Here is a 72,089-nt window from a genome sequence, read left to right on the forward strand (position 1 = left end):
AAAAAAAAAGCACTTTCTCTCATTAAATATAGCCAGAATTTAGGACATCATTGATTGGTTTAAAATCTTGCAGATGAAAAGAAATGATTGAACAAACAAGCTGAACTAAGTTGTTATAAACACAACATTCAAATACCCCAAAAAATAGTTTCTCAAACCTAAATTACCTCTAATTCCTAAAGAAATTAAGTAATTCATTTCATCTTGTTTGGGTTATTTAATTATCTGATAGAAATAAAAAAGCAGGGAGCAAGACTGAATCAAAGAAAAGAAAGATTGGCTTTTTGTCTCACAGTGAGACACACAGCTTAGTTGTTAACAATAAAATGCTATAAGCCATATGTTTCTTGTGGTTTTCTTTTAAGCATGAAATTAGAATCTGCTAATTAGAGTGTGGGCCACATATAAAAATACAGCACTCCATTACAATTGTGCCTGTATGAGGACTACATTGTTGATGAGTAGAAGACTGGTACTATAATTATCTTACAATCCAAGAAGTAATTCACCTTAGTAATTTTTGAATATGTCAAGAGCCTGGTTCACAAATCACTTAATTACTTTTTATGCACGTTTTGTGCTGCAATTTACTGTATGAGAAAAGTGACTTGTGTACCAATATTATATTTGGCTCACATTCACCAACCTTCCAAATCATGGCATGCTAACTAACAACACTCAGTTCTAGCTTCATTTCCCAGGACTCTAAAGACCTAGGGAGATGTGAAGTTCACAGTGTTTCCAGCTGGGAGCAAATAGCATGTATTCAAAAAAGGAACCATGAAAACCTTCCCAGAAAACCAGTAGGTAAAATAATCTTGTCAGTTTGAAGATCATTCCCACAAACTGCATTTTACTTCATTCATTATCAGAGCATAACCCACGTTTACCCTTCAGGAAAAAAAAAAATGAAAAAAATAATCAGGGAAGCCAAGATGCAAATTGGACAAGGAAGAGAAAATTGAATAAAATACAAAACACTCTTCTGACATGTTTTTTTGCATGCTCCCTGAAACTACAAGATTATACTCATTACAGAATACATATCCAGCCCTTACTTCCAGTAAGACAGATGCCATTGTGTGAAACGTACCGGTCAACAGATCTGTCTGAGAACTTTGCACCAGAACATTGATGAAAAACTGAGGTTTCTGTAAAAGAGGAATTTTATTTATACTTTTTTTTTTTTTTTAGGAGAAAAAGACAGTTTTTAGCAATTGATATGGCTCCAAATTGAGTAGATCTCAGATTTTTTTTATGCCAATCCAGAGAGAAATGTTTCCTAGTTCTGTTTGACGTGTAAGCTACATGCTACCAAAGGTGCTGTGGTGCTTTGTGACCATTGATATAAAGAGTACAAAATGGTTAGCAAATACCACATTAGTGGCAGCAGTTTGCGTTCAATTTGGCTTGGTATCACTGCAATCTGAAGGTTAATGTAAAATCCAACCTTTGCCCCATGTCTTTTCTCCCTTCTGTTTCATTTCTTTTTTCATGGCATCAAACACAAGATCTTGTCTTCACTAACAAAGTTTACTTTGACCAGAACTTCCTCAAACATCATTTCTCATTCAGTATTAGACATTTTCCTCTAGACTACATTTGACTTCATATTCGTGTACTGGTCTCTTTCCCCGGCTGTTTCCCATACTGGAAAAAGTCTAAAAGCTATGTCTTTCTCTACCTTTAAATTCCTTATCTGCCTTGGTGCCTACAATTAGACCAAAAACCAAAAAATAAAACCAAAGTCTTGCCCAATGTCTATTTATTCACTAGTCTATATGGCTTTTCCATAGACTAACAGAACATATTTTGTAGCTGTCCTCTGTTAATACTTTACTAATTTATGACTGTTAATGATGGAGTGGTCTACCTAAAGGTAAATAGAGCATGAAACTATATTTGATCCAAAATCTGTTGAAAATCACAAATTTCCAATTACTTTGGTTTTTGCGAAAGCCATATTTTGCAAAAAACATTCCTTTTGCAGTCACTATCTGCCTTGTCTTAACCTGTAAGAGTACTATTTTCAAGATGATTTTCCAGTATTTTAGTCAAATATATTGACTGATGAAGGTGATCATAATAAATTCACATTTGGTTTAAACTGAGATTTGCAACAAATAAATGTAAAAGCTGCCTACGACAGTAAGTGCCCTGAACAACTAGAATAAGTTGTCATGTGAATACTAAAATGGAAGTGAAAAGATGAAAAGTGATTAATAGCTTTGCACTGAAACCTAAGGGAAATTCACATCTTTATATGTTTTATGCAAATTATATTTGCATTAGAAGCAACATAAGTAGAATGATACCTTTTTTTCCTAAGGGTCAACCATTTCTTATGGCCATAAGAAATTAAATTAGGAGATTAATTTACATCGTATTTGAGAAGAATCTACCTTATATTACTTGTGAGATAAACCACTTTGTTGGTTATAAACTGTATCATGACATTGTGTTTGTGAAAGGTAAAAGCTATGTCATATCGCCAACCTAGCAAATAAAGCAACACTAACAAATACACAAAGCTTCAACACAGGCAAACAGCCCTTGTCTGTATCCACGGGCCTTGGATGTCCTCTTGTTGCTAACCTTCAGTAAACCCCATTTTACTGTGCTTTCAACTATTATTTGCTATGTGTAACCTTCACTACGTGGGAACTTCATATATAGGAAGAGGCTTTTCACTCCCATTAAGCAGAGATTTTATATTGATACTTACACTGGCAGTTTGCTATTCAAACTGTCTGGTCAACAACAGCCTGCTGAGCAAGATTTCTGAGTCAGCTAGCAAGCATATTAATTTTACCTGTACATAGTGGAAAGTCTGTCATTTTAACAGATTCTGGTATATATTCTCATTTTTTCTGCTCATTTCTAACTATTACTTTTGCTGCTTAATGATACATAGACCTTCCAAATTAGAACAAACAATAGGCTTGGCCACACTTAAATGTTCTTGGGACTTTTGTAAGCTTTTAACTACTTTTTCTTTAATTCTCCTGCCTTGCAGGGAAGGATTTCATTTATATCTAGCCTTAAAGACTGAGTAGAGGTGAGGGGTTTTTTTGTGTGTTTCTTCACCTGATATAGTTGATTTCTGTTGCTAGAAGACTGACCAGGCTGCCTTAATTCTGTCCTTCCCTTCTGTTCAGCTTATACATCTTACATACATATTCGTAAAGAAAAACGTGAATATTGTTAACCACATAGATATGCTTTTAACATTGTTTGGGAACACCAACACAGGATTACAATGAGATACAATTATAGTAGTTAAGATTATATTGTAAACCAAAACTAAACTTGTATACAGTCCTATTTCTGGCTGTACATTTTTCCAACCCTGCTTTTATTCATCCCGTGTTAAATGACCTGTCATATACCTACACTTTGTTTTTATAGCCTTATTTTTCTTAGTGAGCATAATTTTATTCTTTCTAGCCCTTGTTTCCCTTCAGTGAGGCAGGATTTAAATATCTTTTGTCCATCTGTGGGTTTTAAATAAAATATTTATACATATTATAGTAACGGTGTACCTCTGCATCAAATAGCAATAGGCAAAACAGGGTACTAAGGGCTATCTAGGGAGAAGGAAACTCCTGTGAAAGAAAACAACTGAATATGTGGTCCCCTTTTGTTTGAAAAGGCAAGAGGACATCCGCTAGATAGGTGAGAAGAGAGCATGTCTAAAAGGAAGATAGTCCTTAGATCACCTAATGCTGCAGCAAATGCAGCGTTTTCTTTTGCAGAACACCACAAAGACAACTGTCTTTGACAGCTACATCAGGTATGATGGTCAATATTTGGCATGATTAACAACAATTATACTCTATATCTTTACTACAAGTCTATGAGGTCTCTTTGACAATACCTCTGAAAGATTTCCTTTTCTCACTATATCCTATATGCAGCACCCCTACACCAACATTACCTTCACATACACTTTTCATCCACACGGAAAAGTGATCTTTCATTCTTTATTAGGGTTATCTATAATTTGCTCGACACTTATGTAGAATAAACACATGTTTTGTACTTTGCTACTTCATAATATATATCAGTTATCATTACCCTTGAGTTGAACAGTCAAATAATAAAGCTTGTCTCCTCAGGAGGAAAAACAGCTGATGGAATTGGAAATTTCTTTAATGTAGTGTTGTTCATGTACAAAATATTTTATTTAAAAGCCTGATTCCATTAATGTATATGACTCAAATGCAATAAATGCTTTATCTGCTCACAGTTCTGAATGTCATCTTTTCACTCATTTTCTTAGGGATTATTTTCAGGACTGCACTCCTACGGTATACTTTGCTTTAGCTGTTGGTTTGGCTTAATCAAAAGTAGGAAAAAAAAAACAACATTTAGAAAGCACTCCCTCTCTTATGCACCCGCTCAGATGCTGCTCTCAATCAAATAAAATCCAACTCATGCACACTTTGCTGAAACACGATCCTATGAAACACATTGGGCTGTATTCCTCAGACAATACTTAGGCAGCCATGTCATCTCTTCGTGGAAGCTACTATAACTTAGCCTGAACAGATCAGTTGCCAGCTCTTTACATTTTCCTCACTCAGAATCAGAATGTGGACATTAAATGGAACAACTTCTGTGAGATGACACACTTGCAAAGCTCCCACTTCTTCTCTGACTAACATATTATGACTAACAGTTCCATGCCTCATCATTTTAGCACAGCATAGGAAGCAGGACAATGCACTATTAAGCAATGCTATGCAATATTATCACCATAAGTGGACCAAAACTATGTTATTTCAACAGAATTCTGTGGGTTGCAGTCTGAAGTGCTCACCTTTTGTATAGGTATCTTAATATTTTCATTCCTTGCCTGTGTTTTCATGAGAACTCAAAGAAAGGTGAATTTTGTCACTGTGTATTTACTATTATCTCTATTTTTGTTTCAACATAATTCCACTGTTTATTTGATGCTGGTTAGTACATAACCTTATTCTTTGAAATGCTAATTTTTAAGACAAAGTTTACTGAGGCTGCTGAATAATGAGGTATCATTATCTTCAGGTCTTTCCTTGAATGAGCCACAACTGCACAGACATTTACAAACATAATTTTGCAATAGAGTTCCTGACACTATCCTTGATGTGTATAAATGAATTAGATTAGTTTCTTTGCCTTTGTAGAATCCATCTTTTGCTCTCTCCAACTATGAGTTGCCTCACATAACCTTACAAAAGGGTCTGAGCAACAAATATCCCTTGACCCTGCTTTACAGCATTTGAAGTGCTAGAAGACACTACCTATTCTGTCTGTCCATCACAGAGTTGGTAGATCATGTTGGACACCTTATCTGAACATTCACATTTCCTCAGGAACTTCCAAGGACCACAAAGGCCAAGTATAACAAAGGATTTTGTCAGAATGATAAAGATTATGTAAGAATCTCTATTTTGCTTCCTAAATATTTTCTGCCATTCTCAAACAGTAAAGACCATGTCAATAGCTCTATGCCACAATGAAAATTCCACTGTGTTTCCAGGAAGGTGGTGCTATTAAGTTGTACATTAGACAACTGAGAAGAGCTTCTGTCAATATTTTGCAGAAAACTGTCATCTGAAGAAAATCTTTATAATGACATTTTTTTCAGGGGGAGGGAGGGATTAATACTTATAAAAGTGGAAAAATTGGTGTTCTGTAACTTCTATTTTGTAGACAGGCACTCCAAGGTGGTAAGGCCATATTGTCCCATCAATGTTTCATATCTCTCTGTGAAGGTATTTAATGTATTCTGCTGGAAGGGTACTATTCACTCCCTGTCTCCCCCTTCTCTTTTGCAAATAAAAGCTATAAAAAGGTTATTTCTAATTGGTTGCAATTCTCCAGGGGTCAGGACATTTTACATTGCAAGATTTATGAGTCAAGTCAGCTAATGCTCACACTACCAGTGATGGATACTTCTGTCCTAAGCAACTAATTTCCTTCTACTTATGTAACACTATCAGCCTTGTACAGAAGACAGTCTTGAATACTTTACAGAAAATTTGTATTTCAAGCCTAAATACAGTTTTAATTCAATAGCTCATGCCCAAAAGAATTATACATGAGTTCTAAGTGGGTTAGAAGTTGGTTTGGCAACATCTCCAAACAGAAAACCTGCTTCTGATCTAGAGATCGTGAGTCAGTCAATATTCTTTTTTAACTAACATTTTTAGTTGTGAAATTATTTAAATGAGCAACATGATGAAATCTGTAGAAATTCATGTAAACACCAAATTTGTATTTTTATGCTTTAACCCAATTATATGCCAGCAGTGCCTACTTTGGTCCAATGCACCCAAAATGTTATTGAACAACTCAGTCACAAATAGCTAGATCTTTCAACATGGGGCATATTTCACCCTGAACAAAGCAATAGAAGGGTTGAAGTTGGTTGTTGTAGCTGTCCCTTTCTGTATAAAGCTGTAACTTCTAAGAAACAGATAAGCTTTTTTCAGAAACTGCAGTAACATGGCAATTCTCAACACTGTTTTGAGCTATGCTAATAGAAAGATTCTTTGGTTGCATGTAGGAGAGCGGTGGGCATGAGACAATGATGCAGAATGCAACAATAATGAACATTTTTTAAAAAAAAAAACTTTCTTACTGGGACACATTGTACATAAATTCCCAAATTAATGTGAATTCTTATTTACAACTATCTGGTGTCGCTCTTTTTGAAGCCTAGGTATCACTACTTCATCCAAGGGTACACATAACCCATGACCTGGATCCAGGGATCTTAAGAAACTGTTTCCAGTCAGCTGAGTCACAGCCACTGCGCATACTGCCAGACCAATCCAATTGCAAAAGAAAAAGCACTTAGTTTTAGGAGGTTTCCCTTCACAATTGTTCCAGGTCGAGCAAAACACTTGGGTGTTTTGAATGAAAGTTGATTTTTTTTTTCCTGTTGTTATTTTGTTCAGCTAGAATATCTGTAAAGGGGTGAATGCTGTTTCAGTTTGGTAAGCACCAGTTCCCTTTCCCAAGCTTCCCTGTTAAGGAATTCTTTCCTTACCAAGCCCTATTCATAAGGCCTAACTCTTGGCCTATGCACAGTTAAATTCAGAAAGGAATTATCAATATTAATACCCCAGCATCTTGATGGTTGTCCAACAGTCCCATGAATTACCCAACACCTAAATTTCTTCCAGTAATGACACTAAAGCACTTACACATATGTTCCAAAGCTGCTTTAAAACTCAAGCAATGCTAAAGTCTTCAAAACTCCAGAGCTGTCCTGCTTGCAGGAGTTTTCTGACAGCCATCCTCAGGATAAACCCAGCTGATGCTGGGACTGCAGAGTGGGTGGGTAAACCAAACTGCCCAGTACCTGAGGCTCTCACTAGCACACGTGGCCTCCTGTATTCAAGTCCCTGCCACACCTGATCTGAACTTCAGTCTTCTCAGAAAAATGCTCTAATGATTAGCCTACTTTGTAATCTCACTTGTTAAAGCAGTGTCAATTTGCTTTAGTTTATTAACAGTGACATGTTACCTCATGTCTATCAGTACTATCAATTTTAAATAGATACTAGCCCCACTGCTCTCACACATTTCTCTACAAATGAGCCATATTTTTGTTTCCTGACATGCTTTTGTAACTTTGCTCATGTCTAGATCAACTACATTTAAACCATCTCCGATCAATATTTGTTCAATCATAAAAACCTCTAATAATGGAGATTTAAGTGCCTCCTGAAGTAACCTACGCAACACTCATCTTTCTTATGTTTAATCTAAAATTCCATTGCTGCCCATTATGTCTCCATATTCATTAGTAACAACAAGAACAGTTTATTCTCTTTTATTTTTGCAACCGTTTGCAAAGATTGCAAGCTGAGACTAGACACTGCTGTAATGTATCCCTCCATCTTTTCCAAATAACCCCAGTTCTTTCATTTTTTGATAATAGGTCATGTTTTCTAAATGCCTGATCACTTCTGTTGCTGATCAAGCACAGGAAAGAATAATTCGCACAGAAAACTCAAGTGTAGCCAAGATGTTATGAACAGAATGGCATTAATAGCAGGCATGCACTGAAAAGATACAAGTCAATTGTTAAGCTAATTAAAAGTAATGGTATAACAACACAGAAAAATGTGTACTGGCTCAATATTAATGGGTTCTGTTGAAGACATAATGGAAAACAAGTTTGAATTACTTTAAAAAGTCTATGTGTCAATGAAATTGTCTTTACATGCATACAAAGCAAAGTATGTTATAAAAATCATCTGTAGAGATATAATTTTCTCCTTGTGAATGTGTGGTTACCTATAAATAGCCTACAGAGAGGTCTGAAGCAAAGCAAAATTAACAGGGATCAACAAAGAACTCAGCTTTAGAGGAATACATATACACTGCAGTGTGAGAATAAGACTTTTCCAGTAATTATTTTCTTGATGCTCTTATGAAAAGGAAGACACATAAAAAGAAACCATGACAGCTTCTGTGAAAGTGGAACTAGTATCACAGAAAATAAGTCTAGGATTACCCTGTATCACTTCACCATGAACCAAATAACTTCTCAAAAAGAACTGTTAAATTTTTCTGTATATGCTAAAACACAATGGCTCTACATTTTCAGAATAAAAACCTAAACCAGAATTAAATATTGGGAGCCTATTTTTCAGATGCCTGCAAAAATACTAGTAAGCTATAGTTGTTGTATTGTATGATTACATCAAAACAGTAAAATCCTAAAATACAATAAAGAACCAGAATTTGCCGCATTAGCCAAGAAAAACACGTAACTCTAGTGGTGGCACAGGATAAAAGTTCACCGTGAAGACTATTTTACTTTATTTAAACTTTATTCTGGTACTTCAAAAAAGTTATAATTCTGCTATGCAGCCAGCATACCTAATATAAAGAGGTCAACAATGGACACTCTAAATCACAAAATGAACTAATTAAGCCTTAAAGTGTAATAAATCAAATAGCAGGGGACTATAAGAAAAAGATTAGCCTTCTGTACTATGACACATACAAACAATGAAGAGAATAGCCAATCAGTCCCTAAGTTAACTTACCATTTCGCATACATAATGGCTGCATAGGTACATTTATTTCTTTCATGACTCATTTCAAATGTATCTTACTATTCTGCCAGGAATTTACCATTTGAGTCTTTTTGAAATACCATGTGTTGACAATGATCCTAATTGGTTGCCATGAAATGCCATATTCCTTTTCAACAGAAAAAGTCTGAGCTATCCCTACTGCCAATCATCAGCATCCAAATTTTTGAGAAAAACACTACTACGATAGGAAGTAAAAATGAAAAGTATACAAGATAAGAAGAAAAGTAGCGGACAGGAATATACACAGAAGGTCAAACTACTGAATGCTTTGTGGCATGACACAAGTACTGAGTGACATTTTAACGTCTCTTTGAGCTAGAAAGAAAAAGGAAGCAAGTGGATTTTGTGATGTCCAAGGTGATCTTTAAGAAAACATGAAATAGTTAGATCTCATTATGAGTTAAAATAAGCTTATTTTCTTTGAGGGGAATGTGTAAACTTCTGTTTTAACACACCTACAGGCTAAGAATGATAATCCTGTTTCAGAGAGCAGGTAAGTATTACAAAATGCTAGTTAATTTTCATTTAAAAAAATAATTAATTTTACAGTTCCCTACAAAAACACGTCTTCTGAACTCCACTGTCACTAAGACAGCCCTAACTATGATTTTCTTGAGAGCTATGGACACTTTGATCCCAGGCAACTGAGGACAGCATGCCTGGAAGATGGGACTCCTGAGGCCTTCTGCTTCCTGTCAGCCCATCAGGATGCCAGCTGGCAGCAAAGCAGAGTGCTTTTTGCAAGATGCCCGACTTCCTTGTGGAAATTTACCCAAAGTAATGTGTTCCTGCAGAACCCGGGGGCTGATAATTCCTGACTATTTGAGCAGTGGGGTTTGGGGACTGCTTGTCAAATGTAGGAGAAATCCTAATAGCTTCTAAGACATGACTTGTCAGTTTATTTAAAAGGAGCCTATAATGTGCCTGCTTGTGATAGTAGAGGGTTAGCTCCTTCCAGGTATGTGTTCTGGCTCTACTGCGTAGGTTGGTCTTCGTACCGCACTCTTCTCAGTCATTGAAACTTACTTGAACCGGCACAGAACATGAAAAGTCACATATTAACGATACATTCAGAGACACTCAGCCTTAGAGGGGCATGTTAAGAATGGAAGTGAGCACACGAGAAACTTAAACTGCAATTTGTGAGAGACAGTTCAGAGCTGAAACACAAAGACGGCAACGCTCCGCTAGTCCAACAATTTCATCCTGACCAGGGGCAAAACGATTTATGAAATTTCTAGCTCCATTTCAGGCAGCTTTTCTATGGAGAATGAGCTTCACTCATACTTTGTGTAAGACACATTCCCTTGCATTTTACAGATCATGCCTCTTATGATTTAGTAATCTGAAATTAAGAAAGTAACCACATCTAAACCAGTCTCTTTATTACCCATGCCTACTGTTCAGGGTAGACAATAGGTCACTAACCAGAGAAATATCTGTACTTCTAGTCCTGGCAAAGGGCAGTATACCACAAAAACAGGTACTGTTGTGGTTGAAGTACTGGCTCCATTCTATCAGCTGCAGTTTTAACATCAGATTAAATAGAGCCAGAATTTTGCTTTACATTTACTGAACCATATTTCTTTCTGTACTGGTATACTTTGCAGAATTGCTGGTGTTACAGCAGATTTCCTAAAACAATCAAACAAATATAAACCCAGTAAATTTACCTGAGTGCTAAGTATTTGGATTATAATACAGCAAATTGTGTATGTCAGAGAATTCCATTAAATACAAAGTACTTATTCAAGTCCCACTTCACACAGGTAGATAGCTGAACCTAACTTATTTGCATATGCAGTGATACAGGCATGAAATAAATATACTTATGCATAAAATACATTTGAATCTCACACTGAATCTTAAGCATACATAAATTGAATATATAATTAATCATGGAGTATCAATTTATTTCTAGTTTTGCTGTCTCTACTTTGTAAATATCAATAGCAATTCAACCCAACTATAGTTTTTATACCCCAGATCATCAAATTTGAAGATATTTTCCACACTAACAATATTTCCATCATGTTATAACATGCAGAAGTATACAGAAGCACAAAACTAAATGGCACGTCTAATTCTGTAATAAAATAGTACATATGTGAAGGGGATTGATTTAGGTTCTACGTGGAACACTTCTCAACTTTAAAAATTCTTATACATATTAATGTAGATTTTTTTTCCCCTTTTTGCATTGAATTGTAAAGTAGTTTATAATGAGCAAATGACTCAGTTATCCCCATTTGTGCTACGTTGTCTGCTGTGGAATGAAGGAGTTCATAATGAATATATATATATTTTAAAAACGTGGAGGATTTATATAGAGCACAGGCCTAGCACTGATCACCTGCCTAAGGTTGAATTTCACCCATCGCACAGGTGGCAGTATTAAGAATTTGAAAGCAGCAATTCCTTTGAATAATTGATGGATTCTTTGAGTTTTTTTATTGAATCCAATTATTGGTGGGTAGGAAGATCCTTCCTTTTTTTCCCCTCCTCACTATAGATGACCTCAGACAGGCGCAGATAAAAACTATTAAGTTAGCCAGCTGAAATAGGCCAAGGTTTCCTCAGAAACTTTTTTTTTCCTCCACTCCCCACCACACACACAACCTCCAAGAAGAGCCATCAAAATCAAAGAAATTCACTAAAACAATTATTTTAGTCACACCAAGTTATTTGAAAGAAAAAGACAAAATGATAACATATTTAATGTGAATGTTTTAAAATACACTAAATCAAGTGTTTGCATATGACATTTTGTTTGAACTCTAAGAACATGATATTTAGGTATTAGCTAAAAGTTCCTGAAAATTTGTTTTTTCAGGAAAAAAAGCATTTTTGTCTTCCCAAAACATTTTGCCTTTCAAAGTAAATGGGAAGATAAAATTACATCCCGATTGATCCAAAGCAATTTTCCTGACTTTTTGTTGTTGTTCAACCATTACAGAAATAAGCACAAAAATCAGTTTTTCCTCACAGTTTCATTTCTTAATGCTTTTTTATTCCATTGTGATGATTAAAGTTTTTTTTGAACATTCTGTGGCATCATCTCTTCCATGATGTAGTGGTTTTATTTTCATGGTATAGAACTGTTTACAGATCTTATACAAGCATCTCTGCATAATTTCTATGTATGCTTTTCTCCAGGGTTTCTGTGCATTTGCAGTCAACCTAGTTTGCTTACAAGCTTTACCGATATCAATACTCAAAACTCACCAAGACATTAGGTACATATACAGAAGAAATGAACATTTATGCTTACTTGTTTGGAATGGGATATCTTTTTCTTTTCAAAGCTAACGCTTTCAGAAACAAAGAAAAAAAAGCTTCCTTCTGAACGTTTTATTTGCTTTTGCCACCCACCCAGCGACTCTTTCATCTCTTCCATGGAGAGATTCTTAGCAACTGCAGCAAACAGGAAATGCTGCCATTCTTTCATGTGAATGCCTCAGAGTAGATAGAAAAGATGAAGAAAGACTAGGAGTGATCTGTCACCCACATATTCTCAAAATCATAGAATCACAGAATTATTTGTGTTGGAAGGGACCTTTAAAGATCATCTAGTAGAATCCCCCTGATGGCGGGGAAGGAATTGTGGTTTCTTAAATGTTCCCATAAATAAAACAAATCAAACCATATACGTGGCAGAGATAACATGAAGTACAGGTAAAGACATCCAAATAGGACACTGCAGTTTTCTGAGCCAAGAGAGGATTAAAACAGCCTTTGGCTCAGAGGGATCAGAAAGGCCATTAGACAAAGCACGAGGAACAAAAAGTCAGTAACTTGCTCAGTCACCAACAGGTCACCAGAACTGACAGAGAAGATCAATTGGGTAAGGATTAGATACAAGTATTAAGGAACTAAGAAAACATCTCATGAAAAACACATGACCTGTAAAGGGACCCTACCTTAACTGCAGTGCACATAGACCCAAATTATTCATGCCAGATACTTTGTGCATAACATAAGTCAGAACTTTAAAAGGGAGAAGTGTTGTGCTCCAAGGATCAAGAGGAACAGCCAAGCCACGATGATCAATACCTTCTTTCTGGAGCTCCAACAGTGGTGAGGTTACCACATGAAAAACTGGTAACATTTCTGAGCCTTTGAACTGAGTCCATCAAACATTGGTATATTGAGATGCCTTGTGCAAACACAGGAAAACTCTGCAAGTTTTAGTGTTCCCTCATCAATGCATATAATTGCCCTATACTTTGTACTGTAGAGTGGGAATCATTTAAGAGCTCCGTTTTCTTTATTCTGGCATTAGTGTTCAAAATGGTCAGCAAGACATTCCCCTCACTTCAACAAAGCACCAACAAAGGTGCAAACATTGACAGAGGGTAAGTCATAGGCAATGAGGTCTAGCACTTCTGATTAAGGGTTAAGTCTTTGCAAAGTGAAATTATTCTGCCTTTCTGATAATGATCAGACCTTTTTATCACTGTTTTTGAGTGCATTGGAAAACGTTGCTGCACAGAAGAGTTTGAACAAGAACAGTGTGCAGACAAACCTTTGCACAGTGCTGAGCAAAATTCTCCTTCCAACCATGCTATCATGAATTAGAGTGATATTCACTAACTTCACTGGCCCGTCAAATTTGGCCAAAACATCCAGACTCCTCAGTAGCTGACGTTACCCAAGGCTCTGGTTATGTCTCTGTATCAGCTACTCTAGTCTTTTGAACAGGTGTTCATGGCAAAAAGAAGAATCTTGTATTTTAGTTTCCAATGTCTTCAAGTGGTAATTGAAAAGTTAGTTGAATTTTGCTAATATCTACAGCAGAGTTGGAGCAACTAAGCTGAAAAAAAGAGGAGCTCTGTACCTCCTACAGATCACATCAGTCTTTGGATGCATATTAAAACCTCTTGTATTCTTCATCCTTTGTACATGGTCAGCTGGCCATGGATGATTGACAGCAGACAATTTTGAAGAAAATTATTACATGTCTTCTCTGAGGTGTGAATAGTGGCTCCTTGTTGAAGCTACTCAGACACTAAGAAAGCTTAAATATCACTGCCTTATCAAACCAAGTGCAAATACCTTAGCTTCTCCACGTTGACATTAATGACTAAGAAGCTTCCATCAGCAACATCTCTGGTTTTGTCATGCTTCTTTCTGACCTCATGACAAGGAATAGTTAAAGACGAACAAAGAAAACACTAAATAAAAATCTGTATGAATAACTGATTATAATGTGAAGCATTTGTACTGTTGTTGTACTGTTCTAGCCCCAGTTCTTGAGGCAGCTCATGGATTTGATTCAGTGAGTGGCTTCTGACTCACTGGAATGAGTACAGTGAAGTCCCTCTGCCCAGACTTGGTAGTAATTCTTCAACACACTTGAATGTGCCCTTTAGCTCTCAGATTTTATTTATTTATTTTTAAAAAGCATCACTTAGAATAAGTGCTAAAACATATGGACTGCTGCTCATGAAATTACAAATAGGGTAGAGGCTATCAGAAAGCCATTGAACACATCAGTCCCAATGCAATGCTACTATTACATGGTACTCCGGTGTAATTGACCTTGAATTTCCTTTTAGAAATACAGATCTTCCACAGTGGCACAAGTGAACACTCCTGAATCAATAGGTTATAGGTTATATCTATCACTTTCTTTACTCTTCCTTCCCACACATTCTTAATAGTCTTTTTTTTTTTTTGCCTCCAAAGCAGAACAAAAAAATTTGAAAATTGGATATTTCCTAGCCAGTACTGCTGTCCATCTAATATCTCTTGCCCCTATATTGGTGAAGGATTGTCCTTATAATTTGTGCCTGTGGTAGTCTAAGCAAAGGGAATTGGAACTGGGACCAGTGCGTCCCTGTTTTTTCCAGCAAATGTAAAAGAAAACTTTCCTGACTCCACAGCGGTCAGAAAAAATAACCTGCTACGTAATTTTACTCTTGTCTTCCTTTGACTCTGGTAACAAAAACCTTCCCAGTTTTGTTACCTATTTCCTCTGATTAACATCTGAGACAGTTTACAACAATGTCTGTATCCAATTCAATGTCACCAAACATTTGATGATTTCTATGTTCTTGAGAGCTAATGTTCATAAAGATACCTCATGTGACAGTTTTGAGCAAAGCTGATTTACAGTCATTACCAGAAAATCCTTAAACTGGTATAAACCAGCATTATCACCAAATATTTAGGCCAGACCAAACTAACACCACAAAAACAACAGCAAAAACCAAGACCAAAAGTGAACATAATTTTGTAGGTTTTAATATCTTTGGAGTGGGACTAAGCATCACACTCGCAACTGATCCAACTGTCTATCATTCACCATACAGCATCAGCTGCATGGAAAACAAAGTTTCCAAAGGAGCTATAATAAGATAGAATAGGTAATGTTTTCAGACATGGAGATCCCATAAGCATGTCCAGCTTAACGACAAAACTATAAAGCCAGGACATCTCTACATTTAGCTCTTCAAAACTCCAGCATCTAATGCCTAAATTCATATAATATTAATTGTTAAATCATTAAACAATAACACATGCTACTTTCAATACTAGAAATAATACAGGAGCCTACAGGTTTTCTTCTTGATGTGCTCAGAAGCACTTACCACTTGACAAATCTGAGATTTCTCACATTCACGCCCCCTGACACGCATTAATGAGGCACACCTTTAATCCTTTTTCCTGTATGCTACATAGCCTGGATACAGCCTGTGCTCCAATCCTAGTGCTTCTAAGTATTTTACCCAGTAGTTTCTTAACACAGAACAAAAAAAAACGCTCCAAGCACAGTTGAAACACAGGATTTCCCTCTTCAAGTTGGATGACCCACACACTTCCCTACAGACCTCATCTTCAGTTTCTTATGTTTCTCTTGCTCACTGAATGTCATGCAAAATAAACAACTTCCAACATACCTGCAGATTACTGCAGCTGAAAAGCTGTCCATTGCCTGAGACGCAGAGCATCATCCCTCTGGGTCAAAGAAATTGGACATTTGGAGCTCATGGGGGTGAGGGAACTGAATTCAGACCTTTGATGACTCTTCCACCACTGCTGCTCATGCAGGGGAGGAGGGGGAGGAGGAGGAGGAGGAGGAGGAGGAGGAGGAGGAGGAGGGGGGGGGGGGGGAAGGGGAGGGGGGGAAGGGGAGGGGGGAAGGGGGGGAAGAGGGGGAAGGGTGGGGGGGGACCACATCTTCTGCAAGCCCCTCCTCCTGAAGTGAGATTTAATTAAGTAATTAATTAGTTAATGACCAGCTGTTTCCTTTTGGATGGGCCTGCTTGCAAGAGAGAATTCAGGGCAGAGAATTCCCCAAATAGGGGGAGCTGTTCCCTAGGAAGTGGCAAAGTGGTACTAAAGTCCCTGAGAGAGCAAGCTGTGATTTAAATCCAACTGTGTCCTCAGTGAATTATTATTTTGGTTTTCTCAGGAAACTCTCCATTCTGAGATGCCTAACATCTCTTGAATATCGCCACAATATCACACAACTCTCAGATTCATCTTGGATGCCAATGCTATTTTGGTTTCAAAACCCAATTTTGTAGGTTCAGACTAAAGCCTAAATTACTTCAAAATACAAATTATCATAGAATCATAGAATTGCTGAGGTTGGAAGGGACCTTTAGGATCATCAAGTCCAACCTTTAACCTACCCTGACAAAAGCCACTTCTAAACCACGTCCCTCAGTGCCCCATCCACCCTTTTTTTAAACACCTCCAGGGATGGTGAATCCACCACCTCCCTGGGCAGCCTGTTCCAATGTTTAATAACCCTTTCAGTGAAAAAATGTTTCCTAATATCCAATCTAAACCTCCCCTGACATAACTTGAACCCGTTTCCTCTCATCCTATCACTTGTCACCAGGGAGAAGAGGTCACGGAATCACGGAATCATGGAATCTTCAGAGTTGGAAGGGACCTCTAGAGATCATCTAGTCCAACTCCCCTGCTAGAGCAGGATTGCCTAAACCACATCCCTCAGGGCTGCATCCAGGTGGGTCTTGAAAATCTCCAGAGAAGGGGACTCCACAACCTCCCTGGGCAGCCTGTTCCAGTGCTCTGTCACCCTCACTGTAAAGAAGTTTTTCCGTGTATTTGAACGGAATTTCCTATGTTCTAGCTTGTGCCCATTGCCCCTTGTCCTGTCGCTGGGAACCATTGAAAAGAGCCTGGCTCCGTCCTCCTTAAACCCACCCTTTAGATACTTGTAAACATTAATCAGGTCCCCCCTCAACCTTCTCTTCTCCAGGCTAAAGAGTCCCAGCTCTTTCAACCTTTCCTCATCAGGGAGGTGCTCCAGTCCCATAATCATCTTGGTTGCCCTTCACTGGACTCGCTCCAGTAGTTCCCTGTCCCTCTTGAACTGGGGAGCCCAAAACTGGACACAGTACTCCAGTTGTGGCCTTACCAGTGCAGAGTAGAGGGGGAGGATGACCTCCCTCGACCTACTGGCCACAGTCTTCCCTATGCAGCCCAGGATGCCATTGGCCTTCTTGGCGACAAGGGCACACTGCTGGCTCATGGATAATTTGCTGTCTACTAGGACCCCCAGGTCCTTCTCCTCAGAGCTGCTTCCCAGCATGTCCGCCCCTAACCTATACTGGTGCTTGGCATTCTTCCTTCCCAGGTGCAGGACCCTACACTTGTTTTTGTTGAACCTCATTAGGTTCTTCTCTGCCCAGCTCTCCAGCCTGTCCAGGTCACACTGGATGGCAGCACGGCCCTCTGGAGTGTCGGCCACCCCTCCCAGCTTGGTATCATCAGCAAACTTGCTGAGGATACACTCTGTCCCTTCATCTAGGTCATTAATGAATATATTGAACAAAATTGGACCAAGTATTGACCCCTGAGGGACACCACTCGTTACAGGCCTCCAACTGGACTCTGTGCCACTGATCACAACCCTCTGAGTTCTGTCACTCAGCCAGCTCTCGATCCACCTCACTGTCACCTCATCTAGTCCATACTTCCTCAGCTTCCTAATGAGGATGTTATGGGAGACAGTGTCAAAAGCCTTGCTAAGGTCGAGGTAGATGACATCTACGGCTCTCCCCTCATCCAGCCAACCCGTTATAACATCATAGAAAGCTATCAGATTGGTCAGGCATGATTTGCCCTTGGTAAATCCATGCTGACCACTTCCAATAACTTCCTGTTCCTCTACGTGTTTGGAGACAACATCCAGAATGAGTCGCTCCATTACCTTCCCAGGGACAGAAGTGAGGTCAGCCCTCATCTCTCTACAACCTCCTTTCAGGTAGTTGTAGAGGGTGATAAGGTCTCCCCTCAGCCTCCTCTTCTCCAGGCTAAAGAACCCCAACTCCCTCAGTCGTTCTTTATAAGGTTTGTCCTCCAGACCCCTCACCAGCTTTGTAGCCCTTCTCTGGACACGCTCCAACACCTCAATGTCCCTCTTGTAGCGAGGGGCCCAAAACTGAACGCAGTACTCGAGGTGGGGCCTCACCAGTGCCGAGTACAGGGGGATGATCACTTCCCTAGTCCGGCTCACCACACTATTCCTGATACAGGCTAGGATGCTGTTGGCCTTCTTGGCCACCTGGGCACACTGCTGGCTCATATTCAGCCAGCTGTCCACCAACACCCCCAGGTCCTTTTCTGCCGGGCTGCTTTCGAGCCACCCTGCCCCAATCCTGTAGCGCTGCATGGGGTTGTTGTGACCCAAGTGCAGGACCCGGCACTTGGCCATGTTGAACCTCATACCATTGGTCTCAGCCCATCGGTCCAGCCTGTCCAGTTCCCTCTGCAGAGCCAACCTACCCTCAAGCAGATCAACATGCCCGCCCAGTTTAGTGTCATCTGCGAACTTACTGAGGGTGCATTTGATCCCTTCATCCAGATCATTGATAAAGATATTAAAGAGAACCGGGCCCTGGGGGACACCACTTGTGACCGGACACTAACTGGATTTAACTCCATTTACCACCACTCTCTGGGCATGGCCATCCAGCCAGTTTTTTACCCAGCGAAGAGTACACCTGTCCAGGCCATGAGCAGCCAGTTTCTCCAGGAGAATGCTGTGGGAAACAGTGTCAAAAGCTTTGCAAAAATCCAAGTAGATAACATCCACAGCCTTTCCCTCATCCACTAAGTGGGTCACCTTATCATAGAAGGATATTGATAGGCATGACCTGCCCTTCACAAACCCATGCTGACTGGGCCTGATCACCCTGTTCTCCTGCATGTGCCATGTAATGGCACTGAGGAGGATCTGTTCCATGACCTTCCCAGGCACCGAGGTCAGACTGACTGGCCTGTAGTTCCCCGGATTCTCCTTCCGGCCCTTCTTGTGGATGGGTGTCACATTTGCTAAGCTCCAGTCAGCTGGGACCTCCCCGGTTGTCCAGGACTGCTCATAAATGATGCAAAGTGGCCTGGCGAGCACTTCCACCAGCTCTTTCAATACCCTTGGGTGGATCCCATCCGGCCCCATAGATTTGTGCACCTCCAGGTGCTGAAGCAGGTCCCTCACTGTTTCCCTTTGGATTACAGGGGCTTCATTCTGCTCCCCATCCCTGTCTTCTAGCTCAGGGGTCTGGGTACTCAGGGAACAACTGGTCCTACTGCTGAAGACTGAGGCAAAGACTGCATTAAGTACCCCAGCCTTCTCCTCATCCTTGGTAACTATGTTGCCGGCCCCATCTACTAGACGACAGAGATAATCCTTAGTCCTCTTCTTATTGCTAAATTGATTCTAATGCAGATGGAGCTCCTAAATTAAAGAAGCAAAACAGCCACAAAAGATATATAGAAACTTCTCTCATATCCCAGATTGCCAACACAGACCAGAGACATTTAAAATTCCATTCCTAATTCAGAGGTCTTAATAGGTGATATATGTCTCAGAAGTACTGACTGCCAGTCACTTAATACAATAAAGCTTTCCTCCTTAGATGGATCAATTTAGAAATCTTTTTAAAGGGAAACTTGACCCTTATGCAAGTATTTCCATGAATGCACAGAAACATGTTTTCCATTCACAGATTTTATGTAAATTCTGGATGGGATTAGGATCCAAAAAAACAATTTATTGTGAAGCAGAGACAGAAAGTGGCTAATAATAGCTCAAATGAGAGGTACTTTCTTGTGGAAAATATGGAATACCCATTCTTACAAACACAAACAAATTACATGAGTGTTTGAAAAGTTATGGAAAATAGATTCAGTAGTGATGATTATTTTCATGTAATACAAACACTTTTTAAAAAAAATCCTGTTGCTGCTTTTTTAAAATTATATATTTTTAAGTGTTTGTGGTATATTTTCCTCTTTCTTTGAAGTCACTCAGTTGTATTATCTGCTTTGTATCAAAGGAATTTATCTAAATCAAATACAGAAGTCAGCATTTAGCTTGACAAGTGTCAATTTCATTATCTTTCATCCTAGTTTCAATGCATCTTTAAACATACAAGCAAATCCTTTATTCTTCGCACACAATAGTTTGAATTTCTATTACTGCTCTGTATTACCACCAACATTCTTCCTAATTACCTTCCTTGGAATGGTATTTTTTAAAAATCCATTTTAGTAAGGGTTTAATGGATAATACATATATATTTTGAAATTCACATTACATAATTAAACATATTCAATTTGATAATTCTTCAAAATAGCTACTTTCCCTTCCCATTAAACGTATTTACACTAAATAAAACCTACTCACACTATATTGTTTACACTACGCTATACACATATTGGTTACACACGATACACACTATGAAGTACATTGGTTGCACTATACTATACTCTTATTTAGAATAATAAAACGTATTTACTCTAAATTCAACCATATGCAATAAATCTGAAAAAAAATAGGTATTTTTATGAAGAGATCTGTAACAGCGTATACCAAATCTGAATACATACGGGGCTGCTTCCAAAGCAAATTATTGAGAATTGTCATTGGAGTGGCAGATACCTCCTAAACCTAAACTCTGTACTTTTGCCCAAGTTGCTGCTTGGAACTGAAATCAATAGAGGTTTGGGCTGAGAAATGGCTGCAGGATTGTTACATTTAGCCTGCTGATAGACGTTTTACTTTGTGGTTAAGACTATCATAACATTAAAGAAAGGAATAACAGATATATCACAGTCTACCCTTGAGGTTTGTTCCAATTTTTCTCCCTTATTTGAATGAGCATGTCCTATCTGTCCACCTGTGTGTTCCACAGAAAGATTTCACTGCTATTTAAGAAAAATGTAAGTAAATTTATTGGGAAGGTTTTCTTGGGGTGGGGCAGAAGAATGAGTGAAATCACTGCTTGTGATTTTACCCTGGAGGCAGTAGAGTTTCTTGTTACAGTCATAATAACAATGTGGATTTATTTTCTAGTTCTTGATTTTTAAAGGTGTATTTTGGTCTGGGAAGTACTATTTACTAGAATGTGATTTTGTCAGCTTCTCATTTTCTTGTTTCTTTTCACATGAATGATTAGTTTAAAGACACACTATAAATTTGGTCTTCTGCTTGATGAGGACTTCTTAAGTCCTTATTGTGAGGCCATAGATCATACGATATATGGTCATGCCATATACATGGTTATTTTGAACACTATTTTGTCCAAAAATCAACTACCACCGACACATTTTGTTTTGGTTTCATATTTCAAAATAAAATAGGTTAGCTTTTCTAGGTAAAGTGATCTGTCCGTATGAAGCTTTCCCTTGCATTAAATTGTTTAGTTCAGGGAAAGGGAAAAGAGATTTTCTATGGGGTTATTTTTGCCCCTGCCTCTCTTCCAAAAACAAGTCTTAAATGAAAAACAAAGCCAATACTGGATTAGTTTGATGTTTGCTTAAGCAGAACCTGGAGCGCTGTAAAAAAGCTGAGTAAGTTGGGGATGCAAATCCCATAACCTTTCAATGGGATTTAAGCTTCTAGGTGAGGAGGATGCTTTGGAGATTGTTATGACCTGCAGAGAAAAAATGATGCGATAGTTTTCAAAATGAGCAAATAATTGGCAGATTATTCCTGGTTTTATGAAAGATCGTTCCTTGGGCAGAAGCTTAATGACTTTACCTCTTCCTTTATCTTTCTGCTACCAAAGGGAGCAGGTTTCTCTCCTTCCTGAGAGCATACATTTCTGTTCTGGGGGTGGATCACTGAATGAAAGGTCTATTATCTAACCACACCAGCTTGCAGAGTGGGACCAACATAGCAAAGGAAGACAAGTACTTTCCACAAAAGGGGCTGTCTGTGGGCATAACCTGTGGATATGCCTCTCAGTATAGTGTCTTCCACTGCTAGGACTGAGACAATGGTGATCTGCATCTCCTCTCATAGCTGGCTATGGTAAAATGAAGTAACAGAACACATAATAAATCAATAGGGGCGTTTGGTGCCTTTTTTTTTTTCTTTGCCAAGCAAAGTGAAATTAAAGTGAAATAATTTTGCCTTTAGATATATAAGGACACAGGGAACGGCATGAAATCTAGATAGCAGAATGCCCAAGCACACTTGCTGATTTCTTCTCATCTGGATACAAAACCCCTCATAAAAATCCCTTATCAGTGTTAGGCTGTGAAGTTAGAAACAGAAGTAATTGTCTCAATGCTGACAAGTTGCCTTTCTCGTTTACCTTTCCTGTGCTTTCAGGGGGAAAGGGTGATAGCAGATTCTATCTTGTTCTTTTCAGACTACCCCAGAAAGAGGCTGGGATTAAGACCCTTGGAGAGAAAATCTATTAGAAATTCAGTGTACAGTCTACTTTAGATAATGCAGGAGTTTGGACTGTTCCTCCTATTTCTTCCTGGATCTTTCATAACCTGGAGATAACATAATACCAACTCAATCAAAAGTTTAAAAATACACATTGTAATGAAAAGTGTGAAACTTGGCATTAGAGCTCATCAGAAATATTTATTTATTTCAGATTCCAATTTGTTTCAGAGATTCAAAACTGAAATGATCTTTATGAGAAATCGAGAACTATTTTCCTCTATGTTTAAGCAGATTAATTTTTGGGGAAGAAAGGTATGGTAATAATGCTTCCTCTTCAAACTTTAATTTGGATTTATTATCTGCTTGGAGACAGAATATGCTCAGAGAATAAGGTATTATTTAGGATTGGCCTAGCTGGCAAATTTTGACTTATGTAAAAGGTTTTTCACAGTCATTTCCATGCTAGCAATTGCAACTGCACGTCACAGTATTCTTTCAAGCTAGGTGTGGCTATCAGCCAACATAATCTCATTATCACCCAAACGTCCCTGTGACCCTGCAGTGGTTGGCTATTCTTGTGTCTAGTCTCAATCAGCAGCCAATAATGATCTACAGTCATTAATCCCAGTTATGGCATTATGTTAACTAATGTTCTTAATTGAAAGCTGATCTAAAATTCTAAGTTTGCCGTGTGAAAATACTCCAATTTATAAATTTTTCTTCCCAAGTTGGGGGGAAACTGTTTCACTTCTTACCTCTGCTCATCTGATAAAGTTTGGCTAAAAATTTCTTTTTACCACCTAGAGGCCACGGCATATGATCTGCCAAAAATATTTTCATCCTCTGAGAGCTGAAGGGAAGTGGAACCATCTTTTTAGGACATGACTCTGTACTGAAGTCCCAGGACATCCTGTAAATAAATTGATTATGAAACTAAGATCATTTAGAGGACACTTTCTAGCATGACCTGAGCTGTAAGGTGTGTAAGTGGACTTAGTCTCTGACTGTATGGAAGAGGTAAGTATGTCTGCAAGGTACGTTGAGGCAGTGAGGACAGACCTTCTGGAGCTGAAGATGCTTTCTTTTAATTCTTAAATTTTGCAGCTGTTACTCATTAAATAGCTGTTGCCTCACACTGGCTTGAATTGAGGTTGATTTCAGGACAGCTGAGTCACATCTATACATTCCACATTATTAATTTTTTTGAAGTACACAGGGGTCCGGGCTGTTTCTGAAGGAATGAGCATACTAGCACAACCCGTCAGTGTTCCCAAGGGTGAAAAGTGCTGTTGAAGCCCAGGGCCCTCCCAGGAGTTTCCTGGCTGCACAGCAGACCAGCATGAAGATAAATTGTGTGAGGGCAACCAGCCCCTTTGGCTTCTTGTTGTGCATGACTCTCCCACAAGTGGCACAACACCCACAGGACTTTTACCCCAGTCCCCATCTGCTGACATTCCCTCCACTGGCTCTTGGGGAGCCCCAGGGCATGTGGGCACAGCCAGAGTGGCTTTGGGCAACGAGGCCACTTTCGTTAGCAGGTCAGGGCAGGGTGCTTGCAGCATGCTGGTTCCCTGTGCACCTGAGCCTGGCCGGACTCAGCTGCAGACCCAGCTTGGGGGTGAAAGGCAGCTGTGGGGCCATTGCCAGGAGAGCCACGCTTCAAGAACCACAGCAAATAACACTTCTTCCTATCACTGCCACTGTGGATCCCTCTTGCCCCTGTCACCCTGTTTGAGGAGAAATATGTTTCCTATGTTCCGGGCTGGTTTTGGCTTTCCCCTCTCTCCTTTCCCTCCCATCTGGCACTAACAAGCACTGATGGGTACAGTCTGTCCTCCCCCACCCAAACACAAGCTGTGCTCCACAGCACGCTTCCCAGGCAGAAGCCCCAATGTCTCATTAGTCACAGCCGGGGCTCACAGTGTGGAGGTATGAGCTGAAACAGGAGTGCCCCTCAGCAGTGCCAGCCCTGACCTCCAGGGGATTTGCCTCTGACTCTTGTCAGGTGGTACACGATCACCAGCTTCCTGGAGGTAGACAACTAACAATGATGGTCCTGACACTGAGAGGCCACCCCTCAGGGCTAGGTGGCTCAGGTCCTCCAGGAAAAGCTGTGAGAAGCTATGGAGACTGTGCGCAGCCGATAGAGGTGGTGGGGGTCACCTGTCACTGGAGGTGGCATGTTGAGTTTCAGTCTCAGGGAGGGCTGATCACACAGCAGAGTGGAAAACAATCTCAGATGCTAATGATTCAGCCAGAAATCAGAAGTTTGACTGCTTTCTTTCATGTATCTGTTGTACAGCCTACATACAAATTCCTATTCAAATATCATTAAAGATCAAATATTGAATTATTCAGTGTAAGCAGCTTTGTGAAACAGAAACTTCATAGCTGATTACATATTGCCTACCTTTGACTCATGGAAAGAGTTTAACTCTGTGATTTCATGAACCCATCCACTCATGAAACCAAGTTTCATATGAGACATCATAAAAACAGTCTTAAAATGTTTTTCCTCCACTTTCCACACACAATGAAGTGAGAAAAGAAATGAAATTTTAGTACTATATAACAACGTTTTAAATAATATTGGGAAGAAAAAAATTTAGAAGCAGTTTTAAGGCAGCACTGAAAATCATGTAGAGACTATCTGTTGGGCAAAAACAACCAAGGAATATAAATGGTGCCTTTAGGGAGGGAAAATGTGTTCTTACAAGGAAAAGCACTCAAGTTATCTGAATTTCCAAACAATAGTCATGTACATAGACGGAAGAAAGTACTTCCCTTATAAAAATCTATGATACAGTGTAAGAAAAAAATATGAACACCCATTTCTCAAAGCTCCTGCAGAAACGTATGTTTAAAAATATTCAAATTAAATCAACTATAGTGACTCTTATATTAATACGGTATGCAAAACTAAAGGCTTGCATACTTGAGCATGCTATCACTGTGTCTTTAACTTGATTAAAGGTGATTAAATATTTATGTGGGGCAGCCAAGCTTTGTTTTATTTCTTTTACGTTGACTTCAGAGAATACCTACGTGAACCAGAACTTAGTGGATTTACAGAGTTGTAAATCAAAGATAAGCATCCACAACACCCTTCATCTCGATTATGTAGACAGTCTTCTATGAACCAACATAACAACAGCAAATCTTCATTTTATTCTACTTGGTTTTCTATTGCCACCCAAAAATTGTGAGGCAGTGTCTGTTAGATCACAGATACTATAACTGAAAGCAGGAAATACTCCATTTTATTATGCACTGCTATCCTAGAGTTACTTTTTATTTCTACAGCTGTTTCCTATTAAGTTGAAATACTACAGGTGTAATTCATTCTTGAAGCAGTACCAGTATAATTAAAGTATTTCCTGCCAGATAGATTCAACGTTATTGAACCATACCTCCTCTCAGAGCATATTCAAATGCAGGACCTAAATTTCTTAATTTATAGAGTAGATCTCCTTTCTCGTAACTGATAATAAAATATGCATACATGTTTTATCATAATATACACTAGTTCATTGTATTAGAATATGCATCTAGTGATGAACAGTTAGCAAGCAGTATCCTGTTTCATACAGACATGTATTTTCTTCAAATGGATATTTAATATCCTATTTAGTCAGTGCTGCTTGTAAGTGGTGTTCTAATTAGATATTATTTTATTGGGAAATAACTTGCCCGCTGAGAAAGAGAAAGAATTGTCAGTATTCACTGTCCTGCAGTTAAGAAGTGTTAACACTGACAACATCCGTTTTTCTTTTGTGCTCTAACTGGAAACAATGAAAACGACACAAGAAGAAAATAACGTGATATGTGACTCATACCAAAACTTTGAAATGATGCAAACACTAAAAAGGTGCAGTTCAATACAAAGAAGTTGGAGTGCTTTTAAGTGCCCCTTCCACATGTCACATGACACTCAAAAGATCAGTCTCAGAGCTTCACATCAAAACCTATAGGCTACCCAAAAAAGCTGAGCCCCCTCTTTTAGGCATAGTCCATGCAGCATCAGCTAGGTCAGTTCACAAGACAGTTTCTATCATGGAGTATTAAAAAGCACAATCCAGCAGACATGTCTTGGCCAGCAATACCTACAGAATAAACAGGACTCTATGCCAAACAAAGAGCAGACAAGCACAGCTTTGTCAACTTAGTTTATATCATTCAGAGAAATGGGATACCAGCCTTTTTGATAAAGACTGTCATTGACCCATGCTTGTATTTGCCCATGAGGAACCTTAGTGAACAATTCAAGTTTTATCTTGAAAATCTCCCAGTCATATACTGTGCAAGGCACGACTTGCTTAATCTTTGGATCAATCTGTGATGGAGTAAAGCTATACGCTTAATTCCTTCTAGCTATAGTTGTATATATCATTGTATACAAATTTATTCATTCTCATTGATTAATATTCTCTCTTATCAGAGTGTTAAAACCAAATTATCCTACAGTAATATGATTGCTGGTCTAATGAAAGGAAAGTGGCTATGGCCAGAGTATGAGTGGCTTGTGAATCCACGGGTAAGATCAGAAGGACCAAAGGTACCTCAAATGGTAAGAGCTTATAGCTGTAATAAAGTAAGCACGCCATTGATCTGCACCTCAGCTTTCCCATTCTGGTCCTATTATAGAACATCTCATTCAAGTCACAATGTAGGTTTAGCTTTGGTTTACCTATATGCAAAATAAGCACCTCTCTATATAAATAAAAGTAAGCACCTCTATACATAAGTACTTACCTCTTGAGCATTTTATCTTGCCTTGGAGCATCACCTTTTCACTTTTTAGTTTACAGACTCTGTGGATACATATTAAAAAGAGCGACCCTGAGGAAAACAGATAAAATGTGACAGAGACTGGAATAATACATTACTTCTGCTACTTTTTTTTTTTTTTTTTAACCTTGTGGAATTCCTCATTCTCTATTTGTACAAAGCATTTCCATGGAAGGAATGACAGTGTTGACTTAATCATGAATGGGATCAGTCCTGAGACATCTAGAACCTTCATGAATGTTACTTCATGAAGTAACATTCATGAACTTCATGAACTTACTACTGTTATTCAAAAACTCAATAACTTCCTGAGCCCAGGGAGAATTACATTAAAGTCAACAGCCAACTTTAAAGTGAGAAAAATGAAACAGCAATATATAAATTAAAGATACATGTTGATGCATTCCAGTAAAATTTGAAAGGTGTTAGAATGAGTTTACAATATTCTGAGAAATAACTTATTGTTGTGGTTTTGGCTGGGCCAGCCACTAAAACGAATGACAGATGTTCTCCCCAAGCTCTCCCTTCAGGGAGAGAAGGATGAGAGAGAGAGACTTATGAGTTGAAAAGAAACTGAACTACTTTAATGAAATATTAATAATAAAAAGAAAATATAATAATATAATAATAATATAATATAATAATAATAATATTAAAAAAGAAAGTAACGAAGTATATACAATATATACAAAACCATATCAAGCTCTCAGGATGACTTGTTGGAACAACTCCAGAGGAGGGCCAGAAAGATGATGAGAGGGCTGGAGCACCTTTCCTATGAAGGCTGAGAGAATTGGGGTTGTTCAGCCCAGAGAAGAGAAGGCTCTGGGAAGACCTAATAGCAGCCTTCCAGTACCTAAAGTGGGCCTACAGGAAAGAAGGGGAGGGACTCTGTATCAGGCAGCGTAGCGATAGGACAGGCGGTAACAGTTTCAAACTGAAATAGTGTAGATTTAGATTGGATATCAGGAAGAAATTCATTACTGTGAGGATGGTGAGACACTGGCAGAGGTTGCCCAGAGAACTTGTGGATGCCCCATCGCTGGAGATGTTGAAGGCCAGGTTGGATGGGGCTTTGAGCAACCTGGTCTAGCGGAAGGTGACCCTGCCAACAACAGAAGGGTTGAAACTAGATGATCTTCAAGGTCCCTTCCAACTCTAACCATCCTATGATTCTGTGACAAACACATCACCAGCAAGCACTGGGAAAATCCCAGGCTGGACTCAGTGATCGATGGGGTCTGAACTCAGGAACTGGAGTCAGGAACACACAGATTGGGATCAAAGGCAGACAAACAGATGGAGGCCTCCTCATATGTTGACCATTGAAGAAAGAGGGCTGACCCTTTGATCCCTCAGCTTTTGTACTGAGCATGAGGCAAATGGGATGGAATACACTGTTGGTCAGTTTTGGGTCACCTGTCCTGTGTGCTCCTCCCCACAGGTCCTGCCCCTCTATGCTTTTCTGCTTCCGACCCTCCAACAGGCATATAACAGAGTTAGCTGCCCTTGGTTGTTATAGCAGTAATTATAAGCAGGAGCCACTCTGCATACCCTTCCTTGACATTAACTATATATATCAGGTCTTATCTCTGCTAGAAGCTGACACTGTCTGAAAAATATGCCATTAATTTCAGAGAGTGCAGTCAGTTAGGAGAAACTTAGCTGAAAAGTAAAACTACTGAAAACAAAATTGATTCTGTTTTACCTCAAACCACAGCATTTATTTACAGGGAAGAAATATCATTAGAACACTTTGTTAAGAATTAACAAGGAGAGTGGCAGATACGCCTGCTTTCTTTACCAAAGTTTTATCTTTCCAGCATCCTAAGTGCTGAGGGGTGACACAGATTGTAGTTTCCTATGCTATATAAAGACATAGAACTATTCTTAGGACGAAAAACTTACAGAAATATGGAAGTGAGAGAGTAAGTAATATAACCTTTGAAAAAAAAAAAAGTATCAATTTAACTCAATCAAATTGTGGCAATTTTGGTCTACAGTGAAGCAAAGGGAAGCTTTGCAATTGATTATAATGGAACAATAGTTTTTTTACCTGTTTTCTACAGTAGCTATAACTTAATAGCAAATTCTTTTTCCAAAGTTCTCTAGTTGTGCAAGACATAGTGCTTGCTGCTAACTGGACTTCAGAAAAGCAACCAAAAGGTTTCCAAGAGATATTTCAGACATTTAAATACTGTTCTTTTACGTGGATGATCTCTCTTTTTGATGTGTGACTTTTTCAAGGTAAGAGGGGATGACTCTTCACTTAGGTGAATATGGAAATTAATATGTGCTACTGCGGAGACTTTTCATATATGTTGATCTGTGCATTTTATAATCACTGTTTATTTTCCGGGTTACTGTTTTGAAGTAATACAGAAGGCTAAATATAGTACCACTGGTGGAGCTTGAGAAAGTTACATGTTCTCAAGAACATGTTCAGAAGCCTGAAAAAGGCTAAGTAGTTTAAAGTCAGTAAGGATAAAGAATTTTTACTATTATACTGGACTTATTCAGCAGCTGTTTGCTGAGAGAATTAAGCTCTTGCAATGCCTTTGGCCGTTCAGAGGATATTATATATATATATTATTTTGATTGGGCTTTTATTGACTCTTTCTCTGTGTAGCTGGCTGATATAAGAAGTTGTTACCAAGATAGAGTACCATTGTAAGAAGTTCAACAAAGTGTATTGACAGGACTGCTAAGTGGCTCTAGAATAGCTGATGTGTATGTAACACCCAGGGGTTTTGATCTAGGTGCTAGGTGTGATACAGTGAAATGAAATCGACTGTAAACATTGACTGATATGCCCAATTATCCAATAGGTCAGTGTATGCAATTTCTAGTATGTAAAGTCATCCTCTGAGTTAAAAAGAAATTATGGTGCTACATCAGTAATGCAAAACCACAGTCAGGAATGAAGAAATTTCTACGTACAAAATTTTTCATGTCAACTTTTTCTGTTTGGATATTGTACATGTTTATAGAGTACTTTCTATATGCCTTATTAAAGGCTTCAAAACCTGAAGTTCAAATTTCAAAGTCTTTCCTCATGCCAATAGCCTTTCCATGGGCTACTTATGCAAATAAGAAATGTGGAGTCAGGCCCTGAGTACAAAATACACAGAACTCCTTTTAGTCCCCGTATAAGCGCAGGTGCACTTACAGTGAACTACATGGTGGTACTTAAGGGGTGAAGTACAACAGATGTTTAATCTTACAGAACTCCTTTATGGTTTCTCACTTATGTAAGGACTTGATCAGAGTTTGCTCATGGTAGCAGGCTTTCATTCCATCCATTTGCTTTATAATGAACTAACCAGCTATGGATACATGCTTGCCGTTGCTTTAAATAAAAGTAACCCACCCTCTATTTAATTAGGAGAAAAGAAGAAAGCTAAGAAACAAAGGGGATCATATTTTAAAACAAGCTGTTGAGCCAGCCTATTTGTCTGCCATGTCTGAAGGTAGTATATATTCATTTGAAATGTTAAAACAAGGGGAAACATAAAATTAAGGGAAGTGGGTAGAAAGGGAATATAAGGAGGCTACAATGGGGTACAGAAAATGACAACCAGATGCAAAATGGTTGCTTTAATGAGGGAAGCAAAGTTTTCATATGTGTTTCTGCCTGTTCATTTCATCAACACTTCATCTGGGAAGAAAGAAAAGGGTTGAGAATATAAAAGCAAAATAAGCCTATTTCCCATATATCTAGTTAGAAACATGCATGAGTCTCCACACTGAGAGAAATCTAAAGCATTCTGAAGCTCATCTTCTCTATTAGAAATTACAAATTATCAAAGAGAAGCTTAATTTAAAATCATCTTTAAATAAGTTCCTCCTAATTGAAAAATTCAAGTAAACCCATCCTAATTATGAGAAAATATAGAAGCTATCCTCAAAACCCTCTAGGTTCTATACCATAGAAAAAGCTTTGTTTCAGAGCCAATAAATTTATAATGTCAAATTATACATGCACTGGTAACTTTGAGTTTGAATAGCTTGGATTTTCACCTGTAATTTTTCATTTGAATAGCAGAAGGATAATGAATAAAATAACTTAGAAATTATGAAAAATATCCCTGGCAAATTTGGGGCTTTCCACATTTTTTCTGATGAATTTTAAGCAATATGCTCTTGTCAATCCAGGATATTTAACTGAATATGAAGACTCAATTATCTCATCAAAATATGTTGCCATTTAGACTTTAGGAGAACTATTTAGTAGCAAGCATATTTAAGCAACCAGGTTGTAGATTATTAATTCAGTAGGAGGGTCAATTATCTTAGTAAGGACTGGAGGTGACATAGCATTTTGTGATTTTAATCTGCAATAGGTTATTGTGAAATTGCCTGTGGGTGAACATAATCAATTTGGAGCTTCTAAGCAACATTTACTCTGTACTAAAACTGACAAACAACCTCAGGAAATTCACCAGTGCAGTCAAACAGAACAGTAACACACAGAACAATAAAGGTATTATTCTTCAGAGGTGGGTGAAATCATGACACTTGGTATAAGATATCTACAGAAGTTTTTGTGTGTGTTATCATATACTATCCTATGCTGCATTCAGTTCCATGAAGAGAAGAAATTGAATTTACCCCCATCTAACCCACAAATAAGTGCCCCAAGTTTTATGGAAAGAAGGAAAAATAATACTTCCCAAATTTAGAACTCAATATAAAACATCACCCTGTGCATTCAGAGCAGATATGGCAATGTACCATAACAGTATTCAGACATATTATTTATTAAACCCCTATGCTTAGTGTCTGCAAGTCCTTATTCTTACAGATAAATTATGTATTACTCAGCGCTACTTAAAGAAGCCGCTGAGAGGTCACTTTTCTGAATTTCTTATGTCTGACAGGAAGATATTCACATCATTAAAATGCAAGAAAGTATGCACAGCACAAAGCTGCCTCTTTGCTCATTTGGTGTAGAAGGATAATTGACAAAAGTATCTTGTTTGTATTTGAATGCTCCAACTTTTCAAACAGAGAGGAAAATATATTTTAATATATTGGGCCTACCTAGAAAGAATTAATATTGTAACTTGACCTTTATGTCTACATTGTTCAAATATATTCTAAATTGTTCTGAATATTGACTTACAGAAACCTAAGATCTCAGACTGTGTAATTAGCTTGGCTTATAGCCATCAAACCATACTGGATTTTCTTGTCATTAAAGGTGCCAGTAAAGAAAGGCATTACATAGATTAGTAAGAGGAAAAAAAAACAAAAAAGGTTTTTTCCATGCTGTTCTTTGATTTTTATCGTGAAAAACAGATAGATTGGCTTTTTTTCTGCTGTCAGCACAGAAACAATAAATTGAGCAAAGTTGTGAACATTGGCAGAATTAATAATATCAATGTATCTCCTGTGGTGACCCAAGCCAGCCTCATTCCCAAAAATGCATCTCTGTGCTTATTTTATAGCTTTTAGTACAGCATGTCTCTAATAAGAAATATTTCATAAACTGACTATGTTCACAGAGAGATGGCACATTGTTTATCACAATAATAAAACAATTAGAACAATTAGTAGGTTTAAGAAGGATATGCTCTAAATATCTTCCAAATCTATCATTCTCTGTTGGATTCCTGCAGACTTTCCAACCTGCAGCAAAGAATGACAAAAATATTTTTATTTGGTTTATCTTATCTTCTCTAAATTCAGATGTTTACTTACTTGATCTTGGATGTAATCCCACTGTATAGCATTCTTGAACAGTGAAACAAAAGGTGGGGAGAGGACTATCATGTCATCCTGTCTATCAACCAGCTGGAGAAAAGTGAAAAAATGGGTTCTAGGATTTAAAGAAGTCTATTTCTATAATGAATGGAAACTAATTTTAAGAAAAATTTACTTTTATCCTGACCCATATTCACCCATGCATTCAAGCCAGGAGAACACCAGCATAAATGAAAGACCAGTCAGGTGGGATTGATGAGATGGGAATCTTCAGTGAAAAAAAAACAACTAAAATATCATTTCCATTGAAATAAATAAATTTTCTAGGTTGAAATATTTAAGCAATAAATTTAATCCTTGAATGATTACACAGATTTGTACAACACTATGAATACAATGAAGACCAGCTTGGGAATGACAGTGGTAGCAGTGTTGCTAGGATGACATGAAGATGTATCTACAGACTGCATTCAACCCTAAGCACTTCAAGCGTAAATGCAAGCATTCAACAACAAACCTGTATCCACATTAATACATCCTAGTGGAGTCTAGAACTCTTGCCTGTCCATCGAAGGAGGACACAAACACCCCCATAGCACTTGTGCTGAAAAGGGTTTTAGAAAACTTGTCTGCAAATTCAATGCCTTTCAAAGAATTCTTTTAACTCCTTTCCTTCCTCTTTCCTTCCATGTTTGTACAAGCAAACATAGAATCAAAACGAAGGAAAAAAAATACAGAAAAATGTTGTGTGTGCAAGCTACCTAGGGATGTCAAAAATCATATATTGATTTTTGATACATGATGATAACATACAGACTTAAATTACAACGTAGACATTCCTTGAGAAGGTCTGTAAGAACAAATCATTAGAGGATAAATCAGTAGATAAATAGCATAGAGCACTAAGGAGAAACAGAAATTAAGGAAAACAGTACCCGAAAAATCTAAGTGAGAAAAAAAACTTTATGGCTAGGATGCCAAGATGTAGAATAAATGTGAATCAACATGTGAATGACCAATACATGAGAACAGTAGCTATAATCTGAGAACAAGTAAACAGAAAGACTGCATTATGCAAAGCATTCTATAAGGATTTTGAGGCCAATAAAGACTAAGAGCCAAACCGAGCAAACTTCTCAAAAATCATCCCAACAGTGTAAAAACAGATGTGAATTTGGGGTGCGTCTGAAAAACTTGAAACATAAACCTTAAACAGATCTTGTAGGATCTGTAGAGTCTAAAATCTGATCTCTCAGATGTACCACAACAGATAAAGCAGATAAAGAAATCAATGGGAATGTGTCAAGGTAGTCAAAATTAGCAGTCACAGTTATTGAGCTTTAGACTCAAAAGAAGAGAAGAAAATGAAGGTCCTATTCTGATATACAGTGAAGAAAAAATCAAGAACTACTTTTGTAAAGCAAGAACTGAGAATAAACCTGCAAGTCAGACTTTATTGAATGTCAGAATGCAATTGGGTAGAGGATTTTCAGATTCCTTTTCTTTGTTTTAAGTATGGTCAATTTATCTTTTGCTTTGTGACCTTTCACTATTTCCTTCCCCTTTTATTTCTGAATGGCTTTCCAGATGATCTCCCATCCAAGAAATTTCTTCATTACTCAAAATAGACAGGATGCTACTTTTACGAAAATACAGTGCACTAGGTTCTTATGTTTTATGCAATTGTAGCTAAGCTAAACACCACATCACACATATTTAAGCTGTTTATATTCATGTCATCCAATTGTTCTTAAACAACACAATGAAAACACCCTAATAACAAACCACCTCAGTATGGAAAACATTCCAGGACTAAACAGAATTAGTCAACTTAGCGAATTCACCTTGATGCTTTAAAATTCGAAGCTAATTGTGTAATTTTCATTGGGTTAAAATTCACATAATATTGAAGAAAGGCTGCCAATTAAAATAATTTCTGCCTGAAAACAGTTTACCTACAATTGCTGCAAGGAACAACTGAAACTACACTACTTTTGTAAGAGATTAAACAATAATTCTTTTCTTTTTTTTTTTTCTATTTGTTTGACACTTTTCCACTTGGCATTACACTGTGTATTGACAAAGTAACTGTTTCCGATATACACTCAGTTTGTTAGTCAATTCATGTGTTGCTGGCATAGATCTTCCACACAGCAGCAGAGAAGCACAATTTGAAAACGCTCAGAAACATGTGACTGCAAGCCTATAAAAATTGGCAGAATTATGAAGCAGGCCTAGTATATGAAATAACTTTTATTTTATAGGCAAATAGATTCCAGTTTTGGCTTGTGGGGTTTTTTTTCAGCTTTGCTTTTCCTTGGAAGATACTTTTAGAAGATTTCCACCCAGAGCTTTAAATAACATTAAATAGAAACCTGTCTGGCTATTTTCCAAGTAAAAGCAGATTTTCACTGAAAAATGTGAAATTATGAAAATTATGAAAACAGGCTCAAACTTGTTATAAAAGTCAAGCAAGCAATGGTTCCAGCAGCCCACTCTTCATGCCAGATCAGTGCAGAATGGAGGGCTCAGGCAATTATGTGGCTCTAAGAACTCCTGAGCTTCTGTTTCTGGACCAACTCTATCCCAGAGACTGATATTTCAGTTTTTCCCTGAGCAGTATCCCAAGACCAGTCCCCTTCTGTGGACTGTCCTAGGACTAGGGAATTTAAGGTTTCTTGTCACAAGGCCTGAAAACCTGGAGCTGAAAATCCATGGGAGTACAGCTGCAGTAGGGGCTCTCAAGGGTAGTTATGGTAACAACTTTCAGGCTTCTGCACTTCCCAAGGAAAAACTGCCTCCCGTGCTTCAGAGATTCTGGAAAACTCTTGGATTCCTCTAAGGTTTTTCCTTCTCAGCTCCCTAGTGGCTAGAAAAGTAACAGGAAACTGAAACAGAGAAATTCTGAGAAACCCCAAAGCTCTTCAAATTTAATTTATAATTTTTCAAAATATAGTATTCTATGGTTGAGAATGTATTTGTTTACATTTTTCTTCTGCTGGATATTACTTTTATCTAAAAATGCAGCTTTAAAAAGCCAAAGGAATTTTCGAAGGAATAGATAATCTGACCTTTTGCCATACCCAGTAAGAAACATTTACCTCTTCATACTATAAAATACATGTTGAGCAGCTGTGCTAGAGAACAGATGGTAAACAACCCATAAAGCAGAAAACAGTGCTACAAAAACATATACTTTTCCATCTTTTTGATTGTTGCAGACTGCAGATGTAAATATTCTGACCATGGAGAGTCTTTCACAGGAGGTTAGCATTTCTGAGTTGTCCCATTGACAGCTGTGAAACTACTCATGACATATACACAGCTATGGGGATAGAATCATGGAATAGTAAGTCTATAAAGTAACTCAAGAAGTCTAGTCTGGCACCTTGCCTCAGACAAGGTCAATTTTATCTTTTTCATCCATGGCTGATGTTTATCAAACCTATTAATAAAGGTGTCCCATGATGGCAGCTACAGTTTTCCCCAGCAACACATTCTGTTGCTTTCAATATCTTTAACATCAAAATGTTCTTCATAATATCTAATGCAAGTTCTTTTGTGCTGGAATCTAATCTAGTTAACTTATTATTTTATTCATCATGGACACGGCGAGTAAGTTATTCTCTTCATTTTTGCAAAAGCTTTTTCCATACCAGAAGATTTGCAAATACATGTTAAAGAATGAGGACAAAGTTTCTTCAATTTATTTAGCAGTAATCAGCTGGAGTAGATAAAAACCTAGGTTTGGACAAAAAAAAGAAATTACAATTTAGCAAAATAGTAGGTATAAGAAAACTATATGAAACAAAGTTAACATATGCCAAAAGCTGATCAAGCAAGAGTTTAGTGTTTCTTCAGGCTATAGGTGGAAAAGGTGGTTTGGTTTGTTTTTTTAAAAGCTAATCTTTTGATTGAAAGACAGCAAAACAGCAATCTTGGGCCCCAGAACATTTAGTAAAAACTAGTTTTCTGTCAGAGATTACTTTCAACAGAACATTTTTGACCAGCCATATCACAAATATTTGTAAGAGCATGTCCCTGTCCACCTTCATCAGCATCTGAATTTTTTTTTACATCTTGCTCCAGCAACATAATAATAAACTTTAATTTTAGATTAGAACTTCACCATGTATTTTAAGTACGTGCATGAAACACTTACAAAAACTTTAGTGATTAGAGCTATTTTTGAAATAGTCTTGGAAATTTCAGTTTGTGCCTCTCTTTACAGCTGTCTACTTAGCTAGTTTTTCATGAAGGCAGCCAATGGAACATCTGTTATATGGTCTGCAGTGATTTATGTTTAATTCAGGGACACACTGAAAGCACATGTGTTTGAGCAGAGAAAATCTTAACTTACTTCAGAAAATCCAACCCAGAAATGTAGGTAGGAAGTCATATAAAATAAAATGATTGGGCAGGAGGGAGGGGAACTAGCTGAAAACCAAGGAAGAAAACTCTCAGGTAAACATTTTGTCCTTGCCTCCATATGTACAGCTCCTTTTTTTGGCTTTCTAAATTTGATCACTTAGAAACAACTATCATAAATCTCAAAAAAAAAAAAAAAAAAACCCAAAAAAACCCAAAAAACAACCAAACCACCAAAGTATCATAAATCTCCAAATTTATAACAATAGAAGACATAACTTAGTTTTGCTAAATTCTATACATAGAGCTTTTCCTAAGCATATTCTTGGTTTTAAAATACAAATGAAGTTAAAATATGAAATTTGTGTCCATTGTAAAATAAAATTTAAGGCACCTTAACAACCACGTGTATTTTAGGCACTTGTCTTATATACCTAAACAAAGTGTCAGACTGTCTCGACTCCAATGCCAGCAAAATTTCAGCCAGAGAGCATTCGCAACATCTAAGTTAGTATGGCATGAATATGGCACTCTGTAGCCTTCATTTTCCCTGCTGTGATGAGCTAGTGAAGCTCTTGCTGAGCTCTGGACATTCTTAGTAACTTCTGAAGACATTATCACAATGCACACAGAAAATGTGCACAACATCAGTGTGTAAAAGAGCTTCCTTACGCCTTATTTACAATGTTTTCGTACTTTAAACAGTATGAATCTCAAACTAGTGAAACCCAATGACTGCTTTATTGCAAATTAACTTTCACGAGCTATAAAGGCCTGAAAACACTAACAGAACTCTTACCAGACACTGTCCTTTTTGTTACAGAAAGAAACAGAGGAGCCGGCTTGACTTTACCTCACTAAAACCCCCAGCAAACCAAAATCCTCACGGTCTAACACTAGCATAATCGAGTTAAACGTCTTAGGGACACTTTAAACAGAGGGTATGTCACAAGTAACTTCACTGGCCAAAGGGATTTGGAGAATGAATGACAGCAGAAACTGAGGCAGCCATTAGTTTTATTGTTAGTATTAACCTTTCAACATTTTAAGCCACAAATGTTCTCCTGAATCATCATATGTAAGATATGTATTTTTAATGACTTCCACTATTGACAGGTCAGTCTTATAAGCACTGAACAAGCCTCTTTTACAAATCCATGTTCTTCTAACCGCTCTTTACAGACATTATAGAAAAGTTCTAAATGTCATATTTAATTTTTGTTTTATTTGAAATGGAAATAAGCAGCCCACACAGGTTTAATAATTTATTTAGTTTTTGGTTTGAAACATTAGGGCACACTTCTTAGATGTCAAAATACCATCTGTGGAACTGAACTGTTTCAGAAGTCTTAGATGCAGCCATTCCAATAGTCATTCTAAGACAAATTGTTTTTTCTCCTAGACTTTGCTTGCTATGGGACAATTCCAAATTTGGTCTTGTGGCTGGACTCTCTTGATTATTTTTGGTGCAGTCTTGACACAAATCTAAAATAAAGAATTTGAAAAAGTGACTTTTCCCTTCCAGCCACTGCACTATTTTGTAATGAAAGTTTGCAGTATTCTTTTAGTGCTGAGTATTGCTTTAAACAGTAAGACAAATGCACCAGGTCTCCAACTTACCTTCTCAAAGCAGACTTACTGTTTGCTGGATAGATAACCACAGCTGAATTTGGTCCCAATCAGATTCCACTGTCAAACTGCAGAACCTGTAGAAAGAAATAGAATTACTCTAATTGCACCGAGCAATTAGAAAAGAACACAAGTAGCTGGGAGAAAATTGCTAGGGAGGGAAACAACTTAAAATAGATAAAAAAGTGTGTTAGAAAGCAGGCTCAAAAAAGAGCAAAACCGAAAGAGCACGAAAGCAACGGGGCGTGCTGTCTTCCCAGACGCTGCAGTCAGAAGGTTGAGTCGGGGGGCACTTATCCCACGTGAGAGCATGATGGAAGCTTTCCAGATAGCGCAAAGGTGACTTTGTTGTCTGTGGGAGATATATCACAGCATACTTGGTTGTAGCATTTGCAGCAGAACCTGCTGTAAGCTTCGATATAGTTCAGCAGAAGGGTCGGTCTGAAGGAGCCTTTTGCCCTGCTATTCTGTCCTGAGAACAAGGGTTTAGTGCTAAACACTACAAGCAGCAGAAACAGATCCCGATGCCAGGGGAATTCAAATGATCCTGGGTAAAGCAGCAAACAGTACTCTATAAATCACAGGCAAGAGTTATAAAAAATATTTCAGATCATTCTTTCCCCAATCCCAAACCCAGGCATCTAGTAATAAAATACAGCAGCTATTTCCTAAAAACAGATTTTGCCATTTGGGTTTTTTGGGCTTGGTTTGTTGGTTGGGTTTTTTTGACACAATCACCTACTTGGTGGATAAAGGGAATGCAATATATATATCTGGAGTCTAGTAAAGTGCTTGATATGATACCTTGCAGAAATGTACTGAAAATTGTTTCCCAATGACTATCAGAAGAGCATTGTCACATGGATTGAGAGCTGACTGTAAAATAAAGGCTCAAAGTATTAAATTTGGAGTGTAAGGGGGAATATTTAATAGCATTCTGTAGAGGTTCCTTCAGTTTAACGTCTTTATTAATAATGTGGATGTGGGAGTAAAAATACGTTAATGAAATATGCAGGTGAGAATAAATTAGAACTTGAGGTGAACACCAGAGAGCACAAAGGCATAATACAAATGGGACCGAGTGAGATTAAGGAATCAGGCAGAAAATTACAAAATGAGATTCAAATAGGAAAAATACAAACTAATGTGTATGAGGAAAATAATGTAAAATACAGATATTCAAATAGTCTGGAAAGCCGGGATGAAATGTAATGCTGAAAGAAGACCTCAGAGTAGTAGTTTATTGAAAACTGAGTAAAAGCTTACAATCTAGCATGGGTCAGATCATTTAAGTTCCAATCAAGGCTTCCTTCTTCAGATGAAGAAATTGTAGCAGCTCTGAGTTTGGTACTGCAGCCAACAGACTCACTGGAGTCAGGAACGCTGGACCTCTTTAAAAGTAAAAGAAAAAAAAAAAAGAAAAAAGATTATCAGTGCTCGATTCTTTTAACTGAAAAGATAGTGACAAATGAGTGTATGATTTCATTCTGTCTTGGCAGTGGCATAACTCTAACCATTGCTGCCACCGCCACCACCAAAGTACCACACATCAGGATGACTCAAACCTGAGAAATGGAAGGCAGAAGAGCCACCACAAGTAAACCATGGTTTGATTCATTAGTGTAGCCAGGCTGCTTTGCTTCCCTGTTCCTTTGGATGAAGAAGTGATCATACGATTTTAGATTAGACACTGATTATATCACAGAGTTTACATCACTGTGACTATATCATGTGATTTCAGATTATACTGAATACTGTAGCGTATATTTTATTCAGATCTCATCTGAGCCTGTTCCTTGACATGCCAGTGATCTGGGGTTCTATACATATGTTTTTCAAGACCAGAAAGAAAAATTGCTTTTGGGAACTTATCGGAAGCTGTCAGAATGTGTCAGTAAACCAACTGTGTTGGTATCCTCCTGTCAATAAACTAGAACGATAGAAGAGCCACCTTTCTTCATTGACAAATACACAGAAAACACAGTATCTCATGTCTTAAAGAACTAGCAAACATGGGGGCCTGTAAGTTATTTTAAGAATAGTTGCTCTATTTAGCAAGTTGACTTTTTTTTTTTTACCTGCATTAAATTGGTGTCAATTCTTATCCTCCCTCCTGCACCTAAATTAATAATTCTGAATCAGAACCAGATATTTTCTCAGGTATAATCATTAGCACTTGTTAAAAGCCTAGAGATGCTCTAGGCTCTGTCTCATTGAGATTATTAAATGAATCTTTCACTTACTCGCCTTCTGGTTATTTTTCAATTTGTTTGAAGATGGCTGCAATTAAATCTCTTTCATAAAAGACGAATTCCCCTAACAAGGAGCAGTTTGCAGCTCGGAGCTCCAAGTATGCTCTCCATGATCCCGAAGCAGCTTGTGTCACACAAGCTGTAGAGAGGAAAAGAGGAAAGAGTTTCTATTCTACTTTTTTCACAGTGTTCACCAGCCTTCAATACTTCTGCCTCCATGAACTCTTCTGCTTGATTTGAAATTCCTACAGATCTTTCTGATGCTGTCAGACAGTTGTTCACATCTAAACATGGGTTTTTTTGGTTGCTCACTGTAAACAAGACTATGAGACAAGGGGGACAAGAGTCATTTATGTATGGTCTGTTGTCCTGATTTTGGCTGGGATAGAGTTAATTCTCTTCCCAGTAGCTGGTATAGTGCTGTGTTTTGAATTTAGTATGAGAATAATGTTGACAATACACTGATTTTTCAGTTGTTGCTAAGTAGTGTTTATACTAAGTCAAGGACTTTTCAGCTTCCCATGCTCTGCCAGCAAGGAGGTACACAAGAAGCTGGGAGGGAGCACAGCCAGGACAGCTGGCCCAAACGCCAAAGGGGTAGTACATACCATATGATGTCATACACAGTATATAAACAGGGAGGAGCTGGGCAGGGGAGGGTGATGGCTGCTTGGGGATGAGCTGGTCATTGGTCAGCGGTTGGTGAGCAATTGCACTGTGCATCACTTGTTTTTTATATTCTATTATTATTATTATTATTATTATTATATTATTAATATTATTATTATTTTGTCTTCCTTTGCTATCCTATTAAACTGTCTTTATCTCAACGTGAGAGATTTACCTTTTTGTCTCATTCTTCTCCCCATCCCACTGAGGGAGAGAAGAGGAGTGACCAAGCATCTTCGTGGTACTTAGTTGCCAGTTGAGGTTAAACCACAACATCTATTCCTTCTTTTGTCCTCTGCACTCAAAGGGCACCGTGAAAACTACTTGGAAGCCAACTAGTTCAGACTTAGGCAGGCATACTGTTCAGCAAGTTAACAGCCATAATTGTGGCATGCTGGTTGAGAAAATATTAAACTGATGGGGATGCAAAATAGAACAGTGACAAGGAAAACCAGCCTAGATAAGAAAATTAGTGCATGGGTTTGGAGGTTGGTCTGGGGTTTTTTTTGAAGGGGAGGGAGGTGCTGGTGTTTTGTTGTTTGTTTTTATGCTTACAAGTGTATTACTTTATCTCTCTTACCAGGTTTTCTTGTTTGAAATAAATAATTTTTTAATCATAAAAGAAAAAATATATTGTATTTTGGGGTAACAGAAAATTTTGACATGTCTTGAGATAATGGGGTTTTGAGAAGCAAATTTCCATGGTTTTTGACTTTCAGTGCGTAACATGAAGGAGTTTAGATGCAGGTGATATACTTGGTCTCTTTGGAAGCTTGAAAACAGATTGTTACTTTGCATAATCAAGTTATTGATATCCAGTAATGAGTAACTCTATGTGAATTGCAGACAAACATTTCTAAAATAAAACTCTAAACATGCTGAAATGTTATTGCACGGTTTATTGGCACAAATTACTTTGGGTTCCTCTTAAACATTATTTCTTCATCTCCCGAGTGTGACAAATAAATCATTTAATCAGTAATGTGGTAGTCCCAGGCAGATGTCTTGATACCACCTCAGTAAGGTAGGCTGGTAGTCAAGGCTGTAAGTAGAGACCTACCATAGACTAGTTCTGTGGCTATTAGTAAGGTGATTTGGAACTGTAAAGCACTATTTAAGTGCTAAATGCTTATTCTGTCTTGAGCTATCTAAGACGCATACTACTTTTTCTAGTGCACTACTAGTGTTTGTCTTGTTGCTCAGATATTTGCTGTCTTTATTAATAAAATTCTGAGAGAGTACACACGCTGTAGGTGGTATTTAAAATTTGCATAGATCCATCCATTCTGGTAATAGCATTGGACTTTTTCCATTACCTTTCCTAAGATTATTAGCTCTTATTACCATAGTTAATATTTTGTGTGTTCCAAAGTAACTGTATGCTACCATATATTTTCCAAAAAAGAAAACTGAAAAGAACCCTCAAGAATGAGGTACCAATATTCACAAAGAATAAAAACATCAACCTTCCACCCCACCCCACTGTGAGAGACTGGAATGTCAAAATAACTGTCTCAAAGCTCGCTTGTGTCTATTTAGGACTTCCTGCAAACCGACAGAAAGCTTGTGCAAACTTTCTACAGCAGCAGGCCATTCTTTTGCTTACCAGACACCACCCAATGCTGCTGCCTACTTGGTGTACATGACAACGAAGAGTCTATGTCTTTGGTTATCAGAGCAACCCCTGTTTACCCCAAACTTGCTGTGGCACGATGACTGTGCTAAACCAAGCACCGCCCAAGCAACAAGGGCAGGAAGAGCTCATATAGCGACCATGTCAAATGATGATTGGCCAAGCCAAAATGGCCTGCATGCTAATTGCTCAAACTACGAGTCAACAGCGGCTATAAAACAGCACTGTGCCACACCGCAAGGGGGACCCTCACCACCACCATGACTTGAGAATCACGGATCGATCAATGGGACGCCACTGACTCCAGATGACTCGGGATGCCACGGGCTTGTGGTGGTGACTATACTCTTGCTGTGCTGCGCAATACTGCTTCTCCTTTCTGCCTTTTCTGTACTTACACTTTTACTCTATCGCTCGTCTCAGTGACTATTGCTGGGGAATAACAATAAAGCCATAGTAAACGGCATTTGACCTCGTTTGTGTCTTAATCTCATGCTTGGAAATATTGCAAACCTCCCAGACCAACAATCGGACCGGGATGTAACACTCCCCATACTCTGCCTTAAACTTCCAAGAGCAAAAATACAACTAAGTTCTCTGTATCACATACATGAGACACAATTGACGGGTGTAGGGGAACAAACAAATCTTTCATCCAGATTGCAAGTTTCATCACTGTTTATGGGAGTCTTTAAATGTATGCTTATCCAGTCTTTAAATATATGCTTAGACCCTCGAGTCATGTGATATTAAGAGTGTAACGCTCTTTTGGGGAGGGATTAAAATATTGAAATGATTGAATTAATTTATATTAATCTATTATCTTTTTTATCTTTTATTACTGGTGTGTTTATTATTATGTCATACCTTTTCTACTTCTCACCTGCACTGTTCCAATTATATTAAAACTGTCTTTTCTCCCAAATACACCTTGAACAGTTTTCATAAACTGGTCTCAGAAGCTATTTGGGGAAGATTGTGCTAATTTTTGGTACTGTTGCTAGATTATCTAAATCTCTCTCAAATAACAATAATAATATTTTTACTCACAAAATTAAAGTTGTCTCAGATAAAGTTGAGTCAAACACAAATGCCTCCTCCTTTCCTTAGATACCTATACATTTTTGGCACTCCAATCAAAACTAGCCATTCCTTATTGATTGGTGTAATACACTACTATTTTTATGGAACCAAAACTATTATTTTCCAATTAGTATTTTAGAAACTGATGCTTATCCAGTGTCATCACTGTGGTAACATATTTCAGATTCTTCAATTCACAAGTAATAGATATTGTTTAAAACACTCATTGATTGATCAAAATTCCCCAAATGCTTCTCCAGCTGCTTTCCATTTTTGTTCTTTTGAAAAAAACTTATCAGTGTTTTTTAGATAGGCCTTACTACTCCCATTTTGTAGTTTTATGAAGTGACCTGACACCTAGACATTTGAGTTTCTTATGTTGTTAACTTCTTTTGAGATTGGCACTGGTACCATACAACTTAATGATGATGAGACAGTCTAAGGGTAAAACATGTTTGGAAGGCACTTGGCATATATTATTAAAGGAATGGGAAATGATCAGTTGAAGCAGCAGATGATTAGGAAGGCAGGCATATTTTACTTGCAAATAGGGCACAAGTTGCCAAGTAAACTTGATCAGGTTTTAGTACTATTGAAATGTTATGTTAGTATTTCATGAACATTTGCAGGATGAGTCCATGCACTGAAACACTCCAGCTATAAGGAGTGCTGAGAGATTATTTCTGTAAGAAAGAAATAGAAGCACTGCTCTAACAAAGGAGAAAATATCAACTTGTCAGATATATTGTTAAATTAGTGGACATGTGCTTTCTAGTTGCTGCGTATCTTGTGGTAAATAAATTTAAATTTATTTAAATATCAGAGTAATGTGTAATGGATATTCATATTAAAATCAAAGTTCAGGCTCCTTTGTTAAATATTTGATTGTGTATGCCCCACATTCTCAGCTTTTATTTTTAAAGCAATAAAGTATCCATTGAAGTATACAGTAATCTTCTTTTCCCCTCATTTTGTTGTTTCTGACCACTTTTCAAATAATTTAAAAAGATTAAATCCTCAATTTTGAAACCTGAAGAAAATTAAGTGTTTATGGGTTTGTCCCCTGAAGCAAAATACCTCTGTGTCTGAGGACATGAAGGCAACCTGGAGTCAGGGAAAGAATCTGACAAGGCTAATGCTGTTGCAGTTCTACCCCTGTAAGACATGGAAGCAACTTCAGGTTTTAGAAGTGAGAAGAAATGGATTTGAGATAGGGTAGCAGCAAGAATCCCAGATTGTTACTGATTCTCCTTGGTGTGTCCCCTCAAGTGAAAAAACAAGACTTGGGGAAAAGGACAATATAAGGCAAAGATAAAGAATAATGAGAAAGGGTAAAAAGAGGGATCTAAGAAATACACTCAAACATCAGAGATCCTTGCTATAAACAAGGAAGTAAATAGAAATCCATGCTATATATTGTCTGTTGACTTAAAATCAATGCAGTAAAGATAAGAAAAAGTATAGTAGCAATAAAGGAAAACTAACACTTTTAATAGTCCACGCCACATAGATTACAGCAGGGTTTTTTTAAGTCATCAGATACGTTCTGCATTGATTGAGGTTGTAAAAAAACCAATTATTATAATTCTAATTATTAAAGATTTTGTTTATAGTGTTTGGGATTACAAAGGAAAAAAAATTAAATCTAAAAGACGTGCTTAAACTGTTGTGGTCCAGTAAATCAGGCTGTGAATTCCCCCATTACTCTAATGAGATTATAGACCCAAATTTGAAGATAACAGTAAGCTTTTGTGCTTCTCTCACGTTCCCAAAATTACAGGAGAATTTGACGGAATGACAAGAGGAATAAATGTAAGATTGACATTCCCTCCTGCAAAGCACAGTACCAAATTATAAGAATTATGTTATTATTATTCATGAACACAAAAGGATTTTCTTTCCCTCATCCCTGCGTTAGCACATCTAGCACACACCCTGTTAGTGATCTAACATTTTGCCATCTAAAGTTTTGATGATACAACTTATTTCAGTCAGGTATAGAGTATACCAAAATCTAAAATACAAGCTACCTTTGACTACACTAAGGAGAACAATTTCTCATTTTTGAACACTGTTAGTCATAACACTTTTCATTTATGTTGTGATATTTTTCATGGTATCTTTTCATCAAATTAATCTGTCATAACATTTATTCTGTGATGAGTATCAAGGCACATAATGGGTGGTGCAACATATTTTTTAGAGGATAAGTCACCCTCTGGAATATAACAAAGAGAGCATTCCACATGAGAGGGACTGCTAAACATTTCTGGCTGAACTGAGTTATTCTTCCTATCTATAAAATATATGACACCAGTATCACACAAATGCTATGTTATTGTCCCAGCCTACTTCTCATAAAACCTTTTCCACTCCTTCACTCACTGTTCGACTGTCACATAAAAGTGTAAATGTCGTAGGCATTTTTATTTACATTCTTCTGTCAAAGGCAACATTTTTGCAAGATAGCAACTGTACCACTTTTCAATCAGTTGCCCTGCTTTTTCATTAGTAGCAGTATATTTGATTTTCTGTTAGATAAAAAATTTACCAAAAGTAATATTTTGTGATGAAAATGTTACATATAGAAACAAGAGCTAATTAAAAAAAAAAAAAAGTGGGGGACAGGCAGTGGCTGGAGAGCAAGGAGAGACTTGACACATTAAAAAAGTTTGGTAAGCATTTCTTTGAGACAGTCTAGTGTCCTCATTCTTTTGATTAGACAGGCTAACTTGCATTGGCCAAATGCAGAAGAGATATTATTGTACGGATCCATGGTGGTGGACAGGAAGAGAGGAAAGAAGAAAGAAATTGGGTTTTGCCAGAGTGAAATCCTAGATGGTGATAGTTTTATTTCATTGTACCAAAATGAGTCCAGTTTAGCCTTTCCTACTAGCAAATATGCTCCAAGTCCGAAATCAAGGCAAATCTTATACTTTATGCTCAAAATCAGAAGTATAACTAAGACTGGTGCAATCTAATGTATATATTATATTCCCAGGGCATTTGTTTTTCCTCCTTCAGTTGTTTGTCATGTAACATGGTACAAGATTTTTTGAGTGGCGAAAAAATTAATACATGAAATAAATTATTAAAAGGAGAAAAATACAGAATCAGATTTTGATGTTGTAGTAAGTCAGTCAACTTGGATGATATTTACTGCATGGATTTTCATCATATAGTAACAAAATTTTTACTGCATATTTTAGGGATTTTTATTGTTCCATGGAGAGGCTGAAGAAACAGTGCAAATATTACCTGTAGTTCTTGAATTTCAAATAATGAACCTCAGGTGACACGGAATTATTATTGTTCAGAGCACTTTCTCAACACGAAGAGCAGAGGGAGAATATTCACTCTTTTGAAATAAAATCCATTTTGATATAGAAGATTAAGTACAAGATAGTCTCATGTCTCCAGTAAACTAATGTCTCCTAAGAATTCTTTTTGGAGATGCATGGTTATTTCTTAATCAACATTATTTTCTTCATGGTTTCTAAAGAAATTGGCACAGCTTTTTGGAAGGCAGAATGTTCACCTAGTTTCTAAGCTTGGGACCAATGTTTATTTTTGCTATCTCAATTTGATTTGATAGTACTGGGAAGATGTCGCCATCTGCTTCTATCTTATGAGATTTGTTTCACCATGTGAAAAATAATGGATGTGACCAGAATGTGCAGGTTGGTGAAAAAAATCACCTGTATATGCTACTTTGATTTTAATGAAAAAGGAACAGATAATATAATGATCACTGATGAACCCTCACAAATATTTTCCACTATTAAAAACTGAGGCTAATAAAAGTATTTTTGAAAGAAGAAAGATAGTTGTGATAAAAACACTTTTGGAACTTAGAGTATAAAATTAATGTTGTCAGAAAGCAGTCTTTCTGACTTCTAAAAGGTGGTGGGCTTTTTTAGTATATTTTCTATGACAAATTCTTTTTACAGTTTATAACAATGTTGTATTGAGCAGGGAGAAAACTCATTTTGAAGACCTGCCTTTGCTTGTAACAATTTTCGTGTAAGAGAGAAATTTGAAGACAAACTTTTTAAAGCAACCTGTACTGGTACACTGAATAATATGGATAAAAGGACGAAAAAAAGATTAAATTCATTTTTGCAACAGGAGACTGAACTCCTAAACTGCCTTCTGTTTTTCACTCCACAGATTCCTGGGGTATTGGTAAATATGGGCCCTCAAAAATGTTGCTTAAAAATGGTAAGGTTGAGTCTCCTTTTCAGTTTCTTCAGTCTTCTGTGCATGTGACTACTGCAATGGCATAAAAAGGAACTTACCCTCTCCAGCTTCTATATCAGAAAAAGAAAGGTGTTTCTGTATTTTTCACTCATGAGCTGACTGTACCAGCAGCACACAGTGGACAGAATAAAAAGAAACGACCAGTGCTCGTAGTGGGTGACTCTCTGCTAAAGGACACTGAGGCACCCATCTGCCAACCTGAGAGGGAGTCATGAGAGGCGTGTTGCTTTACAGGAGCTAAGGTTTAAGATATTGCTGAGAGGGTGCCACAACTTGTCAAGAGCATAGATTACTATCCATTGTTACTCGTTCATGTGGGCACGAATGACACCACAAGCCAGAACCTAGGCAGAATCAAGGAAGACTATAAAGCCCTGGGGGTGCAAGTGAAAAATATTGTTACCCAAGTTATCTTTTCCTCCATTTTACCAGTCATAGGAAAGGGGGCAGCCAGAAACAGATGGATAATGCATATCAACTTCCCGGCTATGTGACTGCTGCTGTTGCAAGGGTTTTGGCTTTTATGACAGATGGACATTCTTTGATGACTATAACCTGTTCAGGAGGGCTGGAATCCACCTGTCTAGAAGAGGCAAGGGAATCTTTGGCAGCAGGCTGGCCAACTTGGTTTGGCGGGTTTTAAACCAAAGGACTTGAGGGGGGGTGGGGGAAGGCAAGGTCCACAATGGCAGTGCTCATGCCATCGCATCCAACTGGGGAATAAGCAGGCCAACCACAGCAGTGGCAAATGTTCCATAGCTGCCTCCCAAGATGAGAAACAGAAGGTCAGCCACTTCAAGGGTGTGTATGGCTTTGGTGGATCCTCTTGCACACCTCAAGGGAAACCTACGTGCTCGATTACCTCTCTGAAATGCCTGTAAACCTATGCACGCAGCACGGAGAATAAGCAGGAAGCACTAGAGATCTGTATGTGGTCACAAGGCCATGATCTCATTGCAATTACAGAAACAAGGTGGGATAGCTCGCATGACTGGACTGTTATGGATGGCTATGTACTTTTTAGGAAAGACAGGCCAGCAGGCTGAGGTGGTAGACTTGCTCTCTATGTGAGAGCCACTGGAATGTGTTGAGTTCTGCCTAGTTGTGGATGAAGAACAACTCAAGAGCTTAAGGGTAAGAATTAATAGGGAGGCTAATATGGGTGACATTGTTGTGGGTGTTTACTACAGGCCACCTGATCAGGAAGAGGAAGTTGATGAGGCCTTCTACAGACAGCTGAAAGTAGCTTCAAAATCACAGGCCCTCATGGGGGACTTCAACCACCCTGATAAGTGCTGGAAAGGCAACACAGCCAGGCACGCACAGTCCAGGAGGTTTCTGCAAAGCATTGCTGATAACTTTTTGACACAAGTGGTGGAGGAGCCACCAAGGAGAGGTGTGCTCCTTGACCTTGTACTAACAAAGAAGGACTGGTTGGGGATGTGAAGTTTGGGGGCAGCCATGGCTGCAGTGACCACGAGATGGTGGAGTTCGGGATCCTGCATGGAAGAAGCGAGGCAATAAGTAGGATTACAACCCTGGACTTCAGGAGAGATAACTTTGGCCTCTTCAAAGACCTAATTGGAGGACTCCCCTGGGTCAGGGCTCCAGAAGGTAGGGGGCATCCAAGAGAGCTGGTAAATATTCAAGCACCGCTTCCTCAAGCTCAAGATCGGTGCATCCCTATGAATAAGAAATCAAGCAAAGGAGGCAGGAGACCTGCATGGATAAGCAAGGAGCTTCTGGAAAAACTCATATGGAAGAAGGAAGCTTACAGAATGTGGAAAGAGGGACTCACCACTTATCCTCCCCCTCTACTCTGCCCTCATGAGTCCACATCTGGAGTACTGTGTCCAGTTCTGGGTTCTCCAGTTCAAGAAAGACAAGGAACTCCTGGAAAAAGTCTAGCAGAGGGCTACAAAGACGATCAGGGGACTGGAGCACCTCTCTTATGAGGAAAGGCTGAGAAACCTGAGTCTGTTTAGGTTGGAGAAGGGAAGACTGAGGGGGGATCTCATCAATGCTTATAACTATCTAAAGGGCAGGTGTCAAGAGGATAGGGGCAGACTCTTCAGTGGTGCCCGGCCACAGGACAAGGGACAACGGGCACAAACAGGAACACAGGAAATTCCATCTCAATATGAGGAAAAACTTCTTTACATTTAGGGTGACAGAGTTCATTTTTAAGGTATTTGAATAAGCCTGAGGAACGTAGAAAAAAAATTCCAAACTTTAAAGGAGAAAAATTGAATAGGTTTGCTTGACTCACTTTTGCAGTGTTCCTTGAATATTTAATGATTTTATTTAATGGAGATTAATTTGATTGTGGAGGTCAGTAGCGCAAAAATTCAGAATTATTTTGGGGGTTGCAATTTTTTTTCTGTGACTACATGGGGTGGATTAACCTTGACTGGACACCAGGTGCCCATCAAAGCCACTCTATCACTCCCCTCCCTTAACTGGAGAGGGGAGAGAAAATATAATAAAAGGCTCGTGGATCAAGATAAAGACAGGGAGAGATCACTCATCAATTATCATCATGGGGAAAAAAACAGACTCGACTTGGGGAAATTAATTTAATTTATTGCCAATCAAAATCAAAGTAGGGTAATGAGAAATAAAACCCAAACCTTAAAACACCTTCCCCCCACCCCTCCCTTCTTCCTGGGCTTAACTTCATTCCCAATTTTCCCTACCTCCTCCTCCCGAGCAGTGCAAGGGGATGGGGGATGGGGCTTGCAGTCAGTTCATCACACATTGTCTCTGACACTCCTTCCTCCTCAGGGGGAGGACTCCTCACGCTCTTCTCCTGATCCAGTGCGGGTTCCCTCCCATGGAGACAGTCCTCCAACCTGAGTCCTTCCCACGGGCTGCGCTTCTCCAAGAACAGCTCCAGTGTGGGTCCCTTCCACAGGGTGCAGTCCTTCAGGAACAGACTGCTACAGCGTGGCTCTCCCATGTCCTGCCAGCAAGCCTGCTCCAGCACGGGCTCCTCTCTCCACAGGTCCACAGGTCCTGCCAGGAGCCTGCTCCACCGCAGGCTTCCCACGGTGTCACAGCCTCCTTCAGGTATGCACTTGCTCCAGTGTGGGATCCTCCACAGGCTGCGGGTGGATATCTGCTCCACTGTTAACCTCCATGAACTGCAGGTGGACAGCCTGCTTTACCATGATCTTCGCCACAGGCTGCAGGGAGATGTCTGCTCTGGCACCTGGAGTACCTCCTCCCCCTCGGTCTCCACTAACCTTGGTGTCTGCAGAGTTGTTTCTCTCACATATTCCTACTCCTCTCTCTCCCAGCTGCTGTTGCACAGGGGTTTTTTCCCCGCTTCTTAAATGTGTTATCACAGAGATGCTACCACTGTCATTGATCGGCTCAGCTTTGGCCAGCTATGGGTCCGTCTTGGAGCCAGCTGGCATTGACTCTATCAGACATAGGGGAAGCATCTATCAGCTTCTCACAGAAGTCACCCCTCTATCCCTCCACTACCAAAACCTTGCCACGCAAACCCAATGAACAGCATGAAACTGTTTTTCACAGCATTGAAAAGTTATAAATCTGCATTGTATTTAGATGAAAGGAAAAAACTTAAATATGGGAGTGTAATGATAGGACACGGGGTAACGGCCTCAAACTGAAAGAAGATAGATTTAGATTGGATATCAGGAAGACATTCTTTATGGTAAGGGTGGTGAGGCACTGGAACATGTTGCCCAGGGAAGTTATCAATGCCCCATCCCTGGAAGTGTTCAAGGCCAGGCTGGATGGGGCTTTGAGCAGCCTGGTCTAGTGGGAGGTGTCCCTGCCCATGGCAGGGACATGGAACTAGATGATCTTTAAGAACCCTTCCAACCCGAACCATTCTGTGATTCTGTGAAATATCACTTATAAAAGTATTAGCACCTGCAAAGATATCTAATTCTTAATTTAATATATCAATCAGAAAACTACATTAAATAACCATGAGGAAAAAAAAAGATAAATACATACATGGGTATAAAACCAGAAAAAAAATATGTATGCAGAAAAAGAGGATTTTACTATAAGTAGCTGGTTCACATTCACATTCAACGTTGTTCAAATGGCTTGAAGGTCTAACTTTTACTCTCTCTCTGGTATGTAGCATTTGTAAATGGAAAGTAAAAGCAGATTGCAAATTTTTCTGCTAGCACCAGCACCTGAAACAGTAGCTAAGATAGGGATGTAGTAGCAGCTTCTCTATCCTCTTCACATTTCCTCCTGTCAGCTTCCTTTCTTCCCAGTAAGTTAGTCACAGAGGAGAAAAGAATGTAGGAAAAAATAACTTTTACATTGTGATGAGTCTGTCCAAGCTACTTAAATTGGCTTTGAGTAGCGCTGGTCCAGGGCTGAGGGAGAGAGCAGCAATAACAAATTCAGGGAAGAATCAGTTGTTCTTTTGCCACCACCTTTTCCTATCTCCCTGCTCAGAGATTTGTAATTTCCTTAGATATACCAGAAGATAGACTGGATAAAAGGCATTTGGTTTAATTTGGCTGAGATTCATTACTTTAGATCCTCTGAGATTCATTCAGAAAAACTCGTGTTTTCTCATCTTTTATACCTGTTGGAAGGTAACTAACAGTGCCTAGTCCAACTTCTTTCTTAGTTGCTATTCCTCTCTTAGTTAAGGAAATTAAATATTTTCAGAAAAGGTAATGTCTCTGCTCATTGTACAAATGAGAAGCTTAATTCTCATGCCAAACTTAGCCACGTTTTCTTCTGAGACACTTTCAAATTTTGGTTTACCAGGCTGGGAGGAGTGCAAAATCACAACCTACAGTGCTTGCTATATTTTTACTGCAGGTAAAAGGAAAGGAAATCTTCTTGATCCTTTTGGTGCATCGAGGGGGGAAAGACAGTGAACCCAACACCTGCCTACTTTAGTCCTTTCCTTTAGAGAAAAGATACCCGTTAATTCAAAAATCTACATGTAAATCTTACAGCATGCTCTTGTCCAGACTATCCCTTTAAGCTCTATTATCTTCATCTGCAATCACATTCTTGCTTTGTTAAGGCCAATAGTATGTTTGGTTTGGTTTGATTTGGTTTTTAAAAATATAAATATATTGTTTAAAACAGAGGACCTTATAACTGTAATAATATTAAGCAATCAAGTGTTTTCTCTTCTCCTCCATACATTTTTCCTTGTTTAGAATATAATGTTTTCTTGAAAGATATCTACTTCTAATTTTTTGCCATCTTTTCTTTATTTATTTTAATGCTCTGTTTACAACAATTACCATAACTCACTCTAGCTAAAGGTTGAGGCCTGAAAAAATTGTTGTCCGTCTCCCATTTCTAAAAGTACAAATCACAGTGAATAATGTAACTTCAACTCCAATGTGGAAGTATTATTTCAAAGTGAATGACAATAATGATCTTTAAACTACATGACTCAATTCTCTTCTGACTTTTATGTTTTCCTGTAAATCAAGAGTACATTTTCGAAGGCTATAAAGTTGCACTGACCTTTAATTAAAAAGGTAACTGCAGAATCAGTTTGTGCTTTTAATGCCTTCAGACAGAAATAAGACACCGATCCCCATGATTACAGGCTCTGTTTAGTTCACCTTGATAATCGGAGAAGGCAAGACAAGGAACTGGACATAGTTCTTGCAGCATTTCAGTGAACTGATCACAATATGCACTTCCTCAACCTCTTGGGCAGCGAAGAACTGTTGCCTCTTCACCACACAAAAGGAACATTGCAGCCTTCTCTCCTGCCCTGTGGAGGTGACCAGCTGCAGCAGAAGGCTGGGACCTCTCAGTGGTCACAAGAAGGCTCTGACAGTCCCTTCGGTTTAGAAGCTTTCCATTTAGAAGGCAGCATGCTGTGGCATAGAGCTTGTGTAGGAGTGCTGTTTTATTAAAAATGTAACATTCATTGCATGTAAAATCTCCCCCTGATCCTTTTCCTCAACAAAATAAACATAGTGGTTATAAAGCCAAGTACTGAAGTTCGGAAACATTCCTGTAGCCTTCAAAAACTTTATGACTTCAGTTTTGAGCCTCTGACTTTATTTTTTTGCCTCCTATTTACCGTTTATTTGCTTCATTGCTTTTTCTCATGTAAATTTTAATTTCTTAAGTGTTTTTCACATCATGTTGGTTCCTCACTGTGGGTGGAATCTTCTGAGATTTTAGAAATGAACATCTCCACTGATTAAATGTGAATTGTTTTCTTTTAAACGTTTTGGCCAACATTGGAATTTTGGTTATGATTTTGTGAGTGGAAAAGAAATAATAAGTATGTGCACGGTAACTTCCCATTCTGGAGGGCAGGCTTTTGGAAAACCATGTTTATTTACAGGACTTTATGAATGAGCATGTAAGAAGTGTTTTATGAAACTGGAATTTATCTGCTTGCAGAGCCAGGTGAAATTGAAGTTTCTAGTTCAGAGGAAATTTCATTAATTCATTCCCCTCAAAAAAAGAGAGGAGAGGGAGAGGAGAGGAGAGGAGAGGAGAGGAGAGGAGAGGAGAGGAGAGGAGAGGAGAGGAGAGGAGAGGAGAGGAGAGGAGAGGAGAGGAGAGGAGAGGAGAGTGTAATGAGAATGTAATGATATCGGTTTTCCTCTTAAATCTGAACTGCTTTCACACAAATTACCCGAACCATCCAAGGGTATATAATAATTGTTTTTCCTTGCTAGCTACTTTGTTTTGTTTTGGTTTGGTTTGGTTTTATCAGTCCTCCATCCTGAGACACCAAAATCTTTTTTTATCATCAACACATATTGTACCATGACTGGACAATGCCCAGATAAAAGGAAAGCTGACCAAAATCTCCCAGTATGATCTTTTGTTAACATCAATATATTGAAATCAATAAAGTCTAAAAGATTATGACAGTTGTGCTTTCTGCGCCTGAGAAAATGTAAGGCAGAAGACAAGCTGCAATAAGCATTTGGGTCAGGGCTTATGTCAATGGAAGCACAACAAACTTTAAAAAGAAACAGCAGAAAGTTTAGGTTAGGCTCAAAAGTGGCAATGAACAAAAAGAGGACGAGCTTTCTTGTCCTTTTGGTATAGGGGCAAAAAACCTCCAGTAAATTGTTAGGAAATTCCTATGGGGATATATCCTAACTTAAAAGAAGGATATTTCCAATGCAATAGTTTTAAAAAGAATTTAAAAGGAATTTATAACTACAAACTTGAAGCCAGACTTCTTTCTGAGATTGTATGTCAACAGATATTTACAGTATGTTGCAGTCAAGCTCATAGACAGTAGTAAAAATTCAGATTGGTAGTACGAAGCTATCATTTTAACTGTATACTTAGACATTTTTCTGAAAACATTTTGTAATGTTAAAATTGTATTTAATCAGAGACAACATTTCCTGTGAAATTGAAGGCAATGGTAAGTTAAAAGAACCTCAGCTTGAGCTGGCAGAAAGCAATTTAGTTATTTTTGTAGAGCTGATGTATTGCCAAGGTCACAAACAGGACTGATTTATACAGGAAATATGAGTTAGAAAGGCTATTTAAGGGAGCCGTAAATACTTTGCTTAGATGTGCCTAGATGGATTTATTTCTTCCATCAGCTGCACTGAAAAATTATGATTTACCAGTAATCTTATTGCACCATTCATTGATGGAGTATTTGATAACTTTTCTTGAAAAGAAATTATTCCTCCCATATTCTGCATATTAAACTGATATTCAAAGTAGATCACTCAGAATTAAAAAAGATGTCTTGGAAATCTGCTCATTCAAGGCACTCATCTGCTAAGGAGTACCCAGCATAACAGAAACATGATCTGAAAGGGTCAAGGAAGTCTTTTACACAGGTGGCTGTTAATGGGAATGGCCCCTAAACATTGGATAAACAAGGGTGAAACACTTAACACATCTTAAAAAAAAAATAAACCACGACACCCAGTATGCTTCTTTACCAACAACACTCTTCCAAGTATCTTTCCTCATGATTACCTCTTCACTGTTGAGAGATGTTTCACTACTGAATCTAGGCAAATACTACCTGTAATATAGTCCATCAGTTTTTACTCATTTTACAAGGATTCAGTCAAAATATTCTAATTGATACATTTGAGGCAGAAAATGATAAGCATTTGTCTCAAAACCCTTGGTATGAAAAGATCTCCAGAGTGGAATTTCCTCTTCCATCTCCTTAGTTACTTACTTAAAGATAAAACTCAGGTTCTAGTTTTGTGCGGCTAAAATCAATGGCAGCTGGGTTGCATTGCTGGTCTCAGCAGACAAAGGAAACAAGGCCCATATTCGTAACAGCATACAGCTTGAACTGTTGCCTCTGCTTCAAGTACAATATTCTAATTTTTCAAAGCTTCCCCATGTCTGTGGCAGATGAGCTGCTGTGAAGGAAACAAGATTGTCAAGTGTCCTGCTAAATGGATCTCCCTCAGAAAAATACATGGTCACCTAGAAACAGCCACCTTCTCCACTCCCCAACCTTTCCAAAATGTTCTAGAGGTAGGAAGGTCAATCTCAACAGAAATTACTGAGCAGGTGGCAAGAAAGGGAAAAGCACAACTGTATTTAAGTGTTTAAAAGACAGTCATTCCTATGGACTTCAGAAATAAGGAAAGCAATGATGAATTACAGTCACATTCAGGGAGGGAAGGAAAGAAGTCAGACAAACGAACATGGCATTGTCATATATCAATAGCAAGCAACTTTTAAATGAATAATTCAAAAATAAGCATTTTGAGGTTGAATAAAGTTAGTAAAAACTTCATTTTTATAAGTTTACTGAAGAATAAACTTAACTCTATGTTATGTTATGTTATGTTATGTTATGTTATGTTATGTTATGTTATGTTATGTTACGTTACGTTATGTTACGTTATGTTATGTTACGTTACATTACGTTACGTCTTACATCTTTTAATACTTGGACACTTAAAACTCTCCATGAGCTCAAGGTGGGAAACTGATTAAAAAAGAAAGAGGAAGCTTTGTGATTGTCTCCAAAAGAGTTGAATTTTCCAAAGCTGTTCCTTCTCCTTTGTTTCTTCAGGAACACAAATCAAGCACAACTAAGCTTGTGAAGTGCAAAGAATTTTAAAGTAAACAGATTGTAATGAAAACTCACTCTTCATGTTGTCTGTATGAGTTTTCCTCTCTAGCTAAGAGCATCACATGCACTCACTAACATAGCTTTTAGCTAAATTCAAGGCAATGGCCAAGAGAACACAAAGGATTGAAAACCTGTACAAGAAGGAGAACAACAAATCATGCTACTCTAAAAATTTTACTGCAAAAAGAAAGCTTCCTGACAAAATGTCTGTGACATACTCCTATATTAGATAGTATTCTCTCTTTGAAGAAAACAATTTTAGGGGGAAATGGGGAAAAAAAAAAACCAAGACCAGTGATAATAAAGAACTAGAATTAATTTCCCACTTTTTTCTTTCCAATAGCTCCTCTCTGAATGCCATTTCCATTTCTTCAGTACCTACTCATGTTTTCTTTTACTGTCACTGTTCTTTTTTTTACCTCACACACTTTACTCTCCATTGAATTGACACTGTTTCCCTCCCTGAAAACTGCTTACACGTACCACAAAAATTCCTGCGATGCCTTTGAATCCTTAGCATGGACAACATTAAGTGGTCAGTGGGTAGCACTGGTCTCAGAGGTGACTAAGCCCCAACAGGAAATGAGAAAAAGACATCCAACACTTTTCTACCACAAGAGGAAAAATTGAGGTCACTACTCTACTTGAGAATTGTGATCTTTTGGCAAAAAAACCACACACAAGATTATAATTCATCTAGTATAAACATGAAGGCAAGTTCCTCTCTATAAAATTGCTTTTCCATTTCCTCAGAATTCACGGAACTATTCCAAAGCTGACGTTCTTGGGAGGTGGTAGGTCACAGGTAATTTTAATCCCAATGTAAGTAAATATAAAAAGGGAAAAGCAAATAAACCCTTTGTTTTCTTTAAGAAAGTAAAATTACCAGGACACCAGTTGAACTGGAAAAATGAAAACCAGAAGCAATCATCTGAGAGCCAATAAATAAGGTTTTAAATGCAAAAGTCTTATATTGCAGTAGCTGATCCATAACTGATTACCAAGACAGTAGGTCTGTTTGCTGTTATTTTTGATTAATGAGAATGAGTTTTCTGCTCTTAGTTATGGCCGTTTCTGGGACCATCTTCTTTAATTTTATAAATTGTGAATATGTCTCAGGACTCTGCCTGTGAAAACCTGAAGGAGCACGGTAAAGGGCACCACAGGAAAATTCCTTTCCCAGGATCATTTAAAAATCTCCCTCGAGCAGATAAAAAAAAGAGTATATATTTACTGGAACTCCAGAGATGTTGTTTAGTGTCAGAATCATATCATTGAGAAGGTTTTCTTAGTGTAGACTTGAACAAATTGGAAAGCAATATGCAGTAGTAACACACTTCTGATATAACAAATTGCTCTTTATTTAAAGTTACTTTTGAAATACGGATAAGATTTTAAAGCCTGTCAAAGATGGCATGCAATGATAAAAATAAAGAAGTGTCAGGAACAAAAATGTTCTTTTTCTCTTCCTCTGAATTAATTTGCATGTCAGTCAAAAAAATCTGTCAATGCATATGCAATATAAGCAGCATGACTTACACTACCAAAAGCGTAGGAAAAAGGAACAAGAAGAACTGAAAAAGATGAAAACGACAGCTGTGATGAGCAAGGATTCTTCCCAATCTATAGTATGTATTCAACTATAACAATACACCCAAAGATGGTGAAGAAATGATGACAGAACTGTCAATTATAGCTGAGCAGAGTGTAAACAGAGATACAAAATCTGCTGAGCAGAACCGACGCCAGGTGGTAAGGCTTCTCTGTCAACCCACCCCACCAGCCAGAGCACAAACCCTGTTGAGCAACAGGGACCCCACTCTCTTGTGGCAGCCCTCCCAGGCTAACAAAGTGGTGGTGGGAGGAGAGGAGAGAAAGGCTAGAATAAATGAGGTCCTAATGGGAAACAGTAGGCACAAAGGTGTTGGCTGAGATGCAAGTCAGATTATTGATTGCTACATTTCAAATTCATCTGAACCCCAGGAAAGGAATGACCTAATTCAAGGTCTTGTTTGACCAAGTGAAGAAGAGGTAGGGATTCAACTTGTTTAGAGGTTTTGCAGCCTGTTTAGTGGTGTCTTTCAAGTAAATCTTCAATTTTAAACTTTCCTTCATAAAAAAATGATTCTGTTTTTCAGCATTCAATGTGAAGAGCACTGGGAGGTAAATAAGTGCAGTTTACAAAGACCATTAATAAAGCTAAAACTACCTTTTAATCAAATCCCACAAACTCCTCTATTTGTACAGTCAAACAAGACTAACTTCAGGCTTTGCACATACAAAGGACTCTATGGAACAGCATCAGCTTCCCTTCAGTTCCCGTTAGGTTCCCCTTGAACATGACTAGCAACTCTGCACGATACAGAAGGTGGGACAGAATTCAACTTCAGCGTTGTACTAGGAGAAAGGAGCAGGAAGGAAGAAGGAGGGAAAAAATCCCAACAAACCAACAGAAAAAACCTTAACATCACTTTTGTCTCAAGACAAACAATTGCAACCAATTGCATGCAGAAAGAAGATCTGTTGAATAATGAGTTCCTATTTTTTAAACTTATTCACATACTGAAAAGAATCGTATTCCAAATACAGATTTGAAGGTTCCCACCCAGGCAGCCAGCATTGCCAACACATTGGGCTGGCATTTTAAGTTATAGGTAACACTGTGAAAAGTGAAACATGTTAAACGTTGCTTCTCTCAGCCATTAAGATTTCATCATTCAGAGCCTGTTGCTCAGAGAAAGGCAGAGCCTTTCTTCCACAAACCAGCAAGGGATTTTCTTATCGGTCAAATTCTGTCTAAAGAAATAATGTTTCCTGTGATGTTCTTCTTAATTCAATTCTTCACAACACTCAGCTTTTATATGGGAGTTGTGGTTTCATACCTCTGCCTTGCTGGAGCAGTCTCAATCCCCCATTTCCAACCTGAGAATGAAGTGCCTTACTCTGCCATTCCAGACTTCATAGAAAAGATTCAGATTCTTTTGCTGGTTTTTTTGCAGAATGGATAGACTGTATCTTTGGGGCAGGAAAGCTATTGGTAAGGATATCAAGGAATTCACCAGGAAATTGAAGGTACCTGATTTTCATTCTCCGCTCCAATGCCTTTTCAAGATTTTATACTAAGTAACCTATGAATAACATAAAAATACTGTTGCTGGATCCCATGGGAACTAGAGAGCTCCACCATACCAGATCAGTTCATGCCTACTTGCATTTTTCTTTTTTCTGTTCGGGTGCTAATTTTGTCAACAACAGCAAAAAATTTAAACTTGCAACACAATTGATAAGGCAGAGTACTGAACAGCAAGACATCAAAATTCATTCCCTTAACATTAAAGTTACTGTTCTAAGAGCTCAGTTATTACATTAAAAAGGTAAAGGAAATGAAACTACTCTCTTTTTTCAGCTCTGAATGCTTTTTTGCAGTTCTGCTCCACAAACAAAGAAATGCCTAAAGCGCCTGTTCTCATAGGATTTAGGCGTTAGTAGCTCAGCATGAAGATACTCAGCCTTGAGTGGACCTCTGGCACAAGAGAGGACCTTAGACCTCTGCGCCAGGCAGAAGGCGACCTTGTGGTGTCTAATACAGAGTCATTTGTGCATTTTTCATGTTCCAGGGCCACATGGAAGTGGTTGCTGAGGAATCCCTCTTCGGCCTTCAACATTTTTAAAGCAAGTAAGATTGTGGTCTTGTAGCAACAGAAAAGCAAAGCTCCATATGCATCTCTCTGGTAGCAAATGTGATTTTGTTTTAAAAGAAAACTGTTTTCATTCACAGTCTTTCACACCAGTGGGCATATGTCCAAGAGGTCCTGACAGCTAGGCTTCCTTGGGATGATGCAGAAGGGGAGGGATGATGGCTATCAAGGTTTTACTATGTCTTCTAGTTTGTTTTGAGATTGGTGATCATGTGCTAGTTTTAGATGTGCCTTTTTTACTCTTTCAGAACTGATGGTGATTAGAAAGTTTTGCCTCTCTAGCATACGTCACCTCCATGAGTCACTACCTTCTTCTTACTGTTTCATCTCTTATCTGGGTGTCATAAGGCTTCAGTCATGTCTCACCTTCTTACCACTGCTTCCTGATGATTTGTGTCTTTTGAGCAAGCTGTCCTCTTCCTAATCCCAGAGGTGCTGAGAAGCTGCATGGAAATGTGCCAAGATCTCAATAACCTGCTAATGTAGATGCTGTCCAGCTGTACCATTCCTACATCCCTTCTTCTGGTTTTCCTGTCTGGTGTTTCCACAGTCATTCAGATCGTCCCTCTTGTACCTATTTTACTGTGTGCATTACAGATCTGTTCAGTGTATGGTCAGAAATGATGAGTTAGATAATCAGGTCCCTTCTGTGGATCTCCATTTTACTGTGGAATGAAGAACAGATATGGGTTTTGGGAATCAGAAAACATGATGAATTAGCAAGAAAATTGCATTGATTTTATGCCGCCTTCATTAGACCATTCTCAATTTTAGACACTTGAATAATTCAGTCATCAGTAATAAATTCAAAAGAGGGTGGAATTAAAAGATACAGGCAGGAGGAATTTCCTGCAAGTAAGATTTATAAATAAATTCATATCAGTGAGAGTTCTGTTATTGGCATGTTAGAGTTTCATGACATAGGCAAGTCCTAATCTCTCCAGTTTCCCTATTGTGGTGCCAGACACTGGGACTGGCAAAGGAGCAAAAGTGCATATTAAAATGCTGCTAGAATTGCCAGTGCAAATGTAGCCTAAGAGACCGGACCACTAGTTTGGATGACAGTAGGTGCAGTACCCCCAGCAGAATTGTTGAGAATAAAAAAAATGAATAAATGAATAAACAAACAACAAACTTTTATGTTGTGTAAAGACCGAATATTCTGATGTGATTTATGGCGAAGATAAATACTGGGAATGCATAAAATATTTCTTTTTCTGCCTCCTAGTGCTCAGCAGGCTGCTACATCTGTTTTTTTCAGGCTCTCTCACATCCCACATAAAAACTCACTACAAATTTATTTTCAATCCTTTCAGCTCTCACTTTCCTTTTTTTTCAGGAACACATTTTTCCCCTATGAAGTGTTGTTTTGCTAAATTGAAATGTTGAGATAAATGCACTGATTTTTTAAAAAGAAGCATTTTCATGACAGTGAAATCAGGGTGTTGTCCTTTTTAGAAATGTTGATTCATTACTATAAACTTTTAAGAATATATGTAAAAAAAATAAATTTAAGGCTTTAAAGAACATAAAAGTAAGATATATTTAGATATTCTTTTCTTGACTTTTAAGGTACTATCACATTTTAATTTTCAGGAAATTTCCAATAAAATGGAAAATCTGATCTCCTTGTCAGCTTTACTTATTCTCTGTTATTTTACAAACTTTGATCCAAATAGGTAGGTATATTAGATTGGGCTTTTTGAACTTACATGGTAGGTTAGGACATCTAAATTGGTCGTCTGGAGTCTTGCTAAGGAGCTTATATTCAAAATTTGGATTCCTACAGGACCAATAAAGTAACAGCTACACAGGTAAGAAACTGTGTTATAATAATTTTTTTCAAAAAGCTAAAGAAATTACTTGTGTGAATAAGTTCATGTATGTCAATGTAACATCATCAACTTTTTTATGAATTTGAATGCACAAAATTAAAAAATAAAAGAATTATGATCACTGTTATAACTGTAAGTCAAATAAATACCACATGTAAATGTATTTTAGTTTTAGAGCCATGTGAAGTCCGCAAAGTTTTGCTCAGGGCCATAATCTCAACATGAAAAATAAATTCATGAAAACTTTTTATGTCTCTTCGTTGCCTGCTTTACTGGCCAAATCTTTAAAACTATGGAAATTTCCACTAATTTCAAGCACATCTGAATTTTCACCCTATAAACACATACATACATCATTTTTACCATCATGGCCCCATTTGCATGACACAGAAAAAAGCATTTCTTGTCCTCCCTTGATATTCCTTCAAAAAGCAAATCCTCAGCACAAAATAAGGATTGTTTCTGGGGATTCATTCCACTCTAAGACTTATTTTATTGAATTATATACAGATATTTTATGTAAAGGTTGAGCTGCCACTCTGAAAGAACTTTGAGATCCATAACATATCCATAAAGAAACCACTCACTCAAATGTGTCGAATTTATCAATGTTAATTACATTAATGCATACCTTAGCAAGGAAACAAAATATATACATGAATATTGGGGAAAAATTCTTCAAGTGTGCTCTTTTGTAAAGTAGGCCAGATAGTTAATGAGTTAAAGCTAGCCATGAATATTGGAGAAAAATTCATCAAGTGTGCTCTTTTGTAAAGTAAGTCAGATAGTTAATGAGTTAAATCTAGCTCCAAATACATAGAAACATATGTAGGTTTAAGCAAGACTTGCGTTGAAGTCAGTATGCAGTCAGGTATTCAAGTATGAGGACCTTTCTCTTTCGGGATCAGAGCTGCACCTCAGAGAGGAAAAAAGTATAAACTGCCTTTTTTTTTTTATTCCAAGGATTAAAAAAAAAAAAAAAAGTCAATTTGAAAACCCATGGTATTTTGATCAAGAATAAAACAGAATGGATCAAAACAGTTTTCGTTTACATGCTTGTACTATGCTGCCTGAAGATGAATATGGTTACATCAGCTCGCAGTGAACACGTGCCATGATGAGAGGAAATATTGTTGAGTTTGTGGCAAAAGTCTTAGTCAGTCAACCCATATTTCTAAGTTCACACTTTTTGCCTGAACAGATATTTGCCACCTACATAGAGCACCTGGTATTCTGTCACTTTACTCAACCTAGCCATTTTAATAAAGTTCTTAAGGACACTGTATTTGAACAACTGAGAAGTTTTTACAATGGTACTTCAGTTTGTTGGCAGATTTAAAAATCCCTCAACAAGGATAACTCTTTTAAGAAGTAACGTATCACTTCTAAGAGACTTCCAGGTAAGTGGGCAATGGCAATTATCACTGCCACACTGTACTGTAAATAGAGCACTATATGAAATAAAAATGGAAGCACTGTCTCTCTCTCTCAGAGTATCACGTATCACCACAGATTGAAGCACTGTCTCTCTCTCTCAGAGTATCACGTATCACGGAATCACGGAATCTTCAGAGTTGGAAGGGACCTCTAGAGATCATCTAGCCCAACTCCCCTGCTAGAGCAGGGTTGCCTAAAGCACATCCCTCAGGGCTGCATCCAGGCGGGCCTTGAAAATCTCCAGAGAAGGGGACTCCACAACCTCCCTGGGCAGCCTGTTCCAGTGCTCTGTCACCCTCACCGTAAAGAAGTTTTTCCGTGTATTTGAACGGAACTTCCTATGTTCTATTCTATGCTCCTATGTATCACCGCAGATTATTTCAGTACAACAAACCAGAAATGCATCCACAATTTAGGGGAAAGAGAACAGACAGCTGGTACTCTGAACAAACCAGAGGCTGAGAGGAAACAAGGGTGAAGGACAGGATCATACAAAATGAATATGAAGATTAACGTTCATGCGTAGAAGAAAAAATACTCAACTGAGAAGATCTCTGAACTTTTATCCAGTTTTGTCGGCTTTGAACTACAGAGGGCTTGCTCATTGCTGAGAATCCACCTTGCATTCCAGAAGAACTTAAGTACATCTCCAAACTCCTGTTTGAAATTAGAAAAAAGATTTCCCTATGGAATCAAGTACTAATACTATCTTTGATCAACTGGCTTTTTTTTTTTTTACATATAGCTAAAGGATAAAAGTGGAAAAATCAAATATAGAACAATTCTCTGCTCTTCTGCTGCTATCCCTAGAATTTAGCATATTGCTATTTTGGATAAAGAAATAAAGTTGCGAAGCTAAATATGAATCACGATAAGGACCCTAGGACATATTAATCACCATAATTAAGATGCAACACATTTCCCTGTGATGGTTTTTTCAACCAGCTAGCCAGTTAAACACTTTTTTCAGAGGACGGACCCGTTCATAAAATAACCCATCAAACACAATGCAAAAAGCTTTCTGAGAGGAATTTCAAAGGGGTTGTTTTTAAATATTTGCCTAGCATTTTCAGTAAATATATCTACTTCGTCTTCAGGTGAGGTAAAAGTCAAGATATGTTTTCCTTCCAGCATCATAACCAGTATGTCTTGGTTCCGTAAGAAACTAGAACCTGTATTATAACAGGAACGCTCAAAATGGCTTGGCAGTGGGAACATACCTTGTGAAGAAGTTGTTCCAGCTTTGAATGTAGGTGAATCCTGACAACATTGTGAACTGGGTGACCAAATCTCTTGTTGGATATAGCCTATAATGATACATACAGTTAGCTGAAGAATTAAATCCAGAAATATTAAAACAACCTCTGATTTTGAGAAAATTTCACCTGTGAAAACCATATGACAATATGGCCATAAAGGCAGACTGGCAGAGCAGTTCAAACTCACATTTTTTGCAGCCAGACAGTCCAAACAAGGCACCTAGTTATCTTGTGTGATCGTTTGCTTCATGTACTAGCTCCAGCAGCATAGAGAAGTGATGAGTTTTACAAAGGAATTTGTATCAAAATGAAGTCTGATTTCCACATAAATTGCAAGTGTAGAAGTTAATTTAGAAGTTGGAATATTCTATTCTGAAGTTTTGTTACTGGTACCACTGCTATTCCTACCTTTCTAAATCCTGAGTGCGTTCCTGTCTCCCAAATTCGCAGACAATTCTTCAAAGATAATGCTTTAAAGCACATTGACACAAGCCATTTTTAAAGGTTCATAAAATGAAATTAATTTCTCTGTACTCCCTACCATTCTGTATCAAAGGGCATCGTTATGTTGTAGCTTTCTGTGCAGCAAGCTTTAAAAAAATAATCATGATGATATGCAAGAGCAGTCTGGCATGTCTTGAAGATATTTTTTAAATAACATCAGTACAGGAGGAACCATAAGCAGCTGAAGAGTTTGTTCCAGCACAGACATTGAGATGCAGTTCATGAAGGATGGAGTTCAGTTGTTGAAGAGGAACCATTGGAGCAAGTAAAATGATGATGACGTGGCATCAGAGCTGAAGCAGCTGCAGATGGGATAATCCAAGAGGACAATACATATGCTGAGGCAGGAGCAATTGTCAATAGGGACGGCTTGTCTGTTTATTTGGATGCCGGTTCTATAGCATGTGTTTGCGTGTGTGTTGTGTCAATGGAGACAGTCACTTGACAGTCAGGCAGCTTGTTTGGGAAGTTCAGCATTACCTGTCTTTATCATTTGATAGGAGAAAGACATAAGATGCTGCAGACAATGTGAACTGAAGGGGAAAAAAAAAAAAAGCAACTAAGAAATAATGTCAAACTAATTATATTTGCAGATTTCTTTTGAAATTTGGGTTGCCAAATACTAGCCTTGTTAAAATAAATCAACTGCTATCTGTGACACTACCACCATCCCCCTGCTAAGGTATATTCACAAATATTCACATTTTTCAGATTCCCGTTGGAAAGGAAAAAAAAAAGCCAAATGACATCAGTAAAAGATTTGATAAATGACAGATATCCTTCAGAAAAAAAAGCCAAATATGATGGCAAAAAGAGAAACAAAGGGAACTTTATTGGTGTTTGACAGGGAGTGGATTACTTTTCTAAATCAAAAGGTAGGTCAAAAATCTAAATAAAAAAGAATCCAGTTTAGAACTGGCATCACTTTTACATCCCTCCATGGTCTTTCTCTCTCATACTTTCCTGATCTTTCTTTGGATGCTTGATCTCTTTTGTCTGCTTAATCTAAGTTACCTCACATAAGCTTAGTGAATCTCCTCTGTGTCCTTTGAAAGTGATTTTATTGCCATATGCTTGTGAAGCGTAAAAATTTGTCTTAATGCTGCTCCATCATGAACGGGTTTGTTGACCCTGTCTTCTTGCAGAGCAAGAGCCAAATGTTTGTTTTCCAGAACAATCTTAAGAGCAAGCACTTGTGTGATGAGTATCTGTAACTCTTGTTCTCTATGTGTTGCATTTTTGGTACTGTGCAGGAGCAATGTAGCAGGAATATCACTCCCCTCATCTAAGATATTTTATCTTTGTGGACTTGAAGGCTAGAACTGCTGACACAGAAAAAGTTATAGCTTCCAAAAATTAAACCTCTACAATTAAAACATATATAGCAGGAAGACTGCAGAGATGATACCATTCCTCATTTTTACAGCTGCACAACATTGGTAAGAATTCCAATCAAGGCGTAAACAGCAAAAGGTGGGGAGCAATCAGCAGGGAGACAACGGGAGACTTTCTTATTGCAAAGAAAGCAATATAGAGGAAAAAAAAAAATTGAGAAAAAAGCAATTCGCTATAAGCTTCCTTCTGACCACTCAGAAAGATTAACTATACTCCAAATCTGGAAATTTCATTCTTGGAACCATCGAGGGTACTGATGAGGATGAAGGAAAATGTTTCATAATGTTGATTTGTGGACTTTGATTTTAAGAAAATAAAAATCCTCTAGTTGCTCAAAAAACATAGAAGAGGACTTTCTTTTGACTTCTCCTGAAAACACGAGGCATGCATTGCTAATTGAGATGGAGTATGAAATATACGATATTAGACCAAAATAATCTTTTTTAAAGAACTTCTCCAACAGATGCCAATTAGGATTCTTAATGGGAGCCGAATGACAACCTTTACTACAGCACTCAGAAGCAGAAATAAAATTCAGTAAACTGTGTCACCTTTAGCTTGGCATTATTGCAGCAATTCAGAATTACATATTTTGTTTTCCTAGTACAAGCTGTTTCTCTGTAACTAGTCAAAGAGCAAACAAATATCTGCACACTGTATGTCACTCATTTAATTTGTTATGATTGTAGAATACCTCATCAGGAAAGTGAATACATAAGTAATGAAAACATTAGCTGTCGTTGAGGGATTTAAAATACACAGCTTGTAAAAATGTTCCATCTGATTGTTTAGAGGCAAACATGAACAAGTAAGGTAAAGACACTTTAGAGATTGTGAAAAAAGTAAACTAGTGAGAGGGAAAAAAAAAAAAAAAAGGAAAGAATTGACAAGACATATAAATGGATAATGAAAAAAAGATATCTATGGTTTTATTTTTATAGGTGTTTAAAGTTATACCAAGGCTTTGTTCTATAGTAGAATGAAGAATTGGGATTGGTAGGACCGTGTACTAGGAGTAAGCAGCAGTAATTCAAAGAATAAAGTAAATTTGTCATTCTTTAGGCACAACATTAAATGTTACTGTAGGTATTCTCTTCTACAGGACCTCTAAAATCCATGCAAGGAAGAATTATAACAGTTGAGAAGCTAAACAAAAAAAATCCCAAATTTCCAGTTGGCATACTAGACTAGGAGCTTTTGCTAACTAACAGCGCTTTCATGGAAAGGACCATTTAATATTGCAGTTAAACAAATCACTTCCTTGCACAATTAAGGCAATGTTCATGGTCACTTAACACAACTACTGGCAAGAATTAAAAATAAACAAATGAAGTTTCTGATTTAAAATAGTAATTTGTCCCCAGCTGGGAAGAATTTAGGAAGCAGAACAATAGACAAGTTGCAGAACACTTAAAATGTCCAAAACATATAGACAGTTCAAGAGAGTGTCAGACTGTTACAGGAGAATATTTTTTTCCCCACAGGACAATAGATATGAACAGCACTTCACAAAATATAAAAGAAGATGAAGTCCTCACTATACAGCACTCAGGGTTCAGATCCTGCAGTCCTTTTCCATAGAAATAATCCCATTGGATTCAATCATTAAATGTTCATTCACACAAAACTCTTGGGTTGGTGGTAACCCTTTCATTTGGCTTTAGAAAAAGGGTTTCCCACAGCTCAGCCTCAGAACTGCACATAGAATGGAGAATTACATCATTTGCATAGGAAAAGGTACAAAGTTCAACCTCCAATTGATCCTTTAGCAGTTTCAATGGGTCTGAGGAAGAACACAACACAAGAGTAAACTGTCTGTACCACTTAGAGATACCTCTCACGAGGCTAGGTACTTACTTAAGTTCTAAGTCTACAAATAGTTCACTTGCATAAGTAGAGCAAAATATATGACATCTAAGTGACATATTCAACAAAACAATTAATTAAGATCCCATTTCACAGCAGTAACACCTGCAACCTTTGACATTACTGCTTTGCTAATATGTTACCTTCAGGAAGGTAAGTTACTTTCCTTACTAGGAAAGTAACTAGTTAATCAAGGGGGAAAAAGTCATCCACTTCTAAATTTATAGGTGAAACTTTATTTAATGATAAAACATTTCAGAGTCTGGTTCGGTTCATCTGTCACATTATCTTTTTTTTTTTTTTCTTTTAACCTACAGTTTAAATACTAAACTGGAATTTACTGCTTAGTCCAATAAGACTCCAGTTTGCTCAGATTATGTAATATATTCAGTTGCCTTTCCTAGTCCAGCTTGGACATCTCTGTCAATTCGGATATATCTACCAATCTTCTAACCTCTGGGAATTACAGCAAACAGCCTTTTCAGAAGAAATTAAATACTTGTAATCATTTCTTGGACTAGTAGCCATTTCTCAAGTAAGGTCCCAAGCACACAGCATTGTCTTCATTCTTATTCCTCCGCCACTTGTAGTCTTGCTCTTTATAAGTCACTGGTTCACTGAAAGGTTAAGTACTTCATGAAAAGTGAAACAGCTACAGCAGGAAGAAACAAGAGCATCCCTGACCCAGGTCAGCTTATAGTTACTTTGGGAGATGTGAAATTAAACTCTTCAGTCAGGGAAAGGAATCAAGCCCTGTTTCCCAAACCCTGTGTTGGCCCTTCAAACCACAGACTGGTAAAACAAGCATCACAGGTCAAATTCAGATTTTGGGAAGTGGGAAAGGAGAAGGGACGCTTTGCTGTCTTCCAAACAGATCCCGTCTGTGGAGTATGGCATGCTTATACAAACCTTCCTCTTGGATCATGGCTGCTGAGCCTTTTCTCTGAAATAAAAAGACATGACTTCTGGCTTCATTTTTGAATGAGGTCTGTGATAATCATGAAAATCTTGAGCTGGTTTCTTCCAAAAAAAAAAAAAAAATCACATTTTAGAGGATTTTTAGGCATTTTAGGGGACTGTTAATCCCAGACCTGTATATTTTACTAGAGGATAAGCAGCTTCATAGTCAGGGTCTGTGTCTCAATTATATTTTAGGTTTGAATTTAAGTTTAGATCACCTCACAACTACAACTGATAGGCTGCACAGAGGTGAGCAGGCACAGACTTTGGCTGAGATTGGGACCACAGCAGGAGATGAAGCCGAGCTCATGTCAGCTCCCAGTGCACATGTCAAAGAGCATATCTTCTTGTAGCACAGACACCTTGAGCACATGCATTGTCAGCCCAAGTCTGCTGCTGTACATCAGTCCGTGCTTTATAGATACATGTGGCTGCTGCCAGCAGACAAGTTGTTACAGGCTTTTTCTTCAAGCGATCTGAAGTGCCGGCATGCTCAATAGGAAAAGCAGGAGGCTTGAATTCAAGCTGTTCTGAAAATCCTCTGGGTTTAGTGCATTCAAGCACTGGCTACTAAGGCTGTGCAATGCTGCTGTGTGATCACAGAGCACATATGCTGTAGCAAATGCTCAGGTGGTTAGGTGCCAGGGTACCTAAATTCCCTTGTTGTCCTGTGCCTAAGAGAGAAACTCTCAGTGAACAAGCAGGACGAGTAAAAGCCTGGTTGGTGAAAGTAGTAATTCATGTTCGCATGAGACATAGTTAACTATTTCTTAGTCATGGAAAACAGAGAGGCCGTAATTCTTACTATTAGCCTAACCTGCTGAGTACTTTGAGCACAATGCTACGGGAAATGGTACTGTATCAACTTTGTCCCTGAGTATCATGTTCCAGCAGTTGGAGG

Source organism: Rissa tridactyla, chromosome 1 (genome assembly GCF_028500815.1).
Source record: "Rissa tridactyla isolate bRisTri1 chromosome 1, bRisTri1.patW.cur.20221130, whole genome shotgun sequence".
Classification (NCBI taxonomy): domain Eukaryota; kingdom Metazoa; phylum Chordata; class Aves; order Charadriiformes; family Laridae; genus Rissa; species Rissa tridactyla.